At 41.8% G+C, this 60,948-nt stretch overlaps 2 protein-coding genes and 1 pseudogene across 2 annotated transcripts; 1 reads left to right on the top strand and 2 right to left on the bottom strand.

The window, feature by feature from the left end:
* The first annotated feature begins 16,833 nt into the window (after positions 1-16,833).
* On the top strand, positions 16,834-18,693 carry LOC146693153 (uncharacterized). Its single transcript, XM_085429721.1, has one exon. It carries the CDS (start codon positions 16,834-16,836, stop codon positions 18,691-18,693), a length of 1,860 nt encoding a protein of 619 aa, XP_085285847.1.
* A 12,518-nt stretch (positions 18,694-31,211) lies between these two features.
* On the bottom strand, positions 31,212-37,083 carry LOC146693152 (uncharacterized; annotated as a pseudogene).
* On the bottom strand, positions 33,124-38,725 carry LOC146693151 (uncharacterized). The gene is made up of 3 exons (XM_085429703.1): positions 37,499-38,725; positions 37,371-37,446; positions 33,124-33,318 (listed from the first exon to the last, which is right to left on the bottom strand). Exons 1-3 carry the CDS (start codon positions 38,716-38,718, stop codon positions 33,124-33,126), a joined length of 1,491 nt encoding a protein of 496 aa, XP_085285829.1. The 5' UTR covers positions 38,719-38,725.
* Between the last annotated feature and the right edge of the window lie 22,223 nt (positions 38,726-60,948).

Here is a 60,948-nt window from a genome sequence, read left to right as displayed (position 1 = left end):
TTCCATAGGTCACTCATCATATTCATGTAACCCCTTCTGCTGGGGTTACTACTTGTGTAGCGCACTCCAACAGCGCCCAATTTTTGTCTCTTGCCCACTGATGCCTTCTTGTTCCAGTAGCCCACTTCTCATCAGTCAGTCATTTTTTGGTGGCTGACAATTTAAAAGAAAAAAATTGTAGATTAGATTAATTTTCTTTGTTATAATCAATAGAGATTGCTGAATCACCCTCGGGATCTAGTGAAGGGGCTCTCTGAACAACTACATGCAACTTCTGAGATGACTTACCAGAATAGAATGGCATTAGATAAAGGGTGGCTGATGATGAATTTACTGAGCACTCAAGGCTAAGTGACCCACTCAAAACTTATATGGAACAGTTGGTGGAGTGGCTTTGTGTCTTCGGGACATGATAGAAAAATTAATACAATTATGCATCATGGTCCAAATTAAAGCTATACAACAATTTACAGCAAGCTGAAGAAATATAACCATCATCACTGAGGCCACTCACACACGGTCTCTACACTCAGACCAAGTCCTTTTGCACTTATTCCAAGGACTTTCTAACCTGTTCTTCTAATGTGCGCCTTTGTCTTCTTTTGTTTATACTTCTCTTATTTTGTATATATTCCTATTCTTATGTTTATATTTTTTATGTATATATCCTGTTTAATATTATTCCTGCTATCTTACTATTTATATTTTATAGCCACACAGCTGGTGTGGAGCACCTGAAATTCCTTCGTACAATGACAATAACCAACTATTCTATTCTATTGCTACTGTAGAACACATTGCAAATTTTCTACAATTGGAACAATAATGTACTTAATGATATCACTGGCTCAGGCAGCTCAAATACAGTACTCCACATTTTTTATGTTGATCACAATTTTACATTCACTAGACTGTGGTTGTTATCAGTGAAAAAGTACAAGTAAATAAATACAAGTTATATACATACAAGTTAAAATACTTTCTAATTACTTTCTATTTACTATAGCAAGATGTGTGCCTGTAAAAAGGGCCAATGGTGGGAAATAATCAAGTTGAGTATATGATTGAGAATAACACATCAGAAAAGAGGAAAATAGATCAGGTGGTAATCACAGTTTTTACTGGCATAATTTACCTTCAGCCCAAAGATTGAAGCAGTGCAACTATGGAGAGATCTGGGAGAGAAGACCCGGACTACGATAAGGGAGAGGAGACGTGCCCTGATGGCTTGCCTGTTTAACTCAGTACATTTTTCTAATTTATGGACTGACGTTTAGGCCAGCACGGTGGAATAATGGTTAACCCTAACCTCACAACTTTGCCTCACAGTAAAGAGGCTCCCATTGGCCACCCACCACTTTCTCCAGGTTACTCCCACAATCCAAAGACAGGAACTTAGTAGGGTTAGGTTGATTGGTGAGCCTAAATGCCTGTAGGCATGAATGTTAGTGTGAATGGTTCTCTGTCTCTCTGTGTCAGCCCTGTGAATTTTTTTTTTACTTTATTGATAGGGACAGTGAAGAACTGACAGGAAAGCAGAGGAAGACAGAAGAGAAGACATGGCAAAGGGCCGTGGGTCGAACTCAAGCCTGGGGGTGCTGCGCCCACATGCTTGCTCAACACAGTGAGCTAAACCAGCGTCCAGTCCTGTGGCAGACGGGGTCCACAGCATACCTTCTGTCTTGTCCAGTGGTAGCTGGGAAAGACTCTAACCACCTGCAAGCACCTGTGAGTCACATATACAGGTTTGACATGTAATTCTGTGCTGAGACAATACTTTTAAAATCAGTCCTGCTTCCTTATTATTAGAAGAGGTGGGAAGTAAGAAAGAACAAATACTTTGTTACTGTACTTAAGTACAATTTTGAGATATCTGTACTTTACTTTTTACTTTAGTACCTACATTTTTAAACAGACATCTGTACTTTCTACTCCGTACATTTTCAAAATAGGCTCATTACATTTGGTTTAAAGGCATTTGAGGAGACTTACTTATTTGTCACTCTGGGTATTCAAACATCAAACTGATTTGAATGTAAACAATAATGCATGAAAGACAATACTGTAAGAACATTAATCGCCAAGAGGTGTCACATAAAGAGAGATAAAGGAGGCAAGACTGTTTGCCATAGTCACAGGTTACAGTGGGATGGTGTTTTTTTGATGTTGAGGTCACTAGTCCTACAGAAGAAGGGTGAATATAAAGTGAACAATATTTTTTGTGAGCAATATTTCTACCAGCTCAACAAACACACAAACTGTTGCTATGGAGTTTGTCGCACTGTGTATCTGCTAGCGAAAGGTTCAGCTACTGTATTTTACATGGAGAGAAAGGAAAGAGAGCAAAGTTCACTAAGTTCTAAGTTCAGTATGTGTGACATTGTTTTTTTTATACCGTTAAACATTCTGCAAACCAAACTGAGGCAGTAACTGTGCAGCTCTGCAGTTTAGTGCAGGATAAACAGGTTAAACTTTATGTAACCTGTTTATGCTGTCTTTATATTAGACATGCAGTTGGTGGATTTCAGTGAATAAATCTCAGCATCATCAGCTTAACTTTAAATTCATCTCTGCTACCCTTTACATTGCCTAACTCTGAACATTTGTGTGTGCTTGTGTGACAGACTGTACAAAGAGGAGTGTGTGCGTGTAACCCCCCAGCCCTGCAACGCTCCGCTTGATCACTGTTTATATGTATATCTAACGCGATGTTGTAAATAAATTCCCTTTTTGATTGCACAGCTCTGAGTCGTGCCAAATCCTGCATGACTTGAGGGTTTAAGGTAGTTTCTGAGGTGGCTTTCGGCTCGACTTTGTCAAACTCAACATTTTTCCACAGTTTTCGTGTGCTCAAACTGTGAAATGTACACATTTAATTTTGATTCACAACTTTTGGCACTTAAATTCACCCCATCACAGAACAGAAAGCAACAAAAGAAACAGCCAGGTGTTTCGTTTAACCAATATGTAATCTCTATAGCAGTAGTTCCCAAACTAGCGTATGCGTACCCTACATTTTGCATTTTTCTTATGTTAGTTATGTTATTTCTTAGTTTCTTTGCAACCTGTGATGCTTTTATCACCTACAGAAGACAAACTCTCCTGGACATTCGACAAAACTCACAATCCGGACCTTCACAAACCAACTTTTTTGTGAATGGTGCTGACTCACCTTGGCTACCTGGGCAGAAGTAACGCTGGAGAAAAAGGGGAAAAAGAGCCGGGATTCTGGTCAGGCTGAGGAAAAGACAACATACACCCTGCTTCCCAGCATTCTTCTAGCGAACGTCCAGTCCTTGGAAAACAAACTGGATGAACTAAGGGCCAGGATAACTTTCCAAAGGGACATTAAGAACTGCAACGTCTTTGTTTTCAAAGAAACATGGCTAGACCCCTCCGTCCCTGACATGGCCATTGTCCTTGAGGAGCTCTCCACTCACCGCCCGGACAGAACAAGGGACTCGGGAAAATGTAGGGGAGGTGGTGTGTGCGTAATGACCAACAAATGGTGGTGTACTGATGTACAGATAGTTTCGTCGGGGTGCTCTCCTGACCTTGGACACCTTATGATCAGATGCAGAACCTTTTATCTGCCCAGGGAGTTTACAGCACTATTCTGTACCGTTGTTTACATTCCCCCCCACGCTGAAACCACACAGGCACTGGACGAACTGTCTGACATTATCGACCGGCAGGAAACGTTACACCCGGAGGCTGCTTTTATTGTGGCTGGTGACTTTAATAAAGCCAACATGAAGATAGTTCTGTTGAAGTTTTACCAGCGCGTAAACTTTCCAACTTTCCAAAAATGGTTTACTTTGTGAAAGCCAGGCTGCTGAACTCCCACTTATTTGCTGCGTTGTGCAATGAGATGGGCAGCGAGCATGAGACATTATTACTCCACACAGAGGTTCGCTGGCTATCTAGAGGGAAAGTGCTGACCTGTTTATTTGAGCTGAGGGATGAACTTAAAGTTTTCTTCAGTGACCATCCCTTTGAGCTGTCTTAACATTTGCATGATGAAGAGTACCTTACGTGCCTGGCTTATCTGTGTGATATATTTTCTTGTCTGAATGAGCTCAATCTCGGATTGCAAGGCATTTCTGCAACTATATTCAATGTTCAAGACAAAGTTTAGGCCATGATAAAGAAGTTAAACCTTTGGAAGGTTTTGGACACAAACAACACAGAAGTCTTTCTGTCTTTTCTTGCTGCACACTTTTCTGTTTAGTGTGATCTCACACTGTCAAGACTCTGATGCTTTTCACCACCACATACTTGTGCAAAAGGGAATTTTCCTCTGTGTGCTAGTGTATTGCTTCCCAGTGTAGTTTCTTATCAGTTTGTTTCGCCGTTTCCCTCCAGCAATAAAGCTGTGTTTTGAGTTCATTCCTGCCTCTGTGAGCTTGCGTTTGGGTCCACTTCCTGCCTGCCACACAGCCGAATCATGACAGAAGAATGCGACCACGACCTGGACCCAGCAGTTCACAGTCCCTCTGCTGAGCTCCGGGTGGATTTAATCTACGCTGTCAGGAGTGGGTAGCGCTGCCAGGGGAAGAGTATCGGGAGATCGTAGCCATCCGGTTACAGAGGATGGTTTCCGGACTCCCATGGCTATTCGGCGCGCTACACCCCCACATCCAGGACTTCCTCGTCTCCACCGTACGCATTCGCCCGGAGCTGCGTCTCCAGTATGAAGAGTCGGAGGATGTTCAGCCCGGTCTGCTGGAGGATTCGCGGCCCGGTTCATCTCCTCCCCCTTCTCGGCAAAAACGCCGTTCACGCCGCCGTCGCTCCAGTACAGCTGAGCAGACTGCACCCGTTGGTGAGAGTGACTGTTGTTACGTTCTTTGTCTAGGCGTGTATTGAACGCAACAAGAAACTGGCCCCACTTGCGCACCACCCAGGAAAGAACACAAACAGTCGTATCTTTTAAAGTGCTAAGCAGCCATTTATTTGCTTCAGCAGTGAGCAGTACCAAAAATAACAAACAAAACTCCCTAATGGTCCCTACGCTTTCCTACACAAAAATGAAAACCAAACAAAAGACAATTCACTTACCTAACTTTCTTAATGAAAAACAGGAGAAAACTTAATCAACAAAAATGGCTTCTCACGCCTACTAGGCTGCTGCAGTGAAGAATATATACAAGGTGAACAATATACACAATTGCTACTTTACAAATCTATTTACAGCTATTTACAAAATTAAGATACTAACACCAGACACACACACAGGGTTATACTTGCAAATCACTGGGCACAGACACCCTACACAGCAACGACTCAAAAACACATGCTCTTTGTTGGATGGTGGAGGCTAGTAGAGAGGGGACCAGGTGGTTGTCATCCGGTAGTTAAGTACTGGAGGTGATTAGCCAATTATCCAATCCAAGGACAGGAAGAGACTCCACCCAACTACTCAGCAGGCACGCCCAGGTCTGTCCACCTCCTAAGAGAGAGAGGAAAAAACCCACATCCATCCTCTGGTGGGAGGAGTCACACATAAAACAAACACTGACAACATTGGATCATAACACTGTCTTTTTCTCGTTCCGCTCGAACATTCAGATCCTAGACATCATGATAACATACCCATCGAGAGTAAAGCCATGTTTTCCTCTGTGGATTACAATCTGCGCTCAGCTCAGCCATTAGCTTCGCCAGCCCAGTCAGTTAACTCTCCTACTGTTCAGCTTCTAGTCCAGTCAGTTCACTCGCTTGCTGTTCAGTTTGCAGTCCAGTCTCCAGTCCTCCAGTCCCCTGTGATTCAGTCTCCTGTTCTCCAGTCCCCTGTAGCTCCGTCGCCTTCAGTTCAGTGTGCCACTCCGTCGCCCATAGCCCAGTCTCCTCCCGTCCGGTCAGCACAGTCTCCTCCTCTACCACCAACTCCACTCTCACCACCACTAGCTCAGTTTCCTGTGTCCCAGCTCCCTGTAGCACAGCTGTTTGCTCCATCAGCAGCAACTAAGTTTGCAACAGAACCATTAGCTCAGTTTCCTGTGCAGTCACCTCTAGTTCAATCTCCTGTGCAGTCACCTACTCCACTCTCACCACAACCGTTGCTACAGCCATCAGTGCAGCCCCCTGTGCCAGTGCAGACTTCAGTGAAGCCCCTTGTAGTAGTTCAGCGCCGCAGTACAGCTGAGCTGGCTGCACCCGTGGGAGAGAGTGACTGTGAGTCACACACCCAGCCCAAGTTTTCTGATCCCGGACCCCATGACTGTTCCATCACTGTGAGTAACTCTGTTTTGCCTGCCATTGTGTTGCCTGACTTGGATAACTCCGCCACTGTGTGTTTGGACTCTAAAGACGTTATTCCGTGTGACACCTCGGTGCCAAGTTATTCACTGACCGTCCTACCTAGCGATCTTTGTGTTCCTGAGCAATCAGATTCTTGTAACGCTCGCAGCATTTCCTCTAAGTTAGCCAGTATGAATGTTTCACCCGTAGAGTTAGCGGAACCAAAGACTGTTTTTCTACACCAGACTCACCGACATACTGCTACACTGTAAAATCTAATTAGTTCCCAGAACTGAAAAAAATTGAGGAAACTCGTTGCCTCAAAAAAATTGAGTAAAGCTTAGCTAAAAATCAAATCAAATCAAATCAAATCATTTTTATTGTCACATCACATGTGCAGGTACATTGGTACAGCACATGTGAGTGAAATTCTTGTGTGCGAGCTTCACAAGCAACAGAGCTGTGCAAATACAATAATGTAAACAAGCAAAATACAAGAATGGCTACATCTGAGACTAATAAATATATGTACAATATATAATAGTATATGCATTTCTGGATGTGTATACTAAATATTTTTCTACGTGTGTGTGTGTGTGTGTGTGTACACATATTTTACAAATTAAATAGAGTAAACAATAAATAGAATATATAAAATAAATAAAATAAAATATACAGAGTTGAGACATGTGCAAAACAGTGGCATTACTGTACAGTATGGAGTGCATAATGTTAAAGTTCCAGTAGTGGAGGTGAGGTGTCTATGACGTGTTCAGCAGTCTGATGGCCTGGTGGAAGAAGCTGTCTCTCAGTCTGCTGGTACGGGACCGGATGCTGCAGAACCTCCTTCCTGATGGAAGCAGTCTGAACAGTTTATGGCTGGGGTGACTGGAGTCCTTGATGATCCTCCCCGCTTTCCTCAGGCAGCGCTTCCTGTAGATGTCTTGGAGGGAGGGAAGCTCACCTCCAATTATCCGTTCAGAGCACCGCACTACTCGCTGGAGAGCTTTGCAGTTGTAGGCGGTGCTGTTGCCATACCAGGTGGTGATGCATCCAGTGAGGATGCTCTCAATGGCACAGTGATAGAAGGTCCTGAGGATGCGGGGGCTCATGCCGAATCTTTTCAGTCTCCTGAGAAAGAAGAGGCGCTGCTGCTCCAAAATGACTAAATTAGGACAACTTATTTATTTTGAGTACTCTGTACAAGCTCATTTGTTCCCAGAACTCAAAAAAATTGGATCAAGTTTACGTAAGATGACCAAGTTAGGGCAACTTACTCATTTTGAGTACACTGTACAGCCTTGTTAGTTCCCAGAACTCAAAAAAATTGAGGAAACTCGTTGCCTCAAAAAAACTAAGTAAAGCTTACTTAAGATGACTGTTAGGACAACTTACACATTGCAAGTCTGCAGTATTAAGAATAAATTGATATTTCTGACTGTACAACTTTAATTGTTTACCTACTGACAAACATTTCAAGTTCAACTAAATGAAAAAACTGTGTGGTAACCTGAATATGATTAAATATAATTAACAACACTTTTTGTAATTATGTTAAAATCAGCCCAACTTTTATTTTCAAACACAACAAAGTATAACAGCCAACATACTGGACACTGTTCTGCTGAACAACAAACAGTTAGATTGCCATCACTGTTATAATCTTACAATGAAACAAAGTCTCAGATTTAATTATTAAGAAAATAAGTTTAGGCCTACCACAAGTTTGTTTTGTACTTGCATTACTTATATAATCAAAATAAAATATTTGTTGTTCTGTCACAAGTGCAGTCTCTGATTTAAACAACACATTTGTTTTTCATTCCAACACAGGAGCTGGAATGTTGTAATATTTTAAGGATGGCTTGTTTCCAGTCCAGGCATTACTGCCTGAATGACTGTCATGGATCGAGGTGATCCAAATAGGTGCAGAAGAAAGTCTTTAACTTCCCTTAAGTACAGTGGCAGTGGATGTGGGTTGGAGATGCAATGAGCTTGAACCTGCAGCATCTGTGACGGAGGACTCATCTCTCCTGGTGTCCTGCAAGCAAACAATCATATTTTTTGGAAGTAACAAAGAGGCGACTGGATTGCAGCCATTCAAAGACCAAATATAACGTCCCAAAACACTCCAGCTCACAGGTTAGTCTGCTCCAAGCATTTCCACAAAGGTCAGTCTGCTGTTGTAGTTAATACGTCATTTTTCATAACATAATTGGTGATATAGGTTGTGTGCAAGTCTGGCGCTGAACAGAAATTGTGGCGCTATGCTCCTTTGTTTATTGTGCATAAACAGTGAATTGTCCTGACACAATATTGCGTTTCGCTTCTGTTATTATGGTACACTGACAAAAACATATACTTTTATTCACAGGATAAAACAGTAGTTTTGTATCACTAATTGTCCAGTGCGATTACAGCATACAATATTATTGTCACTGCTACATTTCTGTGATGCTACCAGAAATTATTTCCACTACTAATTAATTACCGTTGAGCTCAAAGGTCCTATTAATAAACGGTTAATGAATGTGTATTTATGACGACGATTTGTGAGACTGGTAAACTTATGATACGTACGATGGTCTTTACTTTCTACACGGTGCATTTCAAGGTCCTGCACCCATCCGTCGGTAAACTCTACCTGGGCTTGTTGCAGTGACCTGAAGTTACTAAACTTCATGAGTGTATGCACTCACTCCAAGAACCGTATAATTATAAATCTGATCGTGGTGAAGTTGGGCAGCACGCTGACGTATTTTGTCCCTCTGTGTGCTCGTAAGGGTCTAAACCTTTCACTCCTTTGATTTTGTCCTCGTATATTTTCTTTGACTTTTTATCAAGTCTGTCTTTGTACGGACCGGCATTGTTCTTGTCATGGTGCTGGGTCGTTGGCCCAGCGTTTTAGGATTATGTCCCTCTGTTCTAGTTATTCTGTGTCCTCCCTCCTTGTGTCCGGTTCGGGTTCTAGATTTCCTGTATTGTTCTGAAAGTCTGTGTCTGTTGTCATGGTGTTCAGCTTGTCTCCTCCGGTCATCATGTGTATTAGGTTCAGCTGTTCTTCCCTCCTGTGTGTGATTACCCGATTACCTTGTGTGTGTATATTTAGTGGGTGTCGGTCTGTGTTCGTTGTCGGCTCGTCTGCATTCATCCATGTATCTCTGCGTTCTATGGTGTTCCTGTCTCTACGTCTCTCTGCTCCGTTATGATTTCAGGTTTGCTCTTTAGTGTTTCCCAGTTTAGGTTTCCATTAGTAATTTCTCATGCTTCGTTGCCTGTTTCTGCCACTACCACTTTGTAAATAAACATCACTCGTATCATCAGTCACTGCTGCATTTTGGGTCCTCCTTTTCCTCCACACCACACGGCTCACCCCGCCAGCCGTGACAGTTCTCCTTCGTTTTGTACATAACTTTTTTGGGGGGCAAAGAAAAACCAAGAAGGTATTGGAACCGGAGAATGAACGTTTTGTGGTGCTGCAATTGCTTGCATTTGATCCGGTACTTGGATTGTTTTGGCACGAGTTCCCGGCATGCAATGCGTGAAAGTCTCGTGGTCTGTCAATCTCTATAACAGAAGTTTGACTTGATTGACGCGGGAATGTTCCCAGGTAGCCTAGCGTTCAGCAAGGAGGCTACAGCGCTGCATTATGGAATCTGTAGTTTGTATATTATTAGCGCCTCATATCGCCGGGCCATGCATAACAATAATAGTACATCTATATAAAATGATCTCGCAGGCAGGATATAAATGTACACCGGGCCGGATGCGGCCCGCGGGCCTTGACTTTGACACGTGATTTAAATGATACTGATGTAATTTGTAGGCAGGATTCAATCAAATTGTTTTTTCTTAAGTTGGTGGGCCAGGCCATGGTCGATCCAGACCACTCACCACTGAGACAGTGTTATCAGATGAGGATGTAAGAGCAGCTATTGCTCTTTTGAGACACTCTGCTGATGAAGACATCCGTGAAAAGAAAGCTACCTTCATTTAATGGTCAGCAATGAAAAGAATCCAGCAGGTGTCTTCATAGGCCTGATGTGGTTTCTGGACACACCAGGACTGGTAAGACATCTTCATTTGTTGAATCACTGAAATATTCCATGAAGCTTGCAGTGTCACTCATTGCACCTCTCTATGTTCTGTATTTTTGCAATACAGATAGAACAAGATTTCTGACTCCTGTTTTGTGAGGTCACTGCCAGCAAATTCTTGGAGAGGTGGCCCATCAATCTCAAAGCAAAGGTTGTAAAGAAAAGTCATGGACTTGTTCCCACCTCAGAGCTCTTGGAGTTAATGTGCAATGCTGAGTCAGGTACTGAAGTTGAGAATGGTATGATTGTGACTGTTTTTATTTGCCATTGTTGGTTATATAGGTAATTCTGTCAATTGAATGCATTTTTGGAATAATTCTTTGTTTATTCGTCTGTAGTCTGGGACAGTGACATGTCTACTATCTTGCTGCTGCTACATCTGCTACCACCATCTGCACAAAGGCGAAAGAGACCAGGAAAGGTGTCTGCATCTCAAGCTGTCGATAACCTCATCAAATTCCCAAAGGTGCGTTGTTTAAAATATACGTTCCATCACCTCTATTTTCATGGACAGTGAGGTGAGCTAATCTACTGTCAGAGGATAGTCACTTAATACTGTTGTTTAATGTGTTGTTGTAGGCTGGAACCAGTGTACAGCAGCATCTAGACAACATCATCAGCCCTACCTTCTTGGTCAGGGATCCACAAGAAGCACCATTCACACCTTGTGATTGACAAGCTTGCACTTCCATGTAAAGTGCCAGGTTCAGTAGGAGCCCTTGATGAACTTGTTGGGCCCATGTCTGTGGTACATCATACAGTTCATCCCTGACCAACTTTTTCACTTTTCTGCAAACAACTATGACATTGGAGAAACGTCATATTGCTTTCTCTAGTGAGCACCATAGAACTGTATGCTAATGTGAATTGTAAGGGTTTGTTAAGGTAATTAAATAACACTGAAATGAGAAACGTAATAAATGGCCTGCATTTGTATAGCGCTTTTCTCAGTCCCTAAGGACCCCAAAGCGCTTTACACATCCAGTCATCCACACACTAGTGATGGCAGCTACGTTGTAGCCACAGCTACCCTGGGGCGCACTGACAGAGGCGAGGCTGCCGGACACTGGCGCCACCGGGCCCTCTGACCACCACCAGTAGGCAAACACGGGGTTAGTATCTTGCCCAAGGATATTTGGCATGCAGCCAGGAGGCAGCCTGGGATCGAACCACCGACCTTCTGATTAGTGGCTGACCTGCTCTGCCACCTGAGCTACAGCCACCCCCAGAATAAATGCTGTTACTTTAACCTGTATGTTTGTTGTTATTTCCATAATATAGCATAGATCACAGTTTAGTAATATAGCATCATAAGATGAATATGAAAAAATAAAACTACAGAGAAATAAAAATGATATATTATTACACATCAGTGTTATTATTAAACTAAATTTGGAGGAAAAATAGCTCTATAAAGTGTAATTACTCTGAACAGTGTGAATAACCCTCAGTGTTAAATATAAAAATAAATAATGTTTTGTTGTTAATTTTGACACTAAATTGAGTACAATTAACACTGAAAAGTTAACACTGGCCATTTAACTCTAATTTTGAGTGGGACCAAATGTTATCTGAAGAAGAGTTAAAATCAACTCTAAGTGTAAAATTGACACTTGGTTTTTTTCTGTGTAGTGTCAAGGTACTTTTTAAGAAGTAACATTGCACTATTGATAATCACATCCAGGTGGCATAAACTAAATATTCAGACATGCTACCAACAAAAGCATTAACAAAAGCAGACTGTTTAGGCTGTTGTGTTTGTAATAACATCCATAAATGAAGGTTTGCCATTAATTTATTTTCACAGATCTACTGTAGATGATCACATCTGTCTTTGTCATTTAAATTAGGTCGACTTGCAAACTTTGCACTTTGTTTGTGTAAATTGCTGTCCACTACCCTGCATATACACAGAATGTGCACAGTATTTCAGATCTAAAAAAGCCTTACAAGTTAATTTATGAGATCATGGGGTCATAGAAGGAGTATGTAATGGACTTGCTGGCTTTAATGTAAAAAGCCTGTTGTGTAACTTTAATGAGGCAGTTGGACTAAAGCAGTATATTGCTCATCAAGGTAAACATCTGAGGAATAAGGAAATTGTTACTTGTCCTTTTACTCAGTGTTCTTTTACATCGCAGATTTACTAAAGTTTTACATCACATAAGTCATTTTCACAATCATTCTACTTTAAAAGATTTCAAGACAGAGCTTATTGTTCTCTGAACTTCCTTGTTCGCTGAACGGCAGGTAAAGGGCATCTTTTTGCTTGTTTACTTTTGTGTGTTTGTGTTTTCTCTAAGGGTCCTCAGATGACGGTTTGCTTAAATTTGGGTCTGAAAGCATTTTTTTTTTAAAATTTTGCCTATACTCACCACCCCTCTTCTTCTGTTGCTCAGGTTGAAGCAGAATTTGCCCGTCTTACATCTGTTGACCTGAAATGGTTCCTTTTTTGCTGTGCTTGACCAATATGGAGAGGTTCATGGAGCTGTACAAATTCAAGAGTGGCATAGGAGGGCTGACTAGGCTCATAAAATCTTCGATGATGATGTAAGTCTTCAACTGCGACATGTTCTCCTTTGTTTAAGTTTGAGGTTATCCAGTTCAACTGATGAACTCATTGAAAGAAAGCTGATAAGTAAAGTCTGTCATCATATTTCACAACTGGACATTTAGTGTGTTAACTTTTACAGAATCTGTGTATATTGGTGGTAGGTGGATATCATATTCTACTTGAATGTCCTGATAAGCCAGATTCAAATGAAAAGATATTAAAACATTGAAAGACAGGTGTAAGTGGCCCAGTTATCTCCAATGATAATCATATATTGCTGGAATTATATAGGAAAAAGCTGTGAATTTGGAGCTGCTTCATAAACACTATTTAAAAGTGTTTTTGTTTTCTTTTTGACTTCTTTGACCAGAGCCCTACACAAAGGAAGAGGGCAGAGGACCTCATTTTCTCAAGGAACATCCCTCACACACTCTCAAGACTGTGAAAGTTAGCATTTTTTATTTTAGTAAATTTAATAATTACAGCACCGCTGTGGATTTTAAATGAAACAATCAAATAGTGATTGAAGTGCAGACTTTCAGCTTTAACTCAAAGGGTTAATTCCCTGCTCCCTGTAGTAACCACATGATAACATGTGTACCCTTCCTCACCAAATGTATTATTACAAGATCTTTGACACTGGAGATGGTCTGGGTTTCAGAGAAACTAACTGGCAAGCTAGCTTTGATATTGTTAGTTTCCTGTGTTTATTCATGTCTTCACCAGGGTCTTTGACATTTCGCTGCTGTACTGTTCACTACAGCTTTGTGTTTGATTTCTTACATTGTATATTGTAATGGCAGAGATATTAGAATATTTAAGGGGCTGCAGTGACTACTACAGCTGTGTGTGTGTGTGGGGGGGGGGGGGGGGGGGCAATACTTTGGTGAAATGTCCTGGACCCTGGAAATAAAGTTACCTTGAAAATTACCTTGAAGAGACTGTAGACTGGGTAAGCAAATAAAGGTCACTGGCCCAGAGTCATATGTTGATATTCAGTGCCAGTTATGCAACCGTTCCAGCCATGTCTATATGCTCTTTATTTCATGCTGTTAATATAAGGGGAAAAAATAAACTCTTACTGATTAAAGAAGCATTGTCTGTGGAGCCACAGTCTGATCCTGTAGTGTAGCTCCAGTTTGCACATTTATTCTCAGCCACATTTGGGTTATAGCGCAGCCAATATTTAGCATAAGTAAATTTTGATTAAAATTTGTGTTTGCATTCTGCAATTGAAGACATGCTCAGTTATTTATGAACATGGTCTTTGACAAGAAATGGACTTGTAACATGGGGGTACATATCTCATTCTGAAAAAACTTTAACAACTAATAAGCGTTACCCAAAGCCAATCAGCGTCATCCAAGGGATCAGTATGGCCAGTAGCGGTTTTTGATATGGGCGATACGGGCATCTGCAAAAAAAATAAAAAAAATTTAAAAAATTGCTCGTACTCACAGGGTACAGGGAGGAGAGGGCGGGGCGGCAGTGGATTCACTGACCGGCTGGAGCAGCATCTAATAACCAACTCGCAAAATAAAACAAAATAAAAACAAAACAACAAACACGAAAACACCAGACATCATGATACAGACTTAGAATTTGCACCGATGTTTTTTCGAAATTCTACACGAAAAGTGAGCGCGAGAGCCCTCGGTGCGCCTGCTCGCTGCTGAAGTCAAAGTAAACTTTATTGTCATCTCCGCTACAGACAGTCCAGCATATAGAGACGAGACGACGAGGCTCCAGTTACAGCAGTGCAAGTAAACAAACAATAAATATAAGAAGAGTAAGAAAATAAATACACACTTTAGGACCAGGAGTAAAGGATCAATAACAATTTAAAATTTATAATTTACAGTTTGATGATTTAAAGTCACACACAACCCGTCGAAAGGGGGGGAGGGGCTGCTGCCAAATAGAGCACATTTCATTCATAATGATGTAAATCCAAGCCCATTATGTGTTCATGATTTGAATCCTGGGTTGTGCAAAATCTCAGAAATAAACCTTAGACAAAGTGAATCTGTGAACTAAGGTGTAGGTCTGTTAGGTTATGTTGTGGTGATTCTCGGGGATTGGGGGATTTGTGTTCATACTGGAGTGCAAAATTCAAACCAATGGAAGATGGACAAGAAAAGTTCAAAGCCATCAGGTGCTCAGTTTAGAAAAAAGAGAAAAGAAGAGGAGGAGAAATGAGCAAAAGATACAGGTAAGCAGATGTGTCTAGAGATGGACCGATCCGATATTACTATCGCTATCAGTCCGATACTGACCTAAATTACTGGATCGGAAATCGGAGAGAAATAAAAAATGCAATCCGATCCATTAAATATCAAAAAAGCACCTCACAAAACTTGCGACATGGCGTAACTTGGCTCATAACCATAGCACGTCGGAGCAGTATGCGTCACGTGATAGAGCGGCTGTGGGGTGCGAGACCTGTTGGCGGTCTGGTTGAGTATTTGTAGCCTCGCTACCAACCCAGCATTTCATCTCCGAGGAAGTGATCCCAGAGAGAAGAAAGCAAGTGTGTAAGTCCATCTCTGAATGTTTGTGAAGCGTTCCAGCGTTAAGCTTAACAACTGATATATGGAGCGACTGCCTCTCTCTCTCTCTCTCTCTCTCTCTCTCTCCTGCTGCTACTTCAACCCTGAAACTGATTAATGATCAGCTGATCGGCTTTTCTGTCCGTCTCTCCTGTTTGTTTTTGGCCCACTTCGTGCCAGAAAGCAGCGGCTGAACAACATCAGCACGTTTAAGCTTGAATTTATTTAATATTACTTTCTACACCAGGATCTTTTTCTACGCAGCTGACGTAACTGTGCAGGGGCGGATCTAGCAAAGTTTGGCCAGGGGGGTCGATAGGGCAGGGAAGGGAGGAACAGGGAAAAGGGGGCACAAAGACATACTTTTCTTTCTTATTCTCATTTAAAATGTCTGGCTGTTATTAAATAATTATCTGAATCTTGCACCCAAAGTTTTAATCTGATGTAAAAAGTATAGAAGTCCATTACTATATATAGTAACTGTTAAGTCTAATATACCAGCTATAGTACTTTTTCCTTTGGGAAGGTACCATCTGTGCAGTTCTGTTGAAGAAAGATGTTGAATCTATTTAATTATTCTTGAAAAATAAATAAATGATTTCTGTGCATTTTTTTCACACTGTATCAAATTAAAGTTGATTACATAGATTAAGCATCATGAGGTGGGGGGTGGTTCCCTATTTTTTTTTTTTTGCTGGGAGTTTATTAGTTAGGTCGCGTACTCTTTAAAATACCAGAATAGGGAGGATGGAGCAGGTTTAAATTTATTAGATTGATCAGTTTTGCTGAACTATGAAATATTTTGGGTGCAGTGTATTTTTTGCATACAGGTATAACAGAATAGCTTTAGTGTTTTTTTTTAAACTTATACAAAATGTAGCAAGATATTATAAAAACAGTTTTATTGATTAAAAACCACACTATATCGGATTCATATCGGTATCGGCCGATATCCAAATTTATGATATCGGTATCGGACATAAAAAAGTTGTATCGTGCCATCTCTACTACAAAGTAAAAAAAGAAAAAAAACACATGCACACACTAAAATAGACAACAAGAGCCCGGCTAATATGTACAAATAGAACAGATAAAATACAAATAGTATAAATAAATGAAGGCAAAATTTCAGAGTGAGGTAGATGTATGTATGTGTGGCGGAGGTGTGGTCCGGGGCGCGGCTGCAGGGGAGGAGTGGTGCAGTGAGCTCGACGGGGCGGTGCTGGTAAGAACAGCTGATGGCGATTTTGGACTGATGGTGGTTTTCCTTCCTTTTATATAGTGAGGCGGAGAGGAGTGGAAGAGCGCTAAGGGAAAAGAGACACACATCAGCTGGGATCGAGAGCTGTCAGTCTGTGCGTCATATTGTCTGCTGTGTAAACATCAATAAATGTGGTCCTTGGCAATACGGATCTGCGTGTGTGTGTGCTTGGGCCTGGTATACTCCACAAGTGGTGCCGAAACCCAGGAGCCTGCCGGTGTGGGGATGTCCGACCCGCAGGCTGCGCCGCCCGCCCAGCCTTTGCAGTATTTGGCGCAGATGCTGGCGGAGATGGCAAAGATGAGCCACGACCAGGCAGCGGCCCAGCGGGCCCACCTGGCTGCGCTGCAGGAGCAGACGGACCGGCAGACTCTGGTTCTGGAGCGACTGGTTGCCGCCGCTGCCCTGCCGAAGCCCCCACCACTGTCGGTGGCGGTGCCCCGGATGGGGGACGGGGACGACCCCCAGGTTTTTCTGGAGACTTTTCGTGCCACGGCGGAGGCCTGCCAGTGGCCGCAGGCGGAGTGGGCTCCGCGTTTGCTTCCTCTGTTGTCAGGGGAGGCTCGGACGGCGGCCCTGGGTCTGCCGCCGGCTTCGAGGGGCAGCTTCCAGGACATGAGCCGGGCGGTGGTGGACAGGTTGGGGCTTACCGCTGAAGATCATCGCCGGCGATTCCGGGCCTGTCGGCTGGCCGTGGCGGATCGGCCGTTTGCTTGGGCCCGGAAGCTGCATGACGCGGCCGTACACTGGCTGCAGCCGGGATCGTCAGAAGGCGAGACGCTGCTGGTGGGCAAAGTGGTGCTGGAGCAGTTCGTGGAGGGGCTGCCTGCAGAGACGGCGAGATGGGTCAGGTGCCACCGTCCCGCGAGTCTGGAGGTGGCGGTGACGTTGGCGGAGGACCACCTTGCCGCTAGAGCGGGGGAGCCCGGGGACAGCGGCCGGAGGCCGAACAGACAAGCCCTGGTGCCGGCACCGAGGCGCTGGATGCCTGTGCCAGGGCAGGCAGAGCGGACGCTGGCGTTGAGCCCCACTAATCCTTTTGCTGCGTTTGTGCCTTCCCAGGGACCGGACCTAAGCAGCGCTGCCCCTGAGCCACGGAGAGCAGCACAGACGCCGGGGCAGGAGTGCTGGAAGTGCGGACAGCCGGGACACCTGAGGAGGGACTGTCCTCTGATGAAGGTGGGGCAGGTGTTCCGCGTTGCCGGTGCCCCAGCGCCCTCTCCCGGTCCGGGAGGGACATACAGCATTCCGGTAAGGACTCGAGGGGGTATACGCCATGCTTTGGTGGACACGGGCTGCATGCAGACCCTCGTGCACCAAAGTTTGGTTCGCCCCGGGGCATTGCTGGAGGCAGAATGGGTGGAGGTGAGGTGTGTGCATGGTGATGTTCACAGGTATCCCATAGTGCCGCTGTTATTGAAGTATAAGGGTAAAACGCATAGAATAACGGCTGCGGTTAGCCCGCGCCTGTCGCATCCCCTAATTCTGGGCACGAATTGGCTGGGGTTTTGTCATCTGTTGGGACAGTACGCGGGGGTGCGGTCACGACCGCTAGTAGCATGTAGTGTCTGCGCGGCGCTCAGTGGTGACGCGGGGTCGTCCGACACTGACTCTGGGGAGGGGGAGACGGCGGGTCCTTCACAGGTAGTCCCGCCGGCTCCAGAAGTTCCCCCCACGGGTGATTTCCCACTGGAGCAGTCTCGTGACGATACCCTACGCTCAGCCTTTGACCAAGTGATTGAGATTGATGGTCACGTGGTGCGCCCTGAAGCCGTGCGGACCTACCCACGCTTCATTTTGTCGAAAGATAGGTTATACCGTGTGAGTCGTGACGCTCGCACGGAGGTGATGCACACCCAGCTGTTGGTGCCGCAGGGCCGCCGGGAAACAATTTTCCAGGCGGCTCATTATAACCCTATGGCAGGGCATATGGGATACGAAAAAACTCTGGAGCGAATAACGGCCCGATTTTATTGGCCGGGCATCTGAGCGGATGTGCGCCGCTGGTGCGCGTCCTGCCCGGACTGCCAACTTGTTAATCTGCCGGCCATACCAAAAGCGCCTTTGCGTCCGCTTCCACTCATAGAGGTCCCGTTCGAACGCATTGGCATGGACCTCATCGGGCCGTTTCACCGGAGTGCACGCGGCTACCGCTTTGTGTTAGTCCTGGTGGATTATGCAACGCGGTACCCGGAAGCAGTCCCGCTGCGCACCATCTCTGCAAAGAGTGTGGCGCAGGCACTGTTTCAGGTCATCTCCCGAGTCGGAATCCCGAAAGAGATACTGACTGACCAGGGCACGTCGTTTATGTCTCGTACACTGCGGGAACTGTACGAATTACTGGGCATTAAATCTATTCGGACCAACGTCTACCACCCTCAGACGGACGGGTTGGTGGAGCGGCTGAATAAGACCTTAAAGTCCATGATTCGTAAGTTCATTAACGAGGATGAACGCAATTGGGATCACTGGCTAGACCCTCTGTTATTCGCAGTGCGGGAGGTGCCCCAGGCCTCCACGGGATTTTCTCCCTTTGAACTGCTGTTCGGCAGGAGGCCACGCGGGGTGCTCGACCTGATTAAAGAAAGCTGGGAGGACGGTCCGAGCCCCGCCAAGAATGAGATTCAGTACGTGTTGGACCTGAGAGCTAAACTCCACACTTTGGGGAGGTTGTCACGGGAGAATTTGCTCCAGGCTCAGCAGCGTCAGCAACGCCTGTATGACAGAGGGGCTAGACTCGGGCAATTTTCACCGGGAGACAAAGTGCTTGTATTACTCCCTTCTTCCAGCTCGAAATTGCTCGCCAAGTGGCAAGGACCCTTTGTGGTCACACGGCGAGTCGGGGACGTTGACTATGAGGTCGCTCGGTCGGACAGGGGAGGGGCCACGCAGATTTATCACCTCAATCTCCTTAAAGCGTGGAGAGAGGTTGAAACCGCTTCTCTGGTAAGCCTGGTTAAGGAGAGAGATGAGTTGGGGCCGGAGGTGCCAAATTCCATCATCCCCGCCTCCCTCCCTTGTGATGACCATCTCACACAGGCCCAGAGAGCGGACGTTGTCGTGTTACAATCAGAATCAGAATCAGAATGGGTTTATTGCCAGATGTTGAGGTTTACAACATTAGGAAATTGCTGCGGTGCTTCAGTGCAAACAATAAGAATTAAAGTGCTATGTAGAAAGAAAGATATGTGCATGAGATATACATGAGATATATACATGAGAATAAGAATTATGAGTGCTACGTAGAAAGATATATACATGAGTGCAGGTGGTGATCAGTGCCAGACATGAAATGATGCAGTGACACAGCGTAGGGTCATGTGTTAGTGGCGGGGACAGTCATGTGGTTATTGTTCATGTGTCCAACAGCAGAGGGGAAGAAACTGTTCTTGTGGCGAGAGGTTCTGGTGCGAATGGACCGGAGCCTCCTGCCTGAGGGGAGCAGGTCAAACAGACTGTGTCCAGGGTGAGAAGGGTCAGCTGAGATCCGGGCTGCACGCCGCAGTGTCCTGGAGGTGTACAGGTCCTGCAGAGATGGGAGTCTGCAGCCAATCACCTTCTCAGCAGAGCGCACAACACGCTGCAGTCTCTGTTTGTCCCTGATAGTGGCTCCAGCGTACCACACGGTGATGGAGGAGGTGAGGATGGACTCGATGATTGCAGTGTAGAATTGCATCATCGTCCGTGTTGGCAGGTTGAATTTCTTCAGCTGCCTCAGGAAGTACATCCTCTGCTGGGCTTTCTTGATGACGGAGGTGATGGTGGGCTCCCACTTCAGGTCCTGGGTGATGGTGGTACCCAGGAAGCGGAATGAGTCCACAGAGGTGATGGGGGTGTCAGTCAGGATGATGGGGGGGAGTGGGGCTGTGTGCTTCCTGAAGTCCACAATAATCTCCACTGTCTTCTGGGCATTCAGCACCAGGTTGTTGTGGCTGCACCAGGACACCAGACGTTCAACCTCCCTCCTGTAGGCAGACTCATCCCCGTCAGAGATGAGCCCAATGACGGTGGTGTCATCTGCGAACTTGATTAGCTTGACAGACTGGTGGGTGGAGGTGCAGCAGTTGGTGTACAGGGAGAAGAGCAGAGGAGAAAGAACACAGCCCTGAGGGGAGCCGGTGCTGATGGTCCGGGAGTCCGAGACATTCTTCCCCAGCCTCACGTGCTGCTTCCTGTCCGTCAGGAAGTCAGTGATCCACCGGCAGATGGGATCAGGCACATTCATCTGGGAAAGCTTGCCTCGGAGATGGTCTGGAAGGATGGTGTTGAAGGCAGAGCTGAAGTCCACAAACAGGATCCTGGCGTAGGTTCCTGGGGAGTCCAGATGCTGCAGGATGAAGTGTAGGGCCATGTTGATGGCGTCGTCTACAGACCTGTTGGCTCTATATGCAAACTGCAGGGGGTCCAGGAGGGGGGCCGTGAGGGTCTTGAGATGGGAGAGAACTAGGCGCTCAAATGACTTCATGACCACAGATGTCAGAGCCACGGGTCTGTAGTCATTTAGTCCAGTGATCCTAGGTTTCTTGGGGACAGGGATTATGGTAGAGGACTTGAAGCAGGCAGGCACATGACATGCCTGCAGTGAGGAGTTGAAGATGCCAGAAAACACTGGGGCCAGCTCGTTTGCACAGTGTCTGAGGGTGGCAGGAGACACACCGTCTGGGCCGGGAGCTTTCCGAGCATTCAGATTCTTAAACTGCTTCCTCACATCTGCTTCATGAATATGAAGAGTTGTGGTCGGAGGAGGTGGTGTGAAATCCTCTTTTGTGTGGGGTGAGGAGGGGGGTGTTGTAGGTGAACAGTTTGAAGGTGGTGATGGCTCTATGGAGGGGGGAGAGGTGGGGGAATGAGTGTCCAAAGTGCCTCTATTGTTGGGGTCGTTGGAGGTGTGAAGGCTGCCTGATGGCTCGTCAAAACGACAGTAGAAGTCGTTGAGGGTGTTGGCCAAGAGCAAGTCGTCAGTGGAGTGGGGGGTTTTAGGCTTGTAGTTTGTAATATTCCTAAAACCTTTCCACACAGAGGCCGAGTCATTCTCTGAGATCTGCTGCTGCATCTTCTCAGAGTGCTGATGTTTGGCAATGTCCACTTCCTTAGTGAACTTGTACTTGGCCTCTCTGTAGCAGTCCCTGTCTCCGCTTCTGAACGCCTTACTCTTTTCCAGCCACAGCTTTTTGAGTTTAGGGGTAAACCAGGGTTTGTCATTGTTATAACTCACCCTGGTGCGTGATGGCACAATGCTGTCCTCACAGAAGTGGATATAGGAGGTGACAGTGTCCGTAAACTCGTCCAAGCTGTTAGAAGCAGCCTTCAATGTGTCCCAGTCTGTGGTCTCCAAACACGTGCGAAGCTCCTCCACAGCCTCGTTGCTCCACAGTTTTTTGGTCCTCACGACAGGTTTGGAGAGCTTCAGCCTCTGTCTGTACGCGGGGATTAGGTGGATCATGACGTGATCAGAAAGTCCGAGTGAAGCGCGCGGCACCGCGCGATAGGCCCCGCTGATCGTGCTGTAGCAGTGGTCCAATGTCCTCTCCTCTCTGGTCGGGCATTTAATATACTGCTTGTATTTCGGAAGCTCATGGCTCAGATTGGCTTTGTTAAAGTCCCCAAGAGCAATGATGAGAGAGTCCGGGTATGTCCGCTCCGTGTGGAGAATCTGCTCTGCGAGTGCGCACTGAGCTGCTTGCGCATCCGCGTCTGGCGGGATGTAAACAGCGGCCAGGATGAATGAAGCAAACTCCCGCGGAGAATAAAACGGTTTGCAGTGAATAAAAAGATATTCCAGAGAGGAAGAGCAGTGCTGAGCAATCACTGTTACATCTGTGCACCAGCCACTATTGATGTAGAAGCAGACACCTCCACCTTTGGTTTTACCGGAGAGAGCGGCCTGCCGGTCCGCGCGCAGCAGATGAAAGCCCTCCAGCTTGAGCGCGCAGTCCGGGATGTCCTCACAGAGCCACGACTCCGTAAAACATAATTACCACAACAGCATTTTGCTGACGTGTTCTCCCCCCTGCCCGGCCGGACGTCTCTCATTGAGCATCATTTTGTAACGCAGCCTGGCGTGACGGTGCGTTCACGGCCCTACAGGCTTCCTGAGCATAAACAGCAAATCGTGCAGAGGGAATTGGCTGATATGCTGAGGATGGGAGTGATAGAAGAGTCGCACAGCGCATGGTGTAGCCCCATCGTTCTGGTGGTGAAGAAGGATGGGTCTATATGGTTCTGTGTCGACTATCGCAGGGTGAATGCAGTGTCACGTTTTGATGCTTATCCCATGCCCCGGGTCGACGAGCTCCTGGATCGGCTGGGCAAGGCCCGTTTTTTCACAACCCTGGATTTAACCAAGGGCTATTGGCAGATTCCCTTGTCTGCCGAGTCCAAGGAGAAAACGGCCTTCTCCACTCCGTACGGTTTGTACCAATTCGTTACGCTTCCGTTCGGCTTGTTCGTGGCCCCTGCCACCTTCCAGCACCTCATGGACCGGGTGCTGCGCCCGCACGCTGCGTATGCTGCTGCCTACTTGGATGACGTGATCATCCACAGCAACACCTGGGCGGAGCACGTGCAGCGGGTGGCCGCGGTCCTGGAGTCCCTGAGGCAGGCGGGGCTCACGGCCAACCCGAAGAAGTGTGCGGTTGGACGGAGGGAGGTGCAGTATCTGGGGTACCACTTGGGGGGCGGGCAGGTGCGTCCACAGGTGGAGAAGACGGCAGCGATCGCATCCTGCCCGCGCCCCAAGACTAAAAAGGAGGTGAGACGGTTTCTGGGGCTGGCGGGTTACTATCGCCGGTTCGTGCCAGGGTTTGCGCAGCTGACCAGCCCCTTAACCGATCTTACCCGGAAGGGTGCTCCAGATCTGGTCCAGTGGACGGGGCCGTGCCAGACGGCGTTTGTGCAGGTGAAAAAGGCTCTCTGTGGGGAGCCGCTGCTTCACACTCCTGACTTTTCCCTCCCTTTTGTTCTGCAGACTGACGCCTCGAACAGAGGGCTGGGGGCCGTTTTGTCCCAGCAGGTGAGGGGGGCCGACCGTCCCGTTCTTCACATCAGCCGGAAGCTGGCGGAACGCGAGAGACGGTACAGCACCGTGGAGAAGGAGTGCTTGGCTATCCGGTGGGCGGTCGACTCCCTTCGCTATTACCTCCTGGGGCGCTCATTCACCCTCTGCTCGGACCACGCCCCGCTACAGTGGCTCCACCGCATGAAGGATGCCAACGCCCGGATCACCCGGTGGTATCTGGCTTTGCAGCCTTTTAAGTTCAAGGTGGTCCATAGGCCGGGGGTGCAGATGGCAGTGGCCGATTTCCTCTCTCGCTCGCGGGGGGGGGGGGGGGAGTAGGTTCGGCCAGTGGGCTTCCCGGCCTCAGTCGGGCGGTGGGGGTGTGTGGCGGAGGTGTGGTCCGGGGCGCGGCTGCAGGGGAGGAGGCGATTTTGGACTGATGGTGGTTTTCCTTCCCTTTATATAGTGAGGCGGAGAGGAGTGGAAGAGCGCTAAGGGAAAAGAGACACACATCAGCTGGGATCGAGAGCTGTCAGTCTGTGCGTCATATTGTCTGCTGTGTAAACATCAATAAATGTGGTCCTTGGCAATACGGATCTGCGTGTGTGTGTGCGCTTGGGCCTGGTATACTCCACAGTATGCAAAAGAGCTATGAGCTTAATATGTAAGATGATGCGATATGCAAAAATTATTACTGTTAAAAATTATCACTGTTAGAATAGGACAGCTGTTTAGGAGTCTGACAGCAGTGGGGAAGAAGGAGTTGTTGAGTCGAGATGTTCTGGATTTCACACTTCTAAACCTTCATCCCGAGGGCAGAAGTGTGAACAGTCCATGCTGTGGGTGTGTGGGGTCTTTGAGGATGGAGGCAGCTCTCCTCCAGAGTCTGTGATGGTAGCTGCTCTGCAGAGAGGGCAGCGGGGTCCTGATGATCTTCTCCACAGGTGTTATCACTCTCTGCAGGCGTTTGCGGTCCACAGAGGTAGTGCTGCTGTATCATGCAGTGATGCAGCTGGTCAGTGTGCTCTCCACATTGCAGCTGTAGAAGCTGCTGAGGATCTTGGCCGACATACCAAATTTCCTCAGCCTCCTCAGGAAATACAGCAGCTGCTGAGCCTTCTTGACCAGCTGTGTGGTGTTCAGTGTCCAGGTGAGGTCCTCAGAGATGTAGATGCCCAGGTACCTAAAGCTGCTCACCCTCTCCACTTCAAGCCCCTGGATAAACAGCTGCTGGTGAGGCCTCTTTTTCTTCCTCATGTCCACTATCATCTCCTTATCAGTGTTGAGGGTGAGGTTGTTGTCCTCACGCCATGACACCAGACCGGCTATCTCTCCTATAAGCCGCTTTGTCCCCTCCAGTGATGTGACCAATCACTGCAGTGTCATCCGTGAACTTCAGTATGGTGTTCTCTTTGTTGGAGGTGACACAGTTGTGGGTGAACAGGATGTAAAGGATTGGGCTGAGGATACAACCCTGTGGGACGTCAGTGTTTGTGATAATGCTGCCTGAAGTCCTGTTGCTGATCCTGGTGGACTGAGGCTTGCCAATCAAAACTGATAGCAGAGCAAGCAAATACGTCTGCCTGGAGGGCCATGATGTTGTGACCATGCAGTTAGTTCATTCAACAAGCGTCACACTTGTTAAACAAAGTACATAATATTTGATATAAAAAGGCAAACTTTGATTGCTCTGAAGTGTTGGGTTAATGCTGATTACATTAACACAAATGCAAAATTTAATTTAATATTTGTCATTCAGCTCACAAATCTATGTCCTCGTCATATAAGATAAATTAGGAAAAAAATCTGTAGTAATAATTTCCACATAATAACTAATTGTCTCCCTGTGCTCTATTTTCCCCCTTTTTTCTTCTCTTCTCATCAGCCCTAACCAGTCACACCATTCAGATCGTTGCTCCTTGATTTCACTTCCTCAAACGTTTAAATTTGCTTAGGTTATCAGTTCTACTTGCCAGAATAGGAATGGTATTGCTTTCTGTGGTCAATAATGCCTTTGACTAAAATTGTCTTCAGAAAACTGATACTGAGAAACTCAGGTGTTTGATGTTGTTTTGCAGTATTGTGAAATAAATACTGGGTACTTATTCATAGCTGTTTGGATAATGGCAAGAGGTGTGCGATAAGCAGAAATGCTCATGACTAACAATAGTCATATATTTATTTTCCGGATCTGGGTTGTGATTGCACAAAACATTTCTTATGAGATCTATCTTCCTTATGACATCCTCCATTTCTTATTGGAGTGTCCTGAGGTATTCTAAGCCAGCGGTCTCCAACCTTTTTTGTGCCACGGACCGGTTTATGCCTGACAATATTTTCACGGACCGGCCTTTAAGGTGTCGTGGATAAATACAACAAAATAAAACTAGTACCGGTACCGAAAAAAGAAGATTTATTCATAACACACGTGAAAAGACTCAGGAAAACCGAGTTAACGATAAAAACGATAACAAAATAACGCTGGAAACCGATAAAAACCCTGCAAACCATACATTTCACACCTGAGCCTCAACACTCGTGGCCCGGTACCAAACGACTCACGGACCGAGGCCCGGGGGTTGGGGACCGCTGTTCTAAGCCATCTTAGAACACCTCAGGAATACAATACCTTTGTGCGCTCACACAAAAACTGTAGAAAATTTTATATAGCTGATCACTGTACTTATTCATAAAAAGCCTGCAAATAAAGAATCTTATCATTAATGAAAACTATAGTTCTCTCCCACTATCCATAGTCTGGATATTATACATATCTATTTTCAATAGTTGCACATGAACCATGCTATATCTTATCAAAGCGTCAACAGTTGACATTCAAGGGGTACTTAGATCAAAGCATGAGCAACGGAAAACTACCTGATGATAGACGAGCACCTTGAATATTGATGTGTGATACTCCGCTTCCCATTTTATTTAATGCACAAAAACGTTTTTACAGAATTAGCATGTATGCCTCTAGCATACATTTTTTTAAAATCATAGAGCACAAATAAAGCTTACAACGGTATGAAAAAAAACACTCAGCATTTCACCTTTGTGACAGGAGCTGCTCAGCTGTGACTTTTCTGCCTTTAGTCAGATTTCTCCTTTTCACATTGATAGGAAAATTATTAAAGCTATACGACACACTTTTTGATAAGCTGAAAGGTTGAATCTCTCTCTCAATCTGTCCTCTTTTCAGGCCTTGTTGTGGCTCCTCTGCTATCTCTTATCCACAGTACAATTCAATTCATGTACTAGTACACCATGTATCTGTAAAAGTGTCACACACGCATATCTGTTCCAAGGGAAACATTAAAAGAACTGTATAAATGAAATTCATGGGATTTCCCAGGCAAGCAATTGGATAGACATTCAAAGTGTGTGCTTTTGCTTCCTTGCAAGTAAAATAAATGTGTTGGCGCTCACTACTCTGTGTGTTTCACTTTATAAGAGAATGTTTCTAACAGTTTGATCCTTCGAGCCGAATTTCAACATCAGTCCCATTAATTTTTTGCCAAAGTTGACAGACGACGATCAAGTGGGAATCTTCGACTCTTGTAAGACCTCTGTCCCTTCACTCATGAAGTTTGGTCCGTTTGGGAAGGTAAGGCCAGCTGTTTGACCCACATAGCAAAACTGGTATGGCCCAGATCTGGCCCACACAATGTGCTTACACATCTACACGTAATCTGGCCCACATACCGCAAAGAATGATGGCCCTCAGGTGGCTCAGATTATGTTTGCCAGAGGTGGTCCACTGCTGGCCCACAACACTCTTAGCTCTGGCCCCAGATGTCAGCCTGTGTGTGTGTGTGTGGGGTGGGGGGGTAAAAAAAACAACTCTTGGACACTGCTAGCATAATAGACGGGTTTTTTTGACGTGGCTCCCAAATGCAAAGCAGTACATGAAGCATTGGTTTCCAAACCAATTTTCTTCCAAGCCAAAGACTAGAAAATATGGTGAAGCATATCTTCCATTTGGCTTCACCTGCACAAGATCCAAGGTAGGTCTCCCTGCAGAATTAGTTTTCCCTGTTGGGAGCACGCGATGGGCTCTCCAAATCACGGACAAACAGTATCCCACATTCTAGATTTTTAGTGCACAAACACTTCTTGTAATGACTAACTACTCCTGATATTTTGGGGATGTTAGCTCTTTATACAGTAAAGTTATAGTGGGATACAGATAATATCAGGCTGATCCTGCCTCGATTTGTTCCCCCGGTCCAAACTATGGACAAACAGGACCCCACAGTTATATATTATGATTTTGAACCCATTTTGCACACAGACACATTTGGAAAAAAAAGGTATTGATAGCAATGTTGAATATTATTACACAGGAGAAAACAACTGCAAGTAAAATAATTACACCATGACGCCTCTGCCTTTCAAAATGGAAGGACAGTAACTCCATGTGTAGTCTATATGTAAGCATGTAAAAACTGAAGATATTAAAATTAACAGTAACAGTATTTTGTCTCTATCTGCCATTCTGCAATTCATCTCATGTAAACAATAACAAACAGTAAAAACTTAAAAACTTTAAAAAAGCCACGTACCTGTGATGTTGCTTGATGAACTCTGTATTCCTCGTCCACACGTCCTCAGTTTTGGGTGATTGGAAACGCCGTTTACGTGTGGACAAAAGGCCCAAACGCATAGAAACAGCTGTGTTTTCAAAAATGCTGTTAAAGAATAAATATATGTTCTCAGTGGTTATTTTCTGATTATATTGTTTTATGTATTTTAATAATAAAGGCCTGTATAAAAGAAGGCCAGCTTTGACCCACAAACCAAGTGCTCAGCCAGACTGAGAAACAGGAAGTTTAGTGCAGAGATGCAGAGGCATATTACAGTTTTTCTCGATTGCTAAAGCACATTTCTTGAAACTACGCCTCCTATCCTCACAACAGTAAACACAAATTCATAACATCTCACTCAATTTCCCAGACATCCTATTTCCAGGTCAAAATGAAGCTCTACACCCAAAACTATTCACTCCTGCTGAAAAACCAAACTTTGCCCTCAGACATCAAACACAAGCCCTCAAAAACACACACACTACAACAGAGTTTTGCACACTGGTACAATTAATTCAAAACAATAGTTCCAAAACAAATAGGTTGCTTATGGTTCTCCCCTTCAAAACCCTTGTCACATGATAAACACAAAAGACGCAACCAATGTATGTACAGTGGCACATTGTCATTCATGTACTATACAGTACAACACACACCAGAAACATTATCCCACCTCAGCATCTTGTCTGTGGTCTGGGTCAGGCCAGAGAATCTCATCCACATCACAGGCTATATTGGCCCCAGCCAGGCAGCGGGGGTAAAATCCTCTTGCATGCCTGATCCACCCCTGGCATGCATCTACTGATATGTCTAGGCAGGCCTCTTCCATGGCCTGAAGGAGGTGAACACGGACATAAGGTTCTCGGTCATACACTTTCCACCGCCATGCCGAAAATAACTCCTCTATCGGGTTTAGAAAGGGAGAGTATGCAGGCAGAAAGATATTAGAAAACCTTGGGTTTTTGGTAAACCAGTCACGAACCAGAGCAGCGCGATGGAAGCTGACGTTATCCCACACAACAACGTAGTGAGGCTGCTCTGGCTGTGCTGGTTCCCTGTAGTCCAGCTGGAACATATGTTGTCTTAAACCATCAAGAAAAGCAAGGAGAAGCATAGTGTTATAGGGTCCTAGTACGGCATGGCGGTGGAGTACCCCTCGTTGGCTGATGGCTGCGCACATAGTGACATTCCCCCCACGCTGACCAGGGACATTTACAATAGCCCGATGGCCAATTATGTTCCTCCCCCTTTTCCTTCTTTTGGTCAGGTTAAAACCTGCCTCATCCACAAAGATTATTTCATGGGGAACAGGCCGTCCTTCAATCTCAAAGATTCTCTGCAAAACACATAACACAGTAGAGTCAATCGGTACCCTGAACCACAGTTCAAGAGTGCTGAAATGGCAGCATAAACTGCCATGCTGTGATGGTACACAATACTTTATACAGTATCAAAACTCATACCTGAACATATTCCACACGTTGGTTTTTCACTCTGTCAGAGTTTCGTTCGAAAGGGACTCGGTATGCCTGTTTCATCCGGAATTGATTCTTTCGGAGGATGCGGTCAATTGTGGAGAGGCTGATGGCATTTATGCCTCGAAAAAGATGATCATCCTCAATCACTCTCCTTTGAATCTCTTGCAGGCGGATTACATTATTTGCAATTACCATGTTTACAAGTTCCCTCTCTTGCTCCTCCGACAAAAGCCTTAACCTGCCTCCACCAGGTGGTCGTCTCTGTGTCCTACAAAAATAGAAGCACTCATTACTGTGACTGTCACACATTCATTTTACAGGCAAATAATGGAAACATACTGAAACTCAAGACACATAAGTTCAGTTGATAGGTTTGTAGCATAAACCTATTCGCTGGAACGTTAAGGACAATCTGCTACACAGCAAAAAACAAGACTCAAGGCACCAAAGTTCTCTGGTTACTCATGCATGAGGGAGACCTGGCTGGAGCCAAGCGTCGTTCCACCACGTGTGTGTGTGTGTGTGTGTGTGTGTGTGTGGTCAAAAGGGTCATATAACATGAAAGCATCAAACATCCTTGGTCAGGAAGAGGGTAGACTAGACCCCCCCGGTAAGGAAGTCCAGCAGTTCATCTTGTCATGGTTCGGCTGTGTGGCAGGCAGGAGAGGACCCAAACGCAAACTCACAGAGACAAAAGGTAAACTCAAAAAACACAGCTTTATTGCTGGCGTGGAGTGGGACACGAAAGACAATACAAAATAAACTAAACTGGAAAAACTAAAGCACAAGGAGCCACAGGGAAAAATCACACAGCTATGATGGAGACTACGACACTGACAAAGAGAAACACAGGGCTTAAATACACAGAGGGATAACGAGGGAATGAGACACAGAAGGAGGGCACAGCTGGGAGAAATCAGGACTGGACGAGACAGAGACGCAAAACTAGAAACACTCACATGAGGCATGGACCTTCAAAGTAAAACAGGAAGTATCACACAGAGACGCGAACTAGACACAGTGGAGACAGCAACTAAGAAACAGAGACAAACCATAAGGCAGAGGTCTAAGAACCAAAATACACAGAGGGAAATACTCAGCTTTGAACACAAGAGACTAGACTAGAGGGAGTAACAAAAGACCAACCATGAGAACATAATGCACAATGCAGGGTGACAGAAAACAAGAAACTCAAACATGCAAAGACACACCATAAACAGAACAGAGGGGGCACAGAGAGACATGAAGGGCAGGGGAGACTTAACATGGGTTGAAACACAAGGGGGAACTAATAAGCAAATCAACATAGGAGGCCTAATGAGCTAAACATACTATAAACATCAAAATGAACTAAAACTCAAAACACTGGGTCCTAAGACCCAGGATCGTGACACATCTAAACAGAAAAGCACTCAGACTAGAACAGACGTAGCTACGTTAATCCTACCATAAAACAATAAGACAAGATGCGAACTTTTCCCATGCCCCCAAGATGCAGGTGTGCATTCCAGTGTGGAATACACACCAAGCCTCTGTAGCCTGTTAAAGATCACACAACTTATCACTACACAATTGATTATACACCTCTAAGCATATATGGTTAAATGTTTCCTAATACAAATGACAATAATAAAATCTAAACCCAACATCACCACCCTGTATTGTCATTTTTTAAGGCTATACGGCGTATATATATATATCTTCAGCTCTACACCACTTGTCAACATTTTCAGTGCAGGCTTCATTTCATACACACATATCAGCCTTAGTATCCATGTCACTCTGCTGCAACAGTATGTAATTGGTAAAGGTGTTAGCAATCATTTTATTCACCATCGATCTTACACATGGCAAAATGCAACCTGTAAACAAGCAAAGCAATGCCAATAATGTAAGAATGGGAGTCAAAAACCGTAAGAACATATTCCACCATGGTCCAGATGTCAACCAGGCTATCTAGCCTTGTGACGCGTCTCCTCCTGATGTGTGGTCTGCCACATATTTCTGCAGAGCAGTTAAGTTCTGCAGTGCCTCATAGATGTCTCCTCCAGTCGTATATCCATCCGGAATAAACGTACAACACGTCTCTCCAATCAGCTTACACACTCCTCCTTGTGATGCTGTTATTAAGTCTAGGGTCAGCCTGTTCTGCAGTACCATCGTTCTGATGGCCTGTTGCTCCTCCGCTAAGGCTGTTCCCAGAGTCTTAGTAAGATTAATGTGTCGCAGTAAGGCATATCGGTTGATCTCCACATGATCCCGCACCTCTGCAACTCCGATGTTTGGGATCAAACTTTGGAAGAACTTAGCTCCTCCACTCCAAATGCGGAATTCTCGCGGCACCCCAGTGTCTACTGTCACTCCAAAAGAGTTAGGTGAGGCTATATCCACCTCACGCTTCCGTCAGTTGCTAGGGTGATGTTCAACTCTGTCCATGAAGAAGACATGATCTGATAATTTCACCACGGCACACAATCCTCCCCATCCCTCAGGGAGTGATAGATAGGCTTTATGTCCACACAGGAAATACCAATCAGCCAAAACTCTTGTTCCTTTACTGCTCGGCACCGTCCTTGAACATCCTGTCCACTTCTGACTCTTTGCCTTTACTGGTATCCTGTAAGCCCGGTTGGACTTGCATTCAGTCCTCCTTAATGTCAAGTTCTCAGCGCACTTTGCATCGGTCAAGCATTTCATACACCTGCTCTCATCCTCTGGAGGGCAGTAGGTGTATATGTATCCACATAAGTGAAGCGGCAACTCCCCCACTGACAATGATCCATTGTTCATCACACACAACGGCAATTGGGCTGTATTCAGCTTGTTCAGCAATATTATGTCTGGCAATGGGTCTGACACTTGAGGCCAGGCCAATAAGTCAGTTTGTCCAGAACAATTCACGTGTAGAAGTGGCGACTTACTCCAGGTGATGTTCAGAGGTGTACTGTAATTGGCCTGGGACCAGAGGACTCTGTTGCCAGGATGAGTTGCTAAGCCCAACAGACACCAACTCCTGTCCTCTGGTATGCTGTACGGCCACAGTCCAGATGTATATGCGGATAATGGCATATGAGCACACACATAGCAGTCCGTCCTATTGTTCAAGTGAGCAGTTGTATTCATAAACTGCCACCAAAAGTTTGTAGAATAGCCATGAGGGTATTGGGTGTGGTTTCCTTGGACATACAGGGTCTCCACAGCTGACCATGATGACATCAAAGCCATTACACCCAGCAGGGTAGACAACACTTTACCAGCCATTCTGATGAGTACCCGTGGCTCAGTTGGTTTCTTCACCGGATTGAGACGAGGGGCCCTGGAGGCTTTCCCCCCCCTTTGTACCCGGTCTTCCTGCCACTTACTCCGAGCTGGCCTGGATGTGTGTCACCTTCTTGCAGTGGCTTTGGTGTATCCAGGTGGGTCGTTGTGCAATTTTCACAGCTGTCGGTGTTGTCAGCAGAGCCTGGTATGGTCCGTCCCACCGTGGCTTTGACCAGCACTTCCTCTTTATGACCTTTATCAGCACCCAGTCCCCTGGCTTCAGACGTTCTTCCTGTACAGAAACAGAATCATCTGGCAGATTATTTGCACTCATGACTTCTTTGCTTTTCAGCATTTTAATCATCCAGTCTGCTAGTGTGTTTTCTTCTTCTGCTTTATCATTATCATTACAGAACACTGGAACTCTAAATGGCCTGCCATATATTATTTCAAAAGGCGTTAGGCCATTATCAGTTGGCGTGATTCTCATATACATTTTCACTAGCTCAATGCAGTCTACCCATGTTCTGCCTGTTTCCTCCATTGTTTTCCTGAGTCTCAGCTTTACTGTGCCATTAGTCCTTTCAACCAGCCCCGCACTCTGGGGGTGATATGAGCAGTGCGTTTTCAGTGTTATCCCCAGATGTTGTGACATTTTCTCAATTACTTCATTCACAAAATGAGGACCATTGTCACTGTAAATAGTCTGGGGGATCCCATGCTCTGGGATCACATTTTTGCATATCACTTTAGCCACTGAAATAGCATCTGCTTTCTTAGTGGGGACAACTTCTACCCACTTTGAGAACGGGCACACAATCACCAGGCAGTACCTGTAGGTGTTACAGTTAGACAACTCAATGAAATCCATATGGATTACTTCAAATGGGTAGCTGGGTCTGGGAAACCTTCCTCTCCTAGGTCTGAGGTTCCCCTGAGCATTATGTTTACAACATATTAAACATGCTTTACAAAAATGTTTTGAATAAGCATTGAATCCCAGTGTGAAAAACTGCCGTTCGACTGTTGCCACCATTCCGGCTGTCGAGATGTGGCAGAGCCCATGGCTCAAAATTGCAGCAGTCCTATATAAGTTTTTAGGCAATATAGGTTTATCACAAAGATAGTAGACATCACCTCGCAGGCTTGCTCCTTTAGTGAGCCACAGCTGCTTCTCAGCTGGAGGTGAGTGTGACTGCATGTCTGCCAGCACATCATGTGTGATGGGCATAGTTTGCTCCTGTGCCGCCAGAATATGAACCCCATGTGTTCCAAGGGCTGCTTCCTTTGCAATTCTGTCTGCAAAGGCGTTGCCCAGTACAATGGGGTCAGTGCCACGTGTGTGTGCTGCACATTTGCAAACTGCAACTTTACTAGGCAGTAAGACTGCTTTCAACAGGGCCTGCAACAATGTTGCATGCTCCACAGGTTTCCCTGTTGAAGTTGTCATGCCTCGTCTTGACCACTGAGCGGCAAAGAAATGAAGTGTAGCATATGCATACTGACTGTCTGTATATATAGTCACTGCCTGCCCTTCAGCTGCCTTGCAGGCTTCTGTCAGAGCCACTATCTCAGCTGCTTGGGCAGACATGGAATGTGATAACTGCCCAGCACGGATGACCTGCACATCATCCACAACAGCAAAGCCTGTTTTAGTCTTTCCCTCTGCTGTTTTAAAACTGGAACCATCAACAAACCAAATCTTGCCCTCAGTGAGTGGTATGTCCGTTAAATCACTTCTAGGTTTACACTGTGTTTCCACATGCTCACTACACACATGTGGTGTACCCTCCTCCTCTGTGGGCAACAATGTAGAGGGATTCAAAGTAGTACACCGCTTAATAGTTATGTGTGGCTGGGAGAGCAACAGTGACATTAAAGACAAGTGTCTTGCAGGTGACAAGAATGTCATTTTAGTCTGCAGCAATAAAACATCAACCTCATGTGGGACCAGCAGGGTCAAAGGGTGAAACAAAACAATTTCACCAGAACACTTTACGGCTTCAGCGGCTGCACACACAGATCGCACACAGTGAGGTAAGGCACAAGCCACAGGATCCAGCCTCTTAGAATAATAAGCTACTGGCTTCATGCCACCTCCACATTTTTGTGCTAACATGGACGTCATAAAATGTCCTTTACAGTCAACAGTTTGAACAAAAGGCTTGTTATAATCTGGAAGTCCTAAAACTGATGCTCCTGTCAGCATCTGTTTCAGCGTGCACAAAGCTTGCTCCCCCTCAGGGGTCCAACTTAAACTTTCTGACATAGCCAAAGGCTTACTGTACATCATATCTAATAATGGCTGCGCAATTTCAGAGTAATGGGGCATCCACGATCGACAGAAATTTAGCAACCCTAGGAATTGCATCATGTGTTTCTTTGTCACTGGCCTAGGTGCTGCCAAGATAGCTGTTTTCCTCTCTGGGTGTATGCTCTTTCCTGCTGCACTAAGCAGATGTCCTAAAAATTTCACTTCTGTCTTTACCCACTGTAGCTTAGAAAGTGAGGCCTTGTTACCTGTCTCAGCTAAGTGAGTCAGCAATGCCAATGATATGTCTTTGCAGTTCTTCTCTGAATTGGATGCAATTAAAATGTCATCGACATATACCAACATCTGTGAATGTGATGGAATCACAAAATCAGACAGACAATTTGTAATATTCTGTGTGAAAATTGTAGGACTATCACAAAAACCTTGCGGCAGTCTGGTGTATGTGTATTTTTTGCCTTGATACGTGAAACCAAACCAGCCTTGTGAATTCTCATGTACTGGTATGGAAAAGAAAGCATTACTTAAATCTACCACAGTGAAATGTGTCATGTCTGGTTTAAGCTGATTTAATAAGGTGTGGGGGTCGGGGACGCATGGAGCTATACTCTCCACTGCTTGATTTACAGCTCTTAAATCTTGAATCATGCGCCACGACTGTGAATCAGCCTTTCTAACTGGGAAGATGGGTGTGTTACATGCTGCTTGTGGAGCTTCAACTAGTATCCCTGCCTTAATCATATCCTCTATTACTGGTTTAATGCCTTCTACTGCATCAGGCTTTAAGGGATATTGTTTCACTCTTGGCCTAAAAGACGTTTTGGGTTTTATAACTACCGGACTCGCTGTTGTTATTAACCCCACATCAGTCTTCCCAGTAGACCAGAGCTTCTCTGGGACCTGTTTAAGCTCCGGGTGATCTTTGACATCTACAACATATCATTCTGCTGTGTCATTCTCACTCCCCTTTAAATGTGTTTGTGGTGTAGTGTGTGTCACCCATCCCAGCTTTTTACGAAAGATGCTGTGCTGCATGTCTGTCTCCCAACCCCCTCCAGCTTGCTGCCACATTCTAACACTCTCCCCCTGTCTCACCAAAGATGCTAAGTCTGTCCACTCGGCTGTGACACTCTTTGTCAGTGAAATGTGTGGTGTTTGCCCTGTAAAGAGTTGTTGTGCAGCTTCAGAAAGGATCACACTACATCCAGCCATGGTTTCACCATCAGTATATATTGCTTTTATGGTGATTCTCTGTGGCCCTAATTTCAGCACTTTATCTGTGTAGGCCTCATCAGGCCCAGGCATGGTCTTAAATCTCAGTGTGACATGCAAATCATCTGGTGGCTGTATGTCATGGCTAGTTGTCAACATTTCCTCAGCTGCAGCTAACAGTTTACAGTTTATTTGATCAGGTCTGGAGGCCGACAGGTCAAGTGTCCAGTAATAATGCAAATCCCCACTGCCCTGATGAACCATTGTCTCAGCAGTTTCACCTTTTCCTGCAGCTATCATCCCAATGGATGTTGGAATTATTGAAATTCCAAGTTTCATCATCATATCTCTTCCCAAGAGGTTCACCGGACAAGTTGGGCACATTACAACTGAACTCTGAACTGCCTCTCCTGTGGTAGGATCTCTAATCCAGACTGGTTTAGAGATTCTATGCTGATTTAACTGACCATTTGCAGACTTCACATAAATTGTGCCATTTGAAGGGTCAACTCCTGACACATGATCTTTTAAAACAGTTTTATCTGCACCTGAATCACACAGAAATTGAACAGTTTTGCCTTGCACAGTTAACGTGTGAACTGGTTTTACTTCTTTCCCTGACAGATTTAACAATACTTCAGTCAAATCTAGAGTCTGAAACACAGGCTGTTGTAAATTCTGGCAAAGTAAGGGATCATTTGTACATGTATGTGTGTTAGCAGTGTCAACAGGTGCTAGTCATTTATTATAATAAGGGTTTCTTGGATCAGGGCGCTTATACTCTTCAGGCATGCGATCAGGACACTCCCTTGCGTGATGGCCCGTTTCCCCACATGCATAGCATCTATCATTACTTTTACCACGGTTATCCTGGGGTCGCCATGGGCCTCTACCTCTCCTATTCCTGCCTCTGTTTTGCCCTCTTCCAGCCTGTCCCTGAAACAAAATTTCACCTGCTAAAAAAGCAGCGACCTCAGCGCTTTGTGACTTCTTTTTTTTATTTTTAATGACTTCCTGTGCATGGCGGGCCCAGTTCATGCATTCAACGGACCCGTCAGTGTTATGACTAACATTTTGTTTTCTAATAAAATCAGCAATGGGTGAATGAAAGCCATTCATCAAAGCATGTTTTAACTGTTGCTGATATGGACTGGCCTTCTCTGCACTCTCTTCAAGGCCGCTATGTTCTTTGAAAACTTCCTCTAATCTTGCCCTGAACTCATGAACATCTTCTCCTTCTTTCTGAATGCATTGGGCGATTTTGTTGTAATCTACAGAAGCTTTAAAAGTATTTCTAAGACGCTCATAAACCCCATCAACTTGGCCTCTTAAATTTGCATGGCCATAGGGTAGGATAGTATTACCATCCCTCCCTGTGTAGGTGCCTCGCACCCGAGCCCAGTTATATGTGAGACACTTCTTAAAGGTGGCTTCTGTTTCCTGACCGTTTAAACGGTACGAGGAGCAGAGTTGCTTGTGTCGGGCGATAAATTCATCAACATTAGTCAACGGGTTTCCTAAATCTTTACATGCCTCTGCACATTCAGATTCAGTCCATGGCCTGTAAACACAAATAACACGGCTTCGGTCATCTTCAACACCAAAGTGGGGATTCGCAACCTCCACCATGGGAAAGGTATCATGGAAAGGGTAGACAGGCATACCAGCTGCACTCGCCCCATCACTTTTAGTTTTGGATCTAGTGTTATAAGGGCTTAAATATCGTGCTGCGGCATCCCCAAACTCCAGCAGTACTCTGTCCTCCTCCTCTCTCTCTCTCTTCTCCTGCTCCCGCTTTTCTTCCTCCTCTCTGGCCTCTCTCTCTCTCTCTAATGCTGCTCTACGCTGTTGGTCCTTTAACGTCAGCACCACTGAAGTAGACCGCACCGTCTCATCTTCAGGTTTCACAGCTAATGCCTGCAAAGCTGCTCTCTTCGCATTCACTGCCTCCTGTCTTTTCTGCGCCTGCTCCAACCACAATTTAGCGGACGCCAGTTGTAACTCCTTCTCCTGTTTCAATTTTCCTTTCGCACAAGCTGCCTTTACTGTCAACTGGTCTACTAACACTTGACATTGTCCTACAACCAATTTACCTTCAAAATCATATTTCTTGCGCCAATGTCCTAAATACTTTGCGCTACCGGGAGCGAATTTCATCATAAACTTCTCATCACCCTCTGACACACTCTTGGTTGCTTGGGAACCCATAATAACAACAACAGCTGCCGACGTCACAGACCACGTGTTCTGCTCCGCACACACTCACACAACAACAACAACGATGACAACAATAACAACGACAACAAAAACAACACAAAATAGGCCTATCGTCCAGCACAGTCTGGACCCCGCGGAACTTCTCAACGCCCCACAAAGTGGCGGAGAACTCACCTCTAGCCACACAAAGTAGCGAGGAACCTCTTGCTCCACAAAGTAGCAAGGAACCCGGGTATCGCTACACAAAGTAGCGAACTTCTCAACGCCTCACACAGTGGCGGAGACTGCACAACGACACGGTTATAGAGTCGGCCTCTTCTCAACGCCTCACACAGTGGCGGAGACTGCACAACGACACGGTTATAGAGTCGGCCTCTTTAAACTTACTTGGTGTTGCTCATTGCGTGTAGCATCAGTCCCGAATCCCATCAATCTTCGTCCATCGAGGAGAAAAAAACAGACGGCTAATCCACCGGCCCGATGACGAATTCTCACGCCTCAGGACTTTGTTGCAGGACCTCTATAAGTCCTGGCTGACGTCAGTCTTTCGGTGTGTCTCTTTTCCCCTCGGTGAACGTCGACTCTAGGGATCCGGCTCTCGAAGGACCAATTAATGATAGGTTTGTAGCATAAACCTATTCGCTGGAACGTTAAGGACAATCTGCTACACAGCAAAAAGCAAGACTCAAGGCACCAAAGTTCTCTGGTTACTCATGCATGAGGGAGACCTGGCTGGAGCCAAGTGTCGTTCCACCACTTGACCACCATCAGACTCTCAGCCAGGTTTCCCCACAGCACTCCTTTTATTGTGGTTACATGAATATGCATAGGGTCATTAACATATAACATCTTACATAGGTATACATGTGAACAAAGAATACTGTGTGTGTGTGTGTGTGTGTGTGTGTGTGTGTGTGTGTGTGTGTGTGTGTGTGTGTGTGTGTGTGTGTGTGTAAAGGGTCATATAACAACATGAAAGCACGAAGGCAATCATCCTTGGTCAGGAAGAGGGTAGACTAGACCCCCCCCCGGTAAGGAAGTCCAGCAGTTCATCCAAACAGAAAAGCACTTAGACTAAAACAAATGTAGCTACGTTAATCCTACCATAAAACAATAAAACAAGATGCGACCTCTTCCCATGCCCCCAAGATGCAGGTGTGCATTCCAGTGTGGAATACACACCAAGCCTCTGTAGCCTGTTAAAGATCACACAACTTATCACTACACAATTGATTATACACCTCTAAGCATATATGATTAAATGTTTCCTAATACAAATGACAATAATAAACTCTAAACCCAACAGATGCCAACAGACTTAATAAACTGATCCGTAAGGCCAGCAATGTTGTGGGGATGGAGCTGGACTCCCTCAAGGTGGTGTCGGAGAGGCGGATGCTGTCCAAGATAAAGACAATGTTGGATAACACCTCCCACCCACTCCATGACATGTTGGTCAGTCACAGGAGCTCGTTCAGTGAGAGACTGAGATTACCGAAAAGCACCACTGAACGACACAGGAAATCATTCCTGCCTGTGGCCATCTCCCTGTACAACGCATCCACTTAACACACTGTTTGCTGCTACAACTACACATGTTTCTTTTCCAAATATTTATTTATAAGTGACTTATGTATGTATGTATGTATATATATGTATATATTGTACTATTCTTAGTTAGCGTATTGTCTGTCTTGTCTTAATGTTGGTTTAAAATGGAGCACTGTAACAAAAAAATAATTTCCCCCAGGGATCAATAAAGTATTCTGATTCTGATTCTGATTCTGAATGTGCAAACACATGACATCTACATCGGACCAGAAGGTGTTGTCAGGGTCCTGGGTCTCCTGACCCAGCGTTTTAGCTCTTTGTGATTTTTGTATTATTGTACTTGGTGTGAGTTTCTAGTTTCGATCCCTTGCCCTTCATGTTTCTCTATGTCCCCTCTGTTCTGTGTAAGTCTGTGTCTGCATGTTTGAGTTCCCCTCTGTGCCTCTCGGTTCTTAGAGTCCTCTGCCTTATGGTTTATGTCTCTGTGTTTCTTAGTTGCTGTCTCCACTGTGTCAAGTTCGCGTCTCTGTGTGATCCTTCCTGTTTTACTTTGAAGGTCCGTGACTTATGTGAATGTGTCCTGCCTTGCTTGTCTCGTCAGTTCTAATTTCCCCCAGCTGTGCTCTCCTTCTGTGTCTCATTCTCCTCATTACTTCCCAGTGTATTTAGACCCTGTGTTTCTCTGTGTCAGTGTGGCGTCGTACCCTCAACAAGCTGTGTGTGTTTTGCCTCCGTGTTACCAGTGTTTTGTTTCCAGTTCCAGTTCAGTGTTTTCTGCTTCAGTGTTTTAGTCCACCAGCGTTTTTGTTTGTCTTTTGATGCCTTTAGTTAGTAAGAGGGTTTCCAGCAATAAAGCTGCGCTTTAAGTTGAACTTCTGTGTCTGAGTCCTGCATTTTGGATCCACCACTCCTGCTTGCACGCCTGCCACACAGCCAACCATGACAGGTGTAGCCGCGGCTGTGAAATTAACTGATGAACAACTGCTTTGGTACAATGTGGAAGAAAATTCAACCCCTCACATTACATTGGCGATCCACCAAGGTCATGGTGCAGGTGATCTAGGTCCGATGGTCAGGCGAGCACTGGACGACACAGGGTGGCAAAGAACCCAAATTCCTAACTTATCTTATGCTCGAAATTGTAAAACCTATCGCATAACTTGTGCCTGTGATGATACAGTGATCTTGGAACATAAAGAAATTTCAAAAACACATGGTGAGGAGAGAGTAGATCATCCTCACGCAGTTGCTGGACTGTCAAATCTGCCCGACAGTCTATGGTCAAAAGGGCCCACGGACGTTGGCCTAGCTAAGTGTCCTCCTGTTTTGTTCCAGCTCAAGTCACACACACCAATCAATAGACCACAGTATAAACACAAACCTGAAGCAGAGGAAGGAATTACAGAAACAATAGAAGGCCTGTTAAGGGCCGGGGTGTTAGAGCCCTCTCCCTCACTGTGGAACACAACAATTCTACCAGTGGAGAAACATGGAACAGGAAGATACCACATGGCACATGACTTGAGAGCCATTAATGAAATATTACTCTCCACCACTGCACCAGTACCAAATCCATACACAGCTTTATCAGCTATCACATGTGGCCAAAAGTGGTTCACGTGCATTGACCTGGCAAATGCATTCTTTTGTCTTCCTCTGCATGAGTCACTCAGAGACATTTTTTCATTCACATACAGAGGCCAACAACTCAGATACACACGGTTGACACAAGGCTTTGCACTTTCTCCAGGCATTTTAATCAGGTGCTCAACGACGCCCTGTCGTCATGTAATTTGCCTGATGATTGTACATTAATACAATATGTTGATGATCTTCTCATTGCAGCCCCGTCAGCAGTGGATTGTACAGCGGCGTCGTTCGTTGTGTTGAATAGGTTGGCGGAGTGCGGCTTTAAAGTAAGTAAAGACAAGCTGCAGTTAGTTTGCCCTGAAGTGACCTTTTTGGGCCGGGTAATCACACACAAATCAGTGGGTTTGATGAACACACACAGAGACCAAATTCTGACACACCCAAAACCGCGAACTGTGAGAGAAATGCTTTCTTTTCTTGGTTTAACAGGTTACAGCAGGCAGTTCATTCCGGATTATGCAGGCAAAACTGCCCCTTTAAGGGGCCTAATGAAGCAAGTTGGCGTTCGAAACCTTAAGGCTGAGCTGCCTTGGACGCCTGAAGCTGAAGCCGCATTTATTAGGGTAAAACAGGATTTGTCAAGGGCCTCAGATTTAGCCACACCCAATTATGATGAGCCATTCTAATTGGATGTTTCTGAAACACACTCAATTGTAAATGGAGTGTTGTTTCAGAAAAAAAGGGGGGGGGGGGTAGAGAGGTGCTCATGTATGTTAGTGTAAAACTACATCCAACAGAAGCAAAGCATCCTACATGCACACAACATGCAGCAGGGGTCGCTAGAATTATCCAAAAAACAGCACATGTAGTGAGAGAACACCCACTAAAAATACTTACTACACATAGCATAGTGGCATACGTGAATTCACAAGCATTTTGTATGTCACCACGGGCACAACAGAGACTGAGCAAAGTCTTAGAGGCCCCAAAATTTGACATTCACACATGAAGGAATTAACATGGCAGATTTAATGGGAGTAGGGGAACCACATGACTGCGCCAAAAGAGCACAGATTGAGGAAAAGATTAGAGAGGACCTGAAGGCCGAACCCATACCGGGAACTGAGGACTGGTTCACCGATGGATGTTGCCACCGAGACGAAGGAGGACTGAAAGCAGGGTACGCGGTGGTTTGCAGAGTAGAAGGAGATTATCAGGTCAGAGAGTCAGGAAGGATTGAGGGAAAGCAGTCGGCCCAGAGAGCTGAAGTGATAGCCCTTGCTCGAGCTTTGAGATTAGCCAAGAATAGGAGAGTGAACATCTACACCGACTCGGCATATGCATTTGGAGCAGCGCATGTGGAGCTGCCTCAGTGGAAAAGAGCAGGATTCAGAACAGCAACCAATGCACCTATTTCCCACAAACATGAAATGGAGGAACTGGAAAAGGCCTTGGCTGACCCAGAGGAGGTGAGTATTATAAAATGCAAAGCTCACTCCCAAGGAACCAGCATGGTGGAAAAAGGAAACCAGAGAGCAGACGAAGCCGCGAAGGAGGCCGCAGGCTACAAAGGACGGAGACAAATGATACAGGTAACTCCAGAAGAGGAGATATCTGTTGACCTGATTGGGGAAGTCAAACAGGCCCAGGAGGAGGCATCCCCAGAGGAAAAGGGGGTGTGGAAAAACAAAGGAGCCTGGCAGGATGGACATTTGTGGAGGGGGCCAGACGGGCGCCCCGTGCTGACAGCCAAAATGGCAGAACAGAAGGTGGATGAAGCCCACGGACTCGCCCACGTGGGGATTGCCCAGATGGAGAGAAACTTGTGTCATTGGTGGCATCCTGAGCTGCGAGGAATGATAAGAGAAAAAGCCAGGATGTGCTTAATCTGTGGGGCACACAAGCCTAAGCCAGCAGTAAAACCGGAAGTGGGTAGGTTTCGGCCCCCTGAGAGGCCGGGAAAGGAGATTGTTATTGATTTCACTGATATGATTGATTCCGGGCCTGGCGGTGTAAGATATTTGTTAGTGTGTGTTGATGCTCTGACCGGCTGGCCAGAGGCCTGGGCTACAAAAAAGGAGGATGCTAAGACTGTCATTAAGTGTTTAATCAATCATTACATTCCCCGTCATGGGTTCTCCAAAAGAATTAGATCAGATAATGGAACCCATTTTAAAAATCAAGATTTGGCAAAAGTAGAAAAATGTTGGGCGTCCAGCATAAATTTGGAACGGTCTATCATCCTCAGTCTCAGGGAAAAGTAGAAAGAATGAACCTAAATTTGAAAAACAAATTGGCAAAAATCTGCGCGCAAACAGGGCTAAATTGGGTCGCAGCCCTGCCGGTTGCGTTGATGACCATAAGATGTTCTGCTAATTAATCCACAGGTTTTACACCATATGAGCTGCAAACAGGGAGACAGTTTCCGGCACCTTGGACGGTGGGCTCGGTTGAACGGGACAAAAAGGGGAACCGGTCCCACGCAGACTACTGGAACGAGTTAAAGGCGCTTGTGTCCAATTTCACAAAACAGGCGGCTTGTAAAAGGGCCCACAGGAGAAGGAGAGGTCCCGGACGCGAAAACTTTGTGGCTGAGAGTCATCAAACGCAAGTGGAAGGAACCCCGCTGGATTGAGCCATATGAGGTATCGGCTCAGACGGCGACAGCGGTCCAACTGAAGGGGAAAGGCGATACCTGGTATCACTGGACGCAGTGCGCGGCCGCGCACGAGGGCTTGGTGGGGAAGGATCAATCTCCACCCATCACAGGTGAAATTGAGAGGCAGAATAAACCCTCACACCTGTGCAACGGGCCGACCAGTGGTCTACCCGGAAGGTCGAAGAAAGAAGAGCAGCCTAGGAGGAGATCGCCGCGCCAACGAAAAGGAGCGGTACCACACTGAACACCTAGAACAAGAGAGAGGCTCTGATAAAGGGCTTTGAACTTTTTACTACACCATAACATTCACATACAACCATGCCATCACAACAATCAGACACTGGTGATGAAAGAAGAGTTTCAAAAGCCATCACAATGTTCAAAATTATTATGAGTTTGATGTCAATTATGTTGCTAATCATGGCTATTTGTTTTTTGATTTGTTTGTTGCAGACCGACCCGGGAAACCAGTCTGAGCACGGAGGCCATGCCAGTCCGGCGTTGTTTGATACACAAATTATATCACGCGTGATCTATAGTGATTTAAAGCTGTGGGCAAGAGTGAAGCGCGAGGTCTCTGGTAAAAAGGATGAGTGTCTCAGCACATATGGTGGTTTAGAATTAGATTATGTTATTGGCCCCACAATTTCTTTTATGTTTGATCTGTGTGATGTTGTTAATTGTAGGGCCTGGAGGGGATATAATGTGTGGCTCTGTTGGGATTATTCAGTGAGTACGCACTGTGAGAGGGGAAATCGTCCATATGACAGCTGGTGCCGTAATTGGGACCAGGTAAGGGGTTATACTGGGCAAAATTGGGAACCGTTAGAATTAGGATCAGAAAACGAGCTTAAACTACAGAGGGATTTTAGCCCCTCTGGAAACGCGTTAACCTTATCATTGGGGAATTGGCATCGCAAACAATCTATGTATTTGGTTCTGGGGGTGGAAACAGCGGGGGTTGATCCAAAAGGGTTAAGAACGCAAGAACGTAGATAGGATCAATTATGTTCACTATAATGTACTGAGACTCTCGAACCTGAACAGAGACGGCATGGAGGGGTTGGCGGAGCAGGTGGGTCCGACCTCGTTAATGGGAGTGCAGAATAGAATGGCCCTTGATATGTTGTTAGCGGAAAAAGGGGGCATTTGTTCTATGTTTGCCGATCAGTGTTGCACCTTTATTCCAAATAACACTGCTCCAGATGAAGCAGATAAAGAGCCTTTCTGAAACTATGCATGATCACTCCGGTGTTGATAGTCCGTTGGAAGGCTGGCTGACCTCAGTGTTCGGACGGTGGAAGGGAGTTATCGCTTCGGTCATGTTTTCTTTGTCTGTTGTGGTGGGTATTATGGTTATTTGTTGTTGTTGTCTCATCCCTTGTGCCAGAAGAATGGTCAAAAGTATGTCTGTGAGGGCAGTGGACCCTGGAGTCATTACTCCAATGTCCATGATGTCAATGATGCATGTAGAACTGAATGTGTAGGCCAAGGAGGGACACAACTGTTTGTGACCTCTGGATTCTCCAGAGGTCAACAGAGGGAATTGTAGAATAAGGAGGGGATGTTTTTCTCATTATCATTTAATATTTTAATATGGCATTATTAGTTCATCAGAAGTATATAACCAGCTTTGCATTAAACATAAATTGACCTTACATTATCCTTTGCATTACAGTGATTGTTATAACTTTAGTTTGATCTTTTCCTTACAGGTACCAGAATAATAACATGATTTTCCATTGCAGATGTAACCATGATCATTCCATACACATTGCAGTTCGTTGCTTATTCTAGAGTTGTGCTCAAGTTAATTAAAGGTTAAAAGCTACAGCCAGCGCGAGTCTGGCTGATCTATGGAGGGCAAAGGCTTTGAGCTTGGAAGGCCGCACGCGCTTACACAGCACTTATAAGATGTTATTCTTGGTGATTTTGTGCTTAGTCATGTTTTAATATGTTTTAAGTAGAAATAGCTGATCCAGCAATATTCAGTTAATATTATATACTTGATTTAGAGCAATACACACTGATGGTCTTAATAAATGAGAGAGTCCTTGTAGCTGCCATGTTGTGTCTTAGCAGGGTACAGACGGTTCCAGGAGACGGGGGCAGTCAGCGTCTGCCCTCGGGAAGGAGACAATGTTATTCTTTGTGTTAAATAAAATTGTCAACATTGATTGTATTACACCTGTCACTACGCATGAAGGGGCGTTCTAATACCCTGATTTCATGAAACTATGGTGATGTGTTTTTTGAGACGAGATCTGAGACTGTCTGCATACAGTGTCCATCTCCCACGTGTGTGATCATTAAATCATCGTTTGACTCAACCCGGCCGGACCAGTATTATTATTGTGGGGTTTTGCTCTGGTGTCCATCCCCAATATTTTGAACCTTAACAAGAGTTTGAATGAAAACAACGGAATTAGAATGTACAGAACAGAATTTGAATGAAAACAACAGAATTAGAATGTACAGAACAGAGTTTGAATGAAAACAATGGAATTAGAATGTACAGAACAGAGTTTGAATGTAAACAACGGAATTAGAATGTACAGAACAGAGTTTGAATGTAAACAACGGAATTAGAATGTACAGAACAGAGTTTGAATGAAAACAAGGGAATTAGAATATACAGAACAGAGTTTGAATGAAAACAACGGAATTAGAATGTACAGAACAGACTTTGAATGAAAACAACAGAATTAGAATGTACAGAACAGAGTTTGAATGAAAAAAAAACAGAATTAGAATGTACAGAACAGAGTTTGAATGAAAACAATGGAATTAGAAAAAAATGAATTGAAATGTACAGAACAGAGTTTGAATGAAAACAACGGAATTAGAATGTACAGAACAGAGTTTGAATGAAAACAGCGGATTTAGAATGTACAGAACAGACTTTGAATGAAAACAACGAAATTAGAATGAACAGAACTGAATTTGAATCAAAACAATGGAATTTGAATGAAAACAACAGAATTAGAATTAAAACAATGGACTATTAAAACAAACAACGGAATTAGAATGAAAACAACGGAATTAGAATGTACAGAACAGAGTTTGAATGAAAAAAAACGGAATTAGAATGTACAGAACAGAGTTTGAAAGTAAACAACAGAATTTGAATGTACAGAACAGAGTTTGAATGAAAACAACGGAATTAGAATAAAAAAAACAGAATTGAAATGTACAGAACAGATTTTGAATGAAAACAACGGAATTAGAATGTACAGAACAGAGTTTGAATGAAAACAACGGAATTAGAATGTACAGAACAGAGTTTGAATGAAAACAAGGGAATTAGAACATACAGAATAGAGTTTGAATGAAAACAACGGATTTAGAATGTACAGAACAGACTTTGAATGAAAACAACGGAATTAGAATGTACAGAACAGAGTTTGAATGAAAACAACGGAATTAGAATGTACAGAACAGAATTTGAATGAAAAAAACGGAATTAGAATGTACAGAACAGAGTTTGAATGAAAACAACGGAATTAGAATGTACAGAGCAGAGTTTGAATGAAAACAAGGGAATTAGAACATACAGAACAGAGTTTGAATGAAAAAAACGGAATTAGAATGTACAGAACAGACTTTGAATGAAAACAACAGAATTAGAATGTACAGAACAGAGTTTGAATGAAAACAAGGGAATTAGAATATACAGAACAGAGTTTGAATGAAAACAACGGAATTAGAATGTACAGAACAGACTTTGAATGAAAACAACTGATTAGAATATACAGAAAAGAGTTTGAATGAAAACAACGGAATTAGAATGTAGAGAACAGAATTTGAAAGAAAACAATGGAATTTGAATCAAAACAACAGAATTGAAATGTATAGAACAGAGTTTGAATGAAAAAAACGGAATTTGAATGAAAACAATGAAATTAGAATGAACAGAACTGAATTTGAATCAAAACAATGGAATTTGAATGAAAACAACAGAATTAGAATGAAAACAATGGAATATTAAAACAAACAACAGAATTAGAATGAAAACAACGGAATTAGAATGTACAGAACAGAGTTTGAATGAAAAACGGAAGTAGAATGTACAAAACAGAGTTTGAATAAAAACAATGGAATTTGAATCAAAACAACAGAATAGAAATGTACAGAACAGAGTTTGAATGAAAAAAACGGAATTAGAATGTACAGAACAGAGTTTGAATGAAAACAACGGAATTAGAATAAAAAAAACAGAATTGAAATGTACAGAACAGAGTTTGAATGAAAACAACGGAATTAGAATGTACAGAATAGAGTTTGAATGAAAACAACGGAATTAGAATGTACAGAACAGAGTTTGAATGAAAACAACGGAAATAAAATGTACAGAACAGAGTTTGAATGAACACAACGGAATTAGAATGTACAGAATAGAGTTTGAATGAAAACAACGGAATTAGAATGTACAGAACAGACTTTGAATGAAAACAACAGAATTAGAATATACAGAACAGAGTTTGAATGAAAAACGGAAGTAGAATGTACAGAACAGAGTTTGAAAGTAAACAACAGAATTTGAATGTACAGAACAGAGTTTGAATGAAAACAACGGAATTAGAATAAAAAAAACAGAATTGAAATGTACAGAACAGACTTTGAATGAAAACAACGGAATTAGAATGTACAGAACAGAGTTTGAATGAAAACAAGGGAATTAGAATATACAGAACAGAGTTTGAATGAAAACAACGGAATTAGAATGTACAGAACAGACTTTGAATGAAAACAACTGATTAGAATATACAGAAAAGAGTTTGAATGAAAACAACGGAATTAGAATGAACAGAACTGAATTTGAATCAAAACAACGGAATTAGAATGAAAACAATGGAATATTAAAACAAACAACAGAATTAGAATGAAAACAACGGAATTAGAATGTACAGAACAGAGTTTGAATGAAAAACGGAAGTAGAATGTACAAAACAGAGTTTGAATAAAAACAATGGAATTTGAATCAAAACAACAGAATAGAAATGTACAGAACAGAGTTTGAATGAAAAAAACGGAATTAGAATGTACAGAACAGAGTTTGAATGAAAACAACGGAATTAGAATAAAAAAAACAGAATTGAAATGTACAGAACAGAGTTTGAATGAAAACAACGGAATTAGAATGTACAGAATAGAGTTTGAATGAAAACAAGGGAATTAGAATGTACAGAACAGAGTTTGAATGAAAACAACGGAAATAGAATGTACAGAACAGAGTTTGAATGAACACAACGGAATTAGAATGTACAGAACAGACTTTGAATGAAAACAACAGAATTAGAATGTACAGAACAGAGTTTGAATGATATCAAAGGAATTAGAATGTACAGAACAGAGTTTGAATGAAAACAACGGAATTAGAATGTACAGAACAGAGTTTGAATGAAAATAACGGAATTAGAATGTACAGAACAGACTTTGAATGAAAACAACAGAATTAGAATGTACAGAACAGAGTTTGAATGAAAACAATGGAATTAGAATGTACAGAACAGAGTTTCAATGTAAACAATGGAATTAGAATGTACAGAACAGAGTTTGAATGAAAACAACGGATTTAGAATGTACAGAACAGACTTTGAATGAAAACAACGGAATTAGAATGAACAGAACTGAATTTGAATCAAAACAACGGAATTAGAATAAAAAAACAACAGAATTAGAATGAAAACAATGGACTATTAAAACAAACAACGGAATTAGAATGAAAACAACGGAATTTGAATGAAAACAACAGAATTAGAATGTACAGAACAGAGTTTGAATGAAAACAACGGAATTAGAATGTACAGAACAGAATTTGAATGAGAACAAGAGAATTAGAATGTACAGAACAGAGTTTGAATGAAAACAACGGAATTAGAATGTACAGAACAGAATTTGAATGAGAACAAGAGAATTAGAATGTACAGAACAGAGTTTGAATGAAAACAACGAAATTAGAATGAACAGAACTGAATTTGAATCAAAACAATGGAATTTGAATGAAAACAACAGAATTAGAATGAAAACAATGGAATATTAAAACAAACAACAGAATTAGAATGAAAACAACGGAATTAGAGTAGAGAACAGAATTTGAAAGAAAACAATGGAATTTGAATCAAAACAACAGAATTGAAATGTACAGAACAGAGTTTGAATGAAAACAACGGAATTAGAATGTACAGAACAGAGTTTGAATGAAAACAACAGAATTAGAATGTACAGAACAGAGTTTGAATGAAAACAATGGAATTAGAATGTACAGAACAGAGTTTCAATGTAAACAATGGAATTAGAATGTACAGAACAGAGTTTGAATGAAAACAACGGATTTAGAATGTACAGAACACACTTTGAATGAAAACAACAGAATTAGAATGAACAGAACTGAATTTGAATCAAAACAACGGAATTAGAATAAAAAAACAACAGAATTAGAATGAAAACAATGGACTATTAAAACAAACAACGGAATTAGAATGAAAACAACGGAATTTGAATGAAAACAACAGAATTAGAATGTACAGAACAGAGTTTGAATGAAAACAACGGAATTAGAATGTACAGAACAGAATTTGAATGAGAACAAGAGAATTAGAATGTACAGAACAGAGTTTGAATGAAAACAACGGAATTAGAATGTACAGAACAGAATTTGAATGAGAACAAGAGAATTAGAATGTACAGAACAGAGTTTGAATGAAAACAACGAAATTAGAATGAACAGAACTGAATTTGAATCAAAACAATGGAATTTGAATGAAAACAACAGAATTAGAATGAAAACAATGGAATATTAAAACAAACAACAGAATTAGAATGAAAACAACGGAATTAGAGTAGAGAACAGAATTTGAAAGAAAACAATGGAATTTGAATCAAAACAACAGAATTGAAATGTACAGAACAGAGTTTGAATGAAAACAACAGAATTAGAATGTAGAGAACAGAGTTTGAATGAAAACAAGGGAATTAGAACATACAGAACAGAGTTTGAATGAAAACAACGGATTTAGAATGTACAGAACAGAGTTTGAATGAAAACAACGGAATTAGAATGTACAGAACAGAGTTTGAATGAAAACAACAGAATTAGAATAAAAAAAACAGAATTGAAATGTACAGAACAGAGTTTGAATGAAAACAACGGAATTAGAATGTACAGAATAGAGTTTGAATGAAAACAACGGAATTAGAATGTACAGAACAGAGTTTGAATGAAAACAACGGAATTAGAATGTACAGAACAGAGTTTGAAAGAAAACAATGGAATTTGAATCAAAACAAGAGAATTGAAATGTATAGAACAGAGTTTGAATGAAAACAACAGAATTAGAATGAACAGAACTGAATTTGAATCAAAACAACAGAATTAGAATGTAGAGAACAGAGTTTGAATGAAAACAACAGAATTAGAATGAACAGAACTGAATTTGAATCAAAACAACAGAATTAGAATGTAGAGAACAGAGTTTGAATGAAAACAACGGAATTAGAATGTACAGAACAGAGTTTGAATGAACAAAACGGAATTAGAATGTACAGAACAGAGTTTGAATGAAAACAACGGAATTAGAATGTACAGAACAGAGTTTGAATGAAAACAACGGAATTAGAATGTAGAGAACAGAATTTGAAAGAAAACAATGGAATTTGAATCAAAACAAGAGAATTGAAATGTATAGAACAGAGTTTGAATGAAAAAAACGGAATTTGAATGAGAACAAGAGAATTAGAATGTACAGAACAGAGTTTGAATGAAAACAACGAAATTAGAATGAACAGAACTGAATTTGAATCAAAACAATGGAATTTGAATGAAAACAACGGAATTAGAATGTACAGAACAGATTTTGAATGAAAACAACGGAATTAGAATGTACAGAACAGAGTTTGAATGAAAACAACGGAATTAGAATGTACAGAACAGAGTTTGAATGATATCAAAGGAATTAGAATGTACAGAACAGAGTTTGAATGAAAACAACGGAATTAGAATGTACAGAACAGAGTTTGAATGAACACAACGGAATTAGAATGTACAGAACAGACTTTGAATGAAAACAACAGAATTAGAATATACAGAACAGAGTTTGAATGAAAACAATGGAATTTGAATCAAAACAACAGAATAGAAATGTACAGAACAGAGTTTGAATGAAAACAACGGAATTAGAATGTACAGAACAGAGTTTGAATGAACACAACGGAATTAGAATGTAGAGAACAGAATTTGAAAGAAAACAATGGAATTTGAATCAAAACAAGAGAATTGAAATGTATAGAACAGAGTTTGAATGAAAAAAACGGAATTTGAATGAGAACAAGAGAATTAGAATGTACAGAACAGAGTTTGAATGAAAAGAACGAAATTAGAATGAACAGAACTGAATTTGAATCAAAACAATGGAATTTGAATGAAAAAAACAGAATTAGAATGAAAACAATGGAATATTAAAACAAACAACAGAATTAGAATGAAAACAACGGAATTAGAGTAGAGAACAGAATTTGAAAGAAAACAATGGAATTTGAATCAAAACAACAGAATTGAAATGTACAGAACAGAGTTTGAATGAAAACAACGGAATTAGAATGTACAGAACAGAGTTTGAATGAAAACAACAGAATTAGAATGTACAGAACAGAGTTTGAATGAAAACAATGGAATTAGAATGTACAGAACAGAGTTTCAATGTAAACAATGGAATTAGAATGTACAGAACAGAGTTTGAATGAAAACAACGGATTTAGAATGTACAGAACACACTTTGAATGAAAACAACAGAATTAGAATGAACAGAACTGAATTTGAATCAAAACAACGGAATTAGAATAAAAAAAACAACAGAATTAGAATGAAAACAATGGACTATTAAAACAAACAACGGAATTAGAATGAAAACAACGGAATTTGAATGAAAACAACAGAATTAGAATGTACAGAACAGAGTTTGAATGAAAACAACAGAATTAGAATGTACAGAACAGAGTTTGAATGAAAACAATGGAATTAGAATGTACAGAACAGAGTTTGAATGTAAACAACGGAATTAGAATGTACAGAACAGAGTTTGAATGATATCAAAGGAATTAGAATGTACAGAACAGAGTTTGAATGAAAACAAGGGAATTAGAATATACAGAACAGAGTTTGAATGAAAATAACGGAATTAGAATGTACAGAACAGACTTTGAATGAAAAAAACGGAATTAGAATGTACAGAACAGAGTTTGAATGGAAACAACGGAATTAGAATGTACAGAACAGAGTTTGAATGAAAACAACGGATTTAGAATGTACAGAACAGACTTTGAATGAAAACAACGGAATTAGAATGTACAGAACAGAGTTTGAATGAAAACAACGGAATTAGAATGTACAGAACAGAATTTGAATGAGAACAAGAGAATTAGAATGTACAGAACAGAGTTTGAATGAAAACAACGAAATTAGAATGAACAGAACTGAATTTGAATCAAAACAATGGAATTTGAATGAAAACAACAGAATTAGAATGAAAACAATGGAATATTAAAACAAACAACAGAATGAGAATGAAAACAACGGAATTAGAGTAGAGAACAGAATTTGAAAGAAAACAATGGAATTTGAATCAAAACAACAGAATTGAAATGTACAGAACAGAGTTTGAATGAAAACAACGGAATTAGAATGTACAGAACAGAGTTTGAATGAAAACAACAGAATTAGAATGTACAGAACAGAGTTTGAATGAAAACAATGGAATTAGAATGTACAGAACAGAGTTTCAATGTAAACAATGGAATTAGAATGTACAGAACAGAGCTTGAATGAAAACAACGGATTTAGAATGTACAGAACACACTTTGAATGAAAACAACAGAATTAGAATGAACAGAACTGAATTTGAATCAAAACAACGGAATTAGAATAAAAAAACAACAGAATTAGAATGCAAACAATGGACTATTAAAACAAACAACGGAATTAGAATGAAAACAACGGAATTTGAATGAAAACAACAGAATTAGAATGTACAGAACAGAGTTTGAATGAAAACAACGGAATTAGAATGTACAGAACAGAATTTGAATGAGAACAAGAGAATTAGAATGTACAGAACAGAGTTTGAATGAAAACAACGGAATTAGAATGTACAGAACAGAATTTGAATGAGAACAAGAGAATTAGAATGTACAGAACAGAGTTTGAATGAAAACAACGAAATTAGAATGAACAGAACTGAATTTGAATCAAAACAATGGAATTTGAATGAAAACAACAGAATTAGAATGAAAACAATGGAATATTAAAACAAACAACAGAATTAGAATGAAAACAACGGAATTAGAGTAGAGAACAGAATTTGAAAGAAAACAATGGAATTTGAATCAAAACAACAGAATTGAAATGTACAGAACAGAGTTTGAATGAAAACAACAGAATTAGAATGTACAGAACAGAGTTTGAATGAAAACAACAGAATTAGAATGTACAGAACAGAGTTTGAATGAAAACAACGGATTTAGAATGTACAGAACAGACTTTGAATGAAAACAACGGAATTAGAATGTACAGAACAGAGTTTGAATGAAAACAACGGAATTAGAATGTACAGAACAGAATTTGAATGAGAACAAGAGAATTAGAATGTACAGAACAGAGTTTGAATGAAAACAACGAAATTAGAATGAACAGAACTGAATTTGAATCAAAACAATGGAATTTGAATGAAAACAACAGAATTAGAATGAAAACAATGGAATATTAAAACAAACAACACAATTAGAATGAAAACAACGGAATTAGAGTAGAGAACAGAATTTGAAAGAAAACAATGGAATTTGAATCAAAACAACAGAATTGAAATGTACAGAACAGAGTTTGAATGAAAACAACGGAATTAGAATGTACAGAACAGAGTTTGAATGAAAACAACAGAATTAGAATGTACAGAACAGAGTTTGAATGAAAACAATGGAATTAGAATGTACAGAACAGAGTTTCAATGTAAACAATGGAATTAGAATGTACAGAACAGAGTTTGAATGAAAACAACGGATTTAGAATGTACAGAACACACTTTGAATGAAAACAACAGAATTAGAATGAACAGAACTGAATTTGAATCAAAACAACGGAATTAGAATAAAAAAACAACAGAATTAGAATGAAAACAATGGACTATTAAAACAAACAACGGAATTAGAATGAAAACAACGGAATTTGAATGAAAACAACAGAATTAGAATGTACAGAACAGAGTTTGAATGAAAACAACGGAATTAGAATGTACAGAACAGAATTTGAATGAGAACAAGAGAATTAGAATGTACAGAACAGAGTTTGAATGAAAACAACGGAATTAGAATGTACAGAACAGAATTTGAATGAGAACAAGAGAATTAGAATGTACAGAACAGAGTTTGAATGAAAACAACGAAATTAGAATGAACAGAACTGAATTTGAATCAAAACAATGGAATTTGAATGAAAACAACAGAATTAGAATGAAAACAATGGAATATTAAAACAAACAACAGAATTAGAATGAAAACAACGGAATTAGAGTAGAGAACAGAATTTGAAAGAAAACAATGGAATTTGAATCAAAACAACAGAATTGAAATGTACAGAACAGAGTTTGAATGAAAACAACAGAATTAGAATGTACAGAACAGAGTTTGAATGAAAACAACAGAATTAGAATGTACAGAACAGAGTTTGAATGAAAACAACGGAATTAGAATGTACAGAACAGAATTTGAATGAGAACAACAGAATTAGAATGTACAGAACAGAGTTTGAATGAAAACAACGAAATTAGAATGAACAGAACTGAATTTGAATCAAAACAATGGAATTTGAATGAAAACAACAGAATTAGAATGAAAACAATGGAATATTAAAACAAACAACAGAATTAGAATGAAAACAACGGAATTAGAGTAGAGAACAGAATTTGAAAGAAAACAATGGAATTTGAATCAAAACAACAGAATTGAAATGTACAGAACAGAGTTTGAATGAAAACAACGGAATTAGAATGTACAGAACAGAGTTTGAATGAAAACAACAGAATTAGAATGTACAGAACAGAGTTTGAATGAAAACAATGGAATTAGAATGTACAGAACAGAGTTTCAATGTAAACAATGGAATTAGAATGTACAGAACAGAGTTTGAATGAAAACAACGGATTTAGAATGTACAGAACACACTTTGAATGAAAACAACAGAATTAGAATGAACAGAACTGAATTTGAATCAAAACAACGGAATTAGAATAAAAAAACAACAGAATTAGAATGAAAACAATGGACTATTAAAACAAACAACGGAATTAGAATGAAAACAACGGAATTTGAATGAAAACAACAGAATTAGAATGTACAGAACAGAGTTTGAATGAAAACAACGGAATTAGAATGTACAGAACAGAATTTGAATGAGAACAAGAGAATTAGAATGTACAGAACAGAGTTTGAATGAAAACAACGGAATTAGAATGTACAGAACAGAATTTGAATGAGAACAAGAGAATTAGAATGTACAGAACAGAGTTTGAATGAAAACAACGAAATTAGAATGAACAGAACTGAATTTGAATCAAAACAATGGAATTTGAATGAAAACAACAGAATTAGAATGAAAACAATGGAATATTAAAACAAACAACAGAATTAGAATGAAAACAACGGAATTAGAGTAGAGAACAGAATTTGAAAGAAAACAATGGAATTTGAATCAAAACAACAGAATTGAAATGTACAGAACAGAGTTTGAATGAAAACAACAGAATTAGAATGTACAGAACAGAGTTTGAATGAAAACAACAGAATTAGAATGTACAGAACAGAGTTTGAATGAAAACAACGGAATTAGAATGTACAGAACAGAATTTGAATGAGAACAACAGAATTAGAATGTACAGAACAGAGTTTGAATGAAAACAACGAAATTAGAATGAACAGAACTGAATTTGAATCAAAACAATGGAATTTGAATGAAAACAACAGAATTAGAATGAAAACAATGGAATATTAAAACAAACAACAGAATTAGAATGAAAACAACGGAATTAGAGTAGAGAACAGAATTTGAAAGAAAACAATGGAATTTGAATCAAAACAACAGAATTGAAATGTACAGAACAGAGTTTGAATGAAAACAACGGAATTAGAATGTACAGAACAGAGTTTGAATGAAAACAACAGAATTAGAATGTACAGAACAGAGTTTGAATGAAAACAATGGAATTAGAATGTACAGAACAGAGTTTCAATGTAAACAATGGAATTAGAATGTACAGAACAGAGTTTGAATGAAAACAACGGATTTAGAATGTACAGAACACACTTTGAATGAAAACAACAGAATTAGAATGAACAGAACTGAATTTGAATCAAAACAACGGAATTAGAATAAAAAAACAACAGAATTAGAATGAAAACAATGGACTATTAAAACAAACAACGGAATTAGAATGAAAACAACGGAATTTGAATGAAAACAACAGAATTAGAATGTACAGAACAGAGTTTGAATGAAAACAACAGAATTAGAATGTACAGAACAGAGTTTGAATGAAAACAATGGAATTAGAATGTACAGAACAGAGTTTGAATGTAAACAACGGAATTAGAATGTACAGAACAGAGTTTGAATGATATCAAAGGAATTAGAATGTACAGAACAGAGTTTGAATGAAAACAAGGGAATTAGAATATACAGAACAGAGTTTGAATGAAAATAACGGAATTAGAATGTACAGAACAGACTTTGAATGAAAAAAACGGAATTAGAATGTACAGAACAGAGTTTGAATGGGAACAACGGAATTAGAATGTACAGAACAGAGTTTGAATGAAAACAATGGAATTAGAATAAAAAAAACTGAATTGAAATGTACAGAACAGAGTTTGAATGAAAACAACGGAATTAGAATGTACAGAACAGAGTTTGAATGAAAACAACGGATTTAGAATGTACAGAACAGACTTTGAATGAAAACAACGGAATTAGAATGTACAGAACAGAGTTTGAATGAAAACAACGGAATTAGAATGTACAGAACAGAGTTTGAATGAAAACAACGGAATTAGAATGTACAGAACAGAGTTTGAATGAAAACAAGGGAATTAGAACATACAGAACAGAGTTTGAATGAAAAAAACGGAATTAGAATGTACAGAACAGACTTTGAATGAAAACAACGGAATTAGAATGTACAGAACAGAGTTTGAATGAAAGAAAACGGAATTAGAATGTACAGAACAGAGTTTGAAAGTAAACAACAGAATTTGAATGTACAGAACAGAGTTTGAATGAAAACAACGGAATTAGAATAAAAAAAACAGAATTGAAATGTACAGAACAGAGTTTGAATGAAAACAACGGAATTAGAATGTACAGAATAGAGTTTGAATGAAAACAACGGAATTAGAATGTACAGAACAGAGTTTGAATGAAAACAACGGAATTAGAATGTACAGAACAGACTTTGAATGAAAACAACAGAATTAGAATATACAGAACAGAGTTTGAATGAAAAACGGAAGTAGAATGTACAAAACAGTTTGAATAAAAACAATGGAATTTGAATCAAAACAACAGAATAGAAATGTACAGAACAGAGTTTGAATGAAAAAAACGGAATTAGAATGTACAGAACAGAGTTTGAATGAAAAAAACGGAATTAGAATGTACAGAACAGAGTTTGAATGGAAACAACGGAATTAGAATGTACAGAACAGAGTTTGAATGAAAACAATGGAATTAGAATAAAAAAAACTGAATTGAAATGTACAGAACAGAGTTTGAATGAAAACAACGGAATTAGAATGTATTAATAGTCCATTGTTTTCATTCTAATTCTGTTGTTTTCATTCAAATTCCATTGTTTTGATTCAAATTCAGTTCAATGGAAAAACAATGGAATTTGAATCAAAACAACAGAATTAGAATGTACAGAACAGAGTTTGAATGAAAACAACAGAATTAGAATGAACAGAACTGAATTTGAATCAAAACAATGGAATTTGAATGAAAACAACAGAATTAGAATGTAGAGAACAGAGTTTGAATGAAAACAACGGAATTAGAATGTACAGAACAGAGTTTGAATGAACACAACGGAATTAGAATGTACAGAACAGAGTTTGAATGAAAACAACGGAATTAGAATGTAGAGAACAGAATTTGAAAGAAAACAATGGAATTTGAATCAAAACAACAGAATTGAAATGTACAGAACAGAGTTTGAATGAAAACAACGGAATTAGAATGTACAGAACAGAATTTGAATGAAAACAACGGAATTAGAATGTACAGAACAGAGTTTGAATGAAAAACGGAAGTAGAATGTACAAAACAGAGTTTGAATAAAAACAATGGAATTTGAATCAAAACAACAGAATAGAAATGTACAGAACAGAGTTTGAATGAAAAAAACGGAATTAGAATGTACAGAACAGAGTTTGAATGAAAAAAACAGAATTAGAATAAAAAAAACAGAATTGAAATGTACAGAACAGAGTTTGAATGAAAACAACGGAATTAGAATGTACAGAACAGAGTTTGAATTATATCAAAGGAATTAGAATGTACAGAACAGAGTTTGAATGAAAACAAGGGAATTAGAATATACAGAACAGAGTTTGAATGAAAATAACGGAATTAGAATGTACAGAACAGACTTTGAATGAAAAAAACGGAATCAGAATGTACAGAACAGAGTTTGAATGAAAACAACGGAATTAGAATGTACAGAACAGAATTTGAATGAAAAAAACGGAATTAGAATGTACAGAACAGAGTTTGAATGAAAACAACGGAATTAGAATGTACAGAACAGAGTTTGAATGAAAACAAGGGAATTAGAACATACAGAACAGAGTTTGAATGAAAAAAACGGAATTAGAATGTACAGAACAGACTTTGAATGAAAACAACGGAATTAGAATGTACAGAACAGAGTTTGAATGAAAGAAAACGGAATTAGAATGTACAGAACAGAGTTCGAAAGTAAACAACAGAATTTGAATGTACAGAACAGAGTTTGAATGAAAACAACGGAATTAGAATAAAAAAAACAGAATTGAAATGTACAGAACAGAGTTTGAATGAAAACAACAGAATTAGAATATACAGAACAGAGTTTGAATGAAAAACGGAAGTAGAATGTACAAAACAGAGTTTGAATAAAAACAATGGAATTTGAATCAAAACAACAGAATAGAAATGTACAGAACAGAGTTTGAATGAAAAAAACGGAATTAGAATGTACAGAACAGAGTTTGAATGAAAAAAACAGAATTAGAATTAAAAAAAACAGAATTGAAATGTACAGAACAGAGTTTGAATGAAAACAACGGAATTAGAATGTACAGAACAGAATTTGAATGAAAACAACGGAATTAGAATGTACAGA

This window comes from Copadichromis virginalis, linkage group LG14 (genome assembly GCF_057382275.1).
Source record: "Copadichromis virginalis isolate Kocher_CV1m ecotype Utaka linkage group LG14, C_Virginalis_male_GT1.1, whole genome shotgun sequence".
NCBI classification, from domain to species: domain Eukaryota; kingdom Metazoa; phylum Chordata; class Actinopteri; order Cichliformes; family Cichlidae; genus Copadichromis; species Copadichromis virginalis.
Note: the sequence above shows the minus strand (reverse complement) of the source record. Positions and strands in the feature narration are given on the sequence as shown.

What these genes read in the sequence shown, in the direction of transcription:
- LOC146693153 (XM_085429721.1), top strand. Translation starts at nt 16,834, where the DNA reads ATGTGGTCCTTGGCAATACGGATCTGCGTGTGTGTGTGCTTGGGCCTG.
- LOC146693151 (XM_085429703.1), bottom strand. Translation starts at nt 38,718, where the DNA reads ATGGGTTCCCAAGCAACCAAGAGTGTGTCAGAGGGTGATGAGAAGTTT. An exon ending in ATTAAAAATAAAAAAAAGAA is followed by an intron (nt 37,447 to 37,498) that starts GTCACAAAGCGC and finishes ATTTTGTTTCAG; the next exon opens with GGACAGGCTGGAAGAGGGCA. An exon ending in GCGACCCCAGGATAACCGTG is followed by an intron (nt 33,319 to 37,370) that starts GTAAAAGTAATG and finishes GTTTCTGTACAG; the next exon opens with GAAGAACGTCTGAAGCCAGG.